The 69,111-nt window shown below is 47.9% G+C and overlaps 4 protein-coding genes across 16 annotated transcripts in view; 1 reads left to right on the top strand and 3 right to left on the bottom strand.

Moving 5' to 3' along the window:
* Positions 1–711, top strand: part of P2RX3 (purinergic receptor P2X 3) — a 34,055-nt gene extending 33,344 nt beyond the window's left edge. The window contains exon 12 of the mRNA XM_023215610.3: positions 1–711. This exon is cut by the window's left edge and continues 1,791 nt beyond it. The gene's annotated coding sequence lies outside the window, so the exon portion shown is untranslated.
* A 279-nt stretch (positions 712–990) lies between these two features.
* On the bottom strand, positions 991–9,170 carry PRG3 (proteoglycan 3, pro eosinophil major basic protein 2). 2 transcript variants are annotated; one of them, XM_023215606.2, is made up of 6 exons: positions 9,134–9,170; positions 8,668–8,801; positions 7,559–7,872; positions 6,774–6,905; positions 5,821–5,932; positions 4,857–4,996 (listed from the first exon to the last, which is right to left on the bottom strand). In XM_023215606.2, exons 2-6 carry the CDS (start codon positions 8,726–8,728, stop codon positions 4,938–4,940), a joined length of 678 nt encoding a protein of 225 aa, XP_023071374.2. In that variant the 5' UTR covers positions 8,729–8,801; positions 9,134–9,170; the 3' UTR covers positions 4,857–4,937. The 2 variants fall into 2 exon arrangements, with proteins under 2 accessions (XP_023071375.2, XP_023071374.2); XM_023215607.2 differs by lacking the exons at positions 4,857–4,996; positions 5,821–5,932 and adding an exon at positions 991–1,124 and having other exon boundaries at positions 9,134–9,169.
* Positions 9,171–15,752: 6,582 nt separating this feature from the next.
* Positions 15,753–20,265, bottom strand: PRG2 (proteoglycan 2, pro eosinophil major basic protein). Of its 10 annotated transcripts, none has more exons than XM_023215602.2 (7): positions 19,037–19,211; positions 18,614–18,648; positions 18,330–18,399; positions 17,431–17,738; positions 16,958–17,089; positions 16,142–16,253; positions 15,753–15,921 (listed from the first exon to the last, which is right to left on the bottom strand). In XM_023215602.2, exons 3-7 carry the CDS (start codon positions 18,385–18,387, stop codon positions 15,863–15,865), a joined length of 669 nt encoding a protein of 222 aa, XP_023071370.1. In that variant the 5' UTR covers positions 18,388–18,399; positions 18,614–18,648; positions 19,037–19,211; the 3' UTR covers positions 15,753–15,862. The 10 variants fall into 10 exon arrangements, with proteins under 10 accessions (XP_023071370.1, XP_023071369.1, XP_023071367.1 ...); XM_023215601.2 differs by having other exon boundaries at positions 18,546–18,648; positions 19,033–19,210; XM_023215599.2 differs by having other exon boundaries at positions 18,588–18,648; positions 19,033–19,210.
* A 13,478-nt stretch (positions 20,266–33,743) lies between these two features.
* SLC43A3 (solute carrier family 43 member 3) lies at positions 33,744–61,983 on the bottom strand. Of its 3 annotated transcripts, XR_002732288.2 has the most exons (16): positions 57,113–57,213; positions 56,635–56,700; positions 56,034–56,399; positions 55,586–55,715; positions 54,044–54,090; positions 51,362–51,438; positions 51,048–51,140; positions 47,872–48,011; positions 46,665–46,762; positions 45,026–45,199; positions 44,709–44,825; positions 39,716–39,902; positions 38,954–39,077; positions 37,684–37,836; positions 35,368–35,645; positions 33,744–33,791 (listed from the first exon to the last, which is right to left on the bottom strand). XR_002732288.2 is itself a non-coding variant. In XM_023215594.2 (14 exons), exons 3-14 carry the CDS (start codon positions 56,215–56,217, stop codon positions 37,579–37,581), a joined length of 1,476 nt encoding a protein of 491 aa, XP_023071362.1. In that variant the 5' UTR covers positions 56,218–56,399; positions 56,635–56,700; positions 59,881–61,983; the 3' UTR covers positions 36,709–37,578. The 3 variants fall into 3 exon arrangements, 2 of the variants coding, with proteins under 2 accessions (XP_023071362.1, XP_023071361.1); XM_023215594.2 differs by lacking the exons at positions 33,744–33,791; positions 35,368–35,645; positions 37,684–37,836; positions 57,113–57,213 and adding exons at positions 36,709–37,683; positions 59,881–61,983; XM_023215593.2 differs by lacking the exons at positions 33,744–33,791; positions 35,368–35,645; positions 37,684–37,836 and adding an exon at positions 36,709–37,683.
* Positions 61,984–69,111: the final 7,128 nt, after the last annotated feature.

Raw genomic sequence — 69,111 nt, 5'->3', positions numbered from 1 at the left:
GGGCGTATCTCCCCAGGGTCAGCCTTGGGAATTGGGCAGTGCCTGGAGATCTGACCAGACTGTGCTTCTCCAGCAGAAGTGAAGCCAACACTACATTCTCCACCTGGGAGTCCCCAGGCATTCCTGGGGAATCCAGTTCTTGGGAGGCTGGGGTCATAGGGATGCTCTCCAATGGGGAGATGGAGACAGTGGCGTCCTGAAGGGACCCTCCCCCCAACCCTTCCCCTTTACCCAGATGGAGGTGGTCCTCCTGCAGGTGCCTCAGCCCCTCTGGAGCCGGCCAGCAAGTGTGTGTGAGCCTGAGGTTGTCCTCCCCATATCTGGACTAAGTTACCGCTTCTGTGTGCTAGATGTAGGGTTAATATCAGTCGTGATAAAAACAGCTACCTTGTCTCTGTTGCATTATGGTTTACTCAGCACAATCACCAACATAATCACATGGATCCTCACACCAACCCTGGTGAGTCTGCTGTGGTTTGTTATTAATCCTATTTGATAGAAAAAGAAATGTAAAGTACATGGAAATAAGATCTGGAACCCAGGCCCATTCCTAACACTAAATTACCTCTTCAATCATTCAGCATAAAAGCCAACATTGATTACTTACCATTGGCAGGCAATGGACCAAATGAGTGGCAGCGATTGTCTAAGTCAACCCCCACTTTACAGAAGAGGAAACTGACACATACTAAAATAAAGAAACTGAAATAGGAGAACTGGGATTTGAACCTAGAACTTTATGACTCTGGAGTCTGAGATCCTGACTTCTATGCTCTATCTGGGGAAAATCCAGAAACTTGTTAGTACCTTTTTTTTTCCTATGTGTGCTCGCTCAGGTAATACAGGTTTTGCTGCAGTAACAAGTAAAATCACAAGGTTTAATACAGCAAAGTAGGTCAGACAGCCCCTCCATCTGGTAGCTGTGCCATCTGAGACACATGGACTCCCAGGTCACTGTCACAGGGAAAGTGAAAACTGGAGGATCACGGGGGGTAATCCGAAGACCAGGCCTGGAGTGGGCTTACTTCATCTCCAGCCACTTTCCATTGGCAGGATTCAGCAGCGTGCTGCAGAGCCCAGCTTTACTGCAAGGATACTGGAAAAGTCCTAGTCCTCTTGGGTTTCTAGGAAGAGAAAATAGTGAGCACAGCCCTGGCTCTGCTTCGTTATCTCCATTTTAATAGCTTCTCTTCTCCTCCTCCCACCCCACTCCCACCATTTCCACTGATAGTTCCACACATCCTTTCCTTCTGTGTTCCTTCTCACAAAATCTTGTTCTCAGCAAGCTGCCAATCAGCCTTCCAGGGGTATTAATAGATAACATTCTGGGGAATTTCTTCTCTCAAGAGTATTTCCTTTTTAATCAGGGGTTATTCAAGACTGGAAGGCCTTAATCAGTCAAAGGAATGAAAATATAAGAGTTGACGTTGAGGCCTAATGCTAGATCATGCTGGAGATTTGAGGGACATCTTATCTACCCTGGCCTGCCTCAACTAAGCTTCAGTCTGGAGGGGTCTTAGCCCCTCTTCTTTCCCCTCCCTACCTCTACCCCTGGTTTTGACTGGCAGGATGTTGGGCTGCAATTTGATTTGGCTAAAGTCCATTCTCCATCAGGGAGATAAGTAGAGGTTGATATAAGGGGCTTGGCATTCAGCTGAAATACCGGTCTCCAGACTACACGCACAGAACTTCCTTTATCGCCTGTCCTTCCCACTCCCACAGACCGACGACACTGTTCTAGAAGCATAGCATCAAAAATGGGCTTATTTTAAAGCATGACTCTCCAATAGGAAAAAATAAATAAAAGAATGGGTTTATTCATATAAAAAAAAGAAAAGCTCAGTATCACTGATCATTAGAGAAATGCAAATCAAAACTACAATGAGATACCATCTCACAGCAGTCAGAATGGCTATTACTAAAAAGTCAAAAATAACAGATGCTGGTGAGGTTGTGGAGAAAGGGGAACACGTACGTACTCCCTTGGTGGGGGTGTAAATTAGTTCAGCCATTGTGGAAAGCAGCATGGCGATTCCTCAAAGAGCTAAGAGCAGAACTACCACTGGACCCAGCAATCCAATTACTGGGTATATCCCCGGAGGAACATAAATCACTGTACCATGAAGACACAGGCATGAGAATGTTTACTGCAGCATTATTCACAATAGCAAAGGCATGGAATCAGCCTAAATGCCCATCAATGACAAATTGGAAAAAGACAGTGTGGTACATATACACCATGGAATCGATGCAGTCATAAAAAGAACAAGATCATGACTTTTTTGGGAACATGGGTGGCGCTAAAGACCATTATCCTTAACAAACTAAAGCAGGAACAGAAAACCAAATACCTCACGTTTTCACTTATGAGTAGGAGCTGAAGGATGAGAACTCCTGAACACAAAGAAAGGAACAACAGACACTAGGGTCTCCTTGAGGGTGGGTAGAAAAATATTGGGTAGGCCGGGCGCGGTGGCTCACCGAGATAGAGACCATCCTGGCTAACACAGTAAAACCCCGTCTCTACTAAAAATACAAAAAATTAGCCTGGCGTGGTGGCGGGTGCCTGTAGTCCCAGCTACTCGGAAGGCTGAGGCAGGAGAATGGTGTAAACCCGGGAGGCGGAGCTTGCAGCCAGCCGAGATCGTGCCACTGCACTCTAGCCTGGGCAACAGAACAAGACTCCGTCTCAAAAAAAAAAATTGGGTGGTAGGCTTAGTACCTGGGTGATGAAATAATCTGAACAGCAAACAAACCACCGTAACATGAGTTTACCTATGTAACAAACCTGCACAAGTACCCATGAACCTCAAATAAAGATAAAAAGAAAAAAAAAGAATGGACTATTGTAGTGTGTAGTGCGCAGACCTGTGTGGGGCCCTACTCCCAGGTAGCTCCCCTTCCATGCCCTTGGGGAGAAGGACCACCTGATATGCTGTGATTAGGAGCTGCCTGACCCAATTTCCATCCATGGAAGTTGGACAGACCCCTCTAGTGAGGACAGGCCTTTTCATGTAGAGACAGTCCCTGGGGCCCAGCATGGGTAAAGTCCCTGGCAATGCCACACCCATTCTCCTGTTGCCAGAGGTCTGCCTATGTTTAAGGGCCTCATCTCTGTGCTCTCTCCATCACCCAGTTTCCCCAGGGCTCTCTGATCCTGTCCCCTCAACTTTAGCACCCTTAGAAACACAGCACATCCAGGAAAACTTCTTTTCGCTCCTGAAACCACATCCCATCAGATGCTGGTACAGATATACACATACACACACACATAGTCCTGTATGCGGGTATGCTCAGACACACACTGAGACATATACCCACCCACATACATACCAGTCAAAGGCAGAGGAAGATGCATATGCATACACAGAGAGATTCAGGAACATAAGGCTGCAAAGCTTTGCAGACGTATGCATTCACAGGTGTACACACACAGACATATCCATAAATACAGAGATATATAAATATATGCACACTCAACATGCAAATTCATACTGACAGATTTGTGCACATTTACATATGTAAATTCACACATATACAGGTATACACGTACACACTGACTCATGTACACACCATATACGCACAAATGTACATGTGCACACACGGAAATACTTCTGGATTCTCCCTGATCTCCATGTAGAAATACACTCCCAAGAAGTCTGTCTCTCCCCTCTGCCTCCACCCCCCCACAACCCAGGGCTCTCTACCCTCTTGATACCCAGTCTCAGATGTGAGCTTCCTGCTTCATCAACTCTACATCCTTCCTGGAGCCCAGTACCTCATCTGTGACAAAGTTAAGAGCAACAACAATAATCTCTCTCAATGTCCCCAGGGTCTGAGAAAGTGGGTGATGGAGAGACACAGAGGCCTGGGGCTGCAGAACTGGGAATGGGAACTACCAGACATTCCCAGTTCTGGTAGTACCAGAACTACCTGGGCTTTGCGCCCAGGGCCCTACTAAGGAGAAGCCACTCCCTCCTAAGGATGTGGCCCCTCTGCAGAGGTAGGCCAGGAGGAAGGAAGGGGAGGACCATCACCCTCCTGGCAATGGATGGGGAACATGCCTCAGAGGAGGCTGGGGACTCACAGAGGTGACTGGGAATGGAATTGGGGGCCATTATCAGAAGCCAGAAAGGCATAGGGCCTGAGGAGCAGTCTGCCCCAAGACAAGACTGCTTTCTCCCCACCTCCTCGTGGTGTTCCCTAGGTGGGACCTCAATGTTCCACACCAACTCTTGAATCAGCTCCATGGCCTTTATTTTGGAAAGCCACCCCAACCTGCACCCTATACTGAATCCAAACAAAGCAAGAGGACCAGAAAAGCATCCCACACCAACTGAGCTCCCACCCCCCACCTCCCCAATCCTTACCCATACTCCCAGCCCCTCACCTCCACCACACCCATCCCTACTCCCATCCCCCACCTCCCACCCCCACCCCTACTTCCAACCTCTCACCTCCACCACACCCACCCTACTCCCATCCCCCCACCTCCCACCCCCACACTTACTCCCAACCCCTCACCTCCACCACACCCATCCCTACTCCCACCCTCCCACCTCCCACCTCCACCCCTACCCCATCGCCCCACCTCCCCACTCCCACCCCTACTCCTATCTCCACCACCTCTACTCCCACCACCCACACCCCCGCCCCAATCCCCCCATCCCTACCCCATGCCCAAGGAGGCCTTCAGGACTGCTCCACCCCAGGTCCCGCTCCGCCTCCCAGCGCAGCCGCCAGCCCGAACCTTACTAGGCCACCTGTCACTTTCCCGAAAGAGTGAACGCTTCCAGGATTTTCCCGAACTGGGGTAATCCCCCAAAGTGGGCAATAAAGAAACGAGAGTCAGGAAATGCTGTGAGAAGTCTGGATTTATGGGCAGGAGTGGTTGAGGGGCAGGAGGAGGCTGCGGGCAGGCTCTCCTTGCCGCTGACTTAGAAGGAGCAGATGAAGGGCAGTTGCTTCTTGCATTGAGCTCGTCGCCAATAACCTCCTAGCAGCAGAGAGCACATTGAAGTCCACTGCCCCGCGGGGTCTGGCCTGGGCTTCATCTCCTTCCCTCCTCAGGGGCCCCTTATGTCCCCATCAATGGCCATCGTCCTCCACCAGCTGTGTGCTTGTCCCACATCCCTACTGGCTCACATTTGCTGAACTCTTACTGCGAGCTAGGCTGTGTGCTAAACGCATTAGATGGACTTAGGTGGGCTATTGCATTTAATCCTTACCATGACTCCAAGAGGTGGGTGCTGTCATTATCCCCATTTCACAGATGAGGAAACGGGGGCTTAGTGGAGATAAACAACGTGCCTGTATCTCAGTCGGTAAGTGGCAGCGCTGGGATGTGAACTGCAGCGGTCTTTCTCCAGCACATATGGTCTTAGCCACTATACTAAAGTCCCTCACATCTGGCACCCATGCTGCTGCCCACATCTGCTGTTGGAGGCGGGCATCTTGTCTCTCAGCCATCCCTAATTCCCCCATTCTTCCTTTTCTCTCATCCGCACCTTATATCCACTTCCGCTACTCTCATTGGTCACATCTGTTGTTGGAATCTGTTGCCCTCATATCGAAGGAGGCAAAGAATTTTCCCACACACACACCATCCAGCCCACCCCCCACCTCCTCTCCGGAACTCCTATCACCTGGTTTTGCTTTGAGGATTCCCTATGTCTCAGCCCTCCTCACACACAGGACTTTGATTCTTGAGTCAGCACGAGGGTCTGAGTTTGGGGAAGTGTGTTCAGGCAGCTCAAAGGGGTAGTATTAAGAATCCACTTTACTACCCCTTCTCCCTGCCCTAGTGCCCTTCCTCCTCACCTTTGGTGCATAGAGCCACGCAGCACCCACTCCCATTCCCAGGTTGCCCTGGGGACCAGTATGCAAAATTCCAGTGGCTCCCATCAGTCCAGCAAAACCGCTTCCACAGGAACTAGAGAAGTGACAGGCTAGGTCAGAGGGCAGAGGTTCGGATCCAGGACCTCACAGAACACCCCCTGTTGACTTCTCTCACAGCCTACCCGGCCAGGAGCCAGACACCCTAGAGACCCACTCCTCAGAGTTTCCAGGCAGTGACAAGAAGAGCAACCATCTCTCTCAGCCATCACACAGAGCAGGTTTCTCAAACTTTACTGCGTGTACATTATCTCCCGGGGATCTTGTTAAAACGTAGGTTCTGATTCGAGAGGTCTGCAGTGGGGTCCAAGATTCTACAGTTCTAACAAGCTCCCAGGTGATGGTGGTACTGCTGATCTATGGACCATACTTTGAATACCAAATATAATGCCACTTATTCACCCACAATTCCAGAACCACCCTGAGAGAAGAAGGTCCTCATTTCAGGGATTAAAAAAAAAAAAAAAGAGTCTCCAAGGAACCTATTTAGCTAGCTTTCTAAGTGACTAAGCTGGGTGGGCCTGGACTCTGTCTCGTGACTCCAGTGGTATGCTGGTAAATGTTTATACCAGCTCTTGGGGTGGGTGGAAGGATGGGGAGTAGAAAGGAGCCCTGATGTGTAGCAATTGCCAATTTCCTGTGTGTAAATACTCCCACCATGGCTGATGTCAAGCTGCAAGCATGTAGTCACTGAGCATGGAGTTGGGAAGAGATGTGCATCATCAGTTCTCCTGAGCCAGTACAAGCCAGCTCCAGAACATCATTGCCTGCCACATTAAGGACACTTTAGCTGCTGGCCTGAAGCTTGGCACCATCAGGTGCTACTTTAACACAATCAGAAAGAACTTACTGCACCCGAGAGTTGGCCCCTGACTTACCCAGCCCCTGAGGATGCCTCCAATCCAGACCTGGGCCTGGTTGGCTGTGCTAGCATAGCACTGAATGCGATAGTTGAAGTTGAAGTTGTGGATGGAGAGAAGGTTGCCTCTGTAGCATTTGCTGCAGATGTTCTGCAGACAGAAACAAAGTAGAGAATTTCCCCTTATTTATTTCAAGTTTCTGAGTCTCCAGGCAAGAGCCCAGCATCCCTTTTCAGGTTAAAAATAAACCTACTCGCCTCCCTTAATCCTATCTTTTGCTCTTTAATTAGCTATCAGGACAATCCTGCAGGAAATAATAATACTCATAATAATTATAACCACCTTTTATTGAGAGTTTATTATGACCCAGTGACTATTCCAAACACTTTTCCTGTATTATCTCATATAATGCTCACCACAACTCTAAGAAGTTTTATCTTCGTTTTACAAATGAAGGTGCTAAAGCTCTGAAAGGAAAAGCGACTTGCCCAGGTAACATAGCCAATACAAGGCAGAACCAGAATTTAACGCAGGTGTTTCTAACACTGAAGCCTTTTGTTTAAATCAGTGGCTTTCCCCCAGACCAACAACATCATCATCACCTGGGGATTTGTTGTAAATGCAAATTCTCAGGCTCCACCCCAGCCCTCCTAAATCAGAAGTTGTGCGAGTGAGGCCCATAAATCTGTTTTAACAATACCTCCAGGTGACTCTGATGCACTAGCCTAAATGAATAGGGAACAGAAGACGGAATGTACTCTCTTCTCCCCCAGGTCCTCCGCAGTAGCCTCCCTACTACTTACCTGAGCGTTTGCAAATGTTGTAGGAGTCCGCACCAATCGGTAGTGGCAGGCCTTGCATCTTGGACTTCCCTGCACTTCAACTGTGTCTTCTTCCCTGGGGCACTGAAAGTCCTTGTCTAAGGCAGCTGGGTCTGACTCCATGGCTTCCTCATCCTCAGAGGCGTCTTGACAGGCAGAAGCCTTGACCTCCTCTCCCTTTGCCTGAGTCATCTCTTTGGTCAGAGCCAAGTCTCTCTCCTGCTCCCTTGAACTAACCAGATCCTGGCCTAGGTCTGCCTCTGTCTCTAGGCTCTCCAGATGGGGGACATCATTCTCTGGGAAAAAGAGGTAACCTGACATCAGGTCAAGAGCTTCCTTGTTCCAGCACCGTGGACAGCTCCAGCAACGTCACCAGAGCTTTCCTGGGAACTCCACCTGAAGCCAAGACTGGAGGATTTCCTTGGTGTTAGGTAAGGAGAGATCTCTCGGGTCACACCCACAAATGGGCAAGAACCTGACTCCTGGCCGACACCATGAGTGTGTGTTTTGAAGGTGGGAGAAAGCACGTGTGAGAAGCCCGGAGCAGTCACCAGCCCTTCATCTTAACAGGTGGGTGGTTTTTCCTTTTGAAAGTACAGGTTACAGTTGGCTGGGCGCGGTGGCTCAAGCCTGTAATCCCAACACTTTGGGAGGCCAAGGTGGGCGAATCATGAGGTTAGGAGTTCAAGACCAGCCTGGCAAATATGTTGAAACCTCGTCTCTACTAAAATTACAAAAATTAGCTGGGCGTCATGGCATGTGCCTGTAGTCCCAGTTACTCGGGAGGCTGAGGCAGAAGAATTGCTTGAACCCGGGAGGCGGAGGTTGCAGTGAGCCGAGATCATACCATTGCACTCCAGCCTGGGCAACAGAGTGAGACTCCTTCTCAAAACAAAAAACAAAAAAACAAAAAAGAAAGTTCCAGGTTACAGTTCTGAGTCCAAGTGATATCTTACGGGAGATGAGCTGTATTGGCTAAAGAGGGAAGGCTGTGGTCCTGACCTCATGAGTGCAAATAAAAGCTGGGGGAGGGGAGTGTAGGAAAAAGGAAAAAAGAGAAAGATGGATGAGGAGAGAAGGGAGAGACTTACCCAGATGAAGAGCAGAAACTGTTACCAGCAGAAGAACTGGCAGGAGCAGGAGGCGTTGCATATCTACTGTCTTTTAGTGAGGACGCTACTCCACCTTCCTTCTGTGGGCTGTCTTTGTGTATCTAGTGTAGCCCCTGGCACATAGTATAGAGGGAAAGTTTGTTTAATTGTTTGATTAAAGAGCAAACTAGATTGCTTTCTCTTCTTGCCATGAACAGACGCTGAGCTGGAGAGTCTAGAAAAGGAATAGTGGGAGGGATAACTCAGGTGTAAAAGTTCATTTGTCTTCCAGTCTCCGTTGCTGCTCTCCAGTATCACCTTCAGCCCAGACTCCTGTCCCTGCGGGGACAGGTCTGCTTAGCCATGATGTTCCTAAGGACAGGCCTCCTACGTGTTTGCCCTATGAGGTGCTGCTTCTTCCCAGGGCCTACATTGGTCCTGCCTGGGCAGCCGGAAGAGAACTCACCTTCCAAGAGTCTGAGACCTCCACTCTCAGTGCCTCTGCCTTCGGGACCCAGAAGCAGCCTTTATACTGGGTTTTTGGGGAAGTGGGAAGAGGCCAGAATGATTGCTCTAGGCCAGGGTTGGGGACCAAGAAGCTGATAACGAAGTTTGCTCAGTTATCTCAACCCTGTGCCCTGTTCTCTGCTGGGACTGCAGGGACCTGCCTCCTGGGGCCTACTGCCATATATGGGTGCCCCATACCCTGGTTTGCTTCAGGAGGCCCTGGATGTTATGTCCATTGTCCAGGCATAATTATTATTTACGCCCCCTAAAGTGCCCCAGTCTGAACACCACACCTTAACTCCAGGAGTAGCTTCCTGTTCGTGGAGATCCCAGGGAGCTTGTGGGAGACAATGAGCAGAGGCAGTAAGAGGGGAAGGGGAGGCTCAGTGCTCCCAAGCTCTCACCCATCCTAGGGGTGTTGTGTGCAACATACCCCTCACCCTCATCTCCACCAGGCATGTATGACCACCCCTACTTCACAGAGGCAAAATGTGAGATTCAGAGAAAGAGAGAAGGCAACTTGCCAAGGTTCCATGCGAAGTGGAAGAACTGGAATTTCTAAGTCTTTTTGACTCCAAAACCTTCTCTCTCTTCCTTTCCTCTCTCTCTCTCTTTTCTCTCCCTTCCTCTTTCTCACTCTTCTCTCTTTCTCATCTTTTTTTTTTTTCTTTTTGAGATGGAGTCTTGCTCTGTCACCCAGGCTGGAGTGCAATGGCATGATCTTGGCTCACTGCAACCTCTGCCTCCCGGGTTCAAGCGATTCTCCTGCCTCAGCCTCCCGAGTAGCTGGGATTACAGGCGCCCACCACCACACCTGGCTAATTTTTTTTAATATTTAGTAAAGACGGGGTTTCACTATGTTGGCCAGGCTGGTCTCGAACTCCTGACCTCACGATCCACCCACTTTGGTCTCCCAAAGTGCTGGGATTACAGGCACGAGCCACTGCGCCTGTCCACCTCTTTTTTTTTTTTTTTTGAGATACAAAATCTTGCTCTGTCACCCAGGCTGGAGTGAAGTGCTGCGATGATAGCCCACTGTAACCCTGAATTCCTGGGCTCAAGTAATCCTCCTGCCTCAGCCTCCTGAGTCGCTGGGATTACAAGCGTGAGCTTTCTCATCTTTAATGTGTGAAAAATCTACATCCTTTCTTCTGTGCTGTGGATCTAGATCAAGGTTCCTCAGCCTTTGTGCTATTAATATGTGAGGTCAAATAACTCTTTGTTGTGGGGGACTGTCCTGAGCGTTGTAGAAAGTTTAATGGCCCCTCTGGTCTCTACCCACCCGATGTCAGTAGCACCTCTCCCCACCTCCGCAGATGATCAGAAATGTCTCCACATGTTTCCAAATGTCCTCTGGGGAGAAAAATGGCCCCAGTTGAGGATCTCTGATCTAGAATATGCCACCTTGTCCAACCTCAAGGCATAGCTTCAGGGCTGGCAAGCAGGCAGCATGAAAAGCTCCACGCGGAGTCTCTCCAGCATTCTGTAGATCATCCTCTCCACCCAACCCTCCCCTCCTCGCCTCCCATCTCCCACCAGCCTTGTGTCACCCCAAGGTCTGGACTAGAATCAGGCAGGGGAGGCTCTCAACTCAGGGACACTAAGAAATTAAGGGGACACTAAGAAATTCACTATTCAAGATAAATAACATTTCAATGAAATATTTCTTAAAAATTGAAATTAATGCAAAACAAAACATCAAAATTTTAACTGACCAAGCTCTAACCAAATTTGCTGCATGTTAAAGAGAGGCTAGCATGTCTGAAACCTTGAATTTGCCAGGTATCTCTGCCAAGAGCTAGTGGACTTGTCAGGGTGAACTCAGAGGCATCCTTGTGGCATGCTTCTCAGAACATGAATATGCCTGGCACATGAGTGGAGGGTGACCCTTGTCAATTAGAAAGTGCAGATTTGTAGGGCCGAGCACGGTGGCTCATGCCTGTAATTCCAGCACGTTGGGAGGCCTGGGCGGATGGATCACCTGAGGTCAGGTGTTTGAGACCAGCCTGCTCAACATGGTGAAACCCCATCTCCACTAAAAATACAAAAATTAGCCGGGCATGGTGGTGGGTGCCTATAATCCCAGTTACTCAGGAGACTGATGTGGAAGAATCACTTGAACCCAGGAGGCAGAGATTGCTGTGAGCCGAGATCATGCCACTGCACTCCAGCCTGGGTGACAGAGCGAGACTCTGTCTCAAAAAAAAAAAAAAGGTACAGGTTTATTCCCCATATTCTACCCCAGCCCTCCAGGGCTCAGGGAGCAGGGACAGGCAGCCCAGAGGGTGAGAAGACCTAAATTCCTTCCCCTCCTCTGCTCTCTCAAGGGACCCACAAATGGAGAAGTAACTGAGAGGCCACTTCTGAGTCTGATTGCAGAGTAACGGCCTTGATCACTATCTCCTTAGCCCAACGGACCAAACCCTCCACTTATCTACTTGACTGTAGGAGGACGGGCCAGGTCCAGGACCTAAAATCCTGGTTGCTGAATTTCAAGCTTGAGACCTCCCTAGTGGTGGAGGGTAGAGGCATAGACCCCCATTTGCCATTATTCTTCCTCATCCATTAACCCAGGTCAGGGGTACCATTTCACTTGGTAATTGGGATGACTAATAAGGTTGGCTGCTCTCAGGAACCAATGCCATCATAAGCCTCACACTCACTTATTGTTTCTTTTTTCTTTTCTTTTCTTTCTTTTTTCATTTTTCTTTTTCTTTTTTTTCTGAGACAGAGTCTTTCTGTCACCCAGGCTGGAGTGCAATGGCATGATCTCGGCTCACTACAACGTCCACCTCCCAGGTTCAAGCGATTCTCCCACCTCAGCCTCCCAAGTAGCTGGGACCACAGGCATCCACCATCATGCCTGGATAATTTTTTTTTGTTTTTGTAGAGATGGAGTTTCACTATGTTGGCCAGGCTGGTCTTGAACTCCTGACCTTAGGTGATCTACCCGCCTTGGCCTCCCAAAGTGCTGGGATTACAAGTGGGAGCCACTACACCCAGCCTCGTTGTTTCATTTTACAGATGGAGAAATGGCATCTCAGAGACTTTAAACAAGTTGCCCAAAGTCACACAGCAAGTAGAGACAGGCTTGAACCATAGGCTCCCAGCTCCTTATCCACCCAATAGCTATGTTTCTCTAGCCTCCTCTCATCAGTCTCCCTCCTGAACAGACCATTCCCTCTTTCATGTCAACCCTGTTTTCATTGTCTATAAACCCTTGGCAAAGATATTCCAATGACCTCAGTGACCTTTTCTGTCTGATTTAAAACAAGAAAAAACTTTTTTGAAGGTCTTCCATGGACCAGACACTATGCTTCATTAAGGTTTTTACATCTGTTACTTAACAACCGCTTAATCCTTAAAAGTCATCCTACAAATTGGGCATTGCCATCTCTAGTCTATATATGTACTACAAAAACTCAGAGAAGTCAAACGACTTATCCAAGTTTGCACAACTCGTAACAAATGATGCGTCAGATCCTAGCCTGTCTGACTCCCAAATCTTTGCTTTTTTTGACACATCCAGATGTGTTACTCCCAGATGATCTAGCCAATGATGCCAACATTGTTTTCAGCATCCATGGAACCCCAGGCCTCTGGCTTAATGTTTGCATTTATGTTCACAGGGGTTTCAAACTCTGCCTCTTGTTCCAAGATTCAGTCCATCCCCTCATTATGCAGAGGGTAGGCCTTGCCATCTTGAGAGGCAGTGTAGGATGATGTATAATGAAATCACAAGTTCCAGGGTCAGCCCCTCTCTGCCTCAGCTTTCTCATCTGTAAACTAAGGCTAATGACCAGATTTGCCTCCTGTGAGATCAGCTTAAGCAAAGCTCTCAGAAATATGTCTGGCACATGGGTTGAGTGAGGGTGCCCCTTGTCTATGAAAAAGCAATGAGTGTACTGTTGATTGAACCCCTACTCTGTGCTCTGCACTGTGTAAGGAACTCCATGGATTCAATGATAAAGAATCATTGATAAACTGTTTCACAGAGTTTAGTTAGTATCTTACAGGAGAGGAAAATGCACACACAAACCCATATTTTAGAATATTAGCCCAGTCCCTTTATTTCATGATTTTTACATTTTAAGAAAAAAAAATCTATTTATTTCTTTTGAGATGGAGTTTCGCTCTTATTGCCCAGGCTAGAGTGCAATGGCACGATCTCAGCTCACTGCAACCTTCGCCTCCCAGGTTCAAGCGATCAAGTGATTCTCCTGCCTCAGCCTCCTGAGTAGCTGGGATTACAGACATGCGCCACCACGCCCAGCTAATTTTTTTGTATTTTTAGTAGAGACGCAGTTTCTCCATGTTGGTCAGGCAGGTCTCAAACTCCTGACCTCAGGTGATCTGCTCGTCTCGGCCTCCCAAAGTGCTGGGATTACAGGCATCAGCCACCGTGCCCGGCCAAGAAAAATTTTTTAATGAATGTACAATGTGCTCCTGTAAAGCGCACTGTAGAGTGGACTGCTGGGGGAGTCTTCGCGGTGAACGCACCAATGTGAACATGCCTAGGTCGAGCTACAGAAGGTGACTAGGAGCCCTGCAGCCTCCTTCATGCCCCTTCTTTTTTTTTCTTTTTTTTTTTTTTTTTTTGAGATGGAGTCTCGCTCTGTCGCCCAGGCTGGAGTGCAGTGGCCGGATCTCAGCTCACTGCAAGCTCCGCCTCCCGGGTTCGCGCTATTCTCCTGCCTCAGCCTCCAGAGTAGCTGGGACTACAGGCGCCCGCCACCTCGCCCGGCTAGTTTTATTGTATTTTTTAATAGAGACGGGTGTTCACCGTGTTAGCCAGGATGGTCTCGATCTCCTGACCTCGTGATCCGCCCGTCTCGGCCTCCCAAAGTGCTAGGATTACAGGCTTGAGCCACCGCGCCCAGCCCGCCCCTTCTTGATATTACTCCCCCAAAGAAGATCTCTGTGGACTGGAAGTCAAACTTCTGTCAAAGCACACACCCACAGCAGCAGAGATTTATGAGGAACCAGACAAAGTTCACCTACCATTTAGCACAGAACCTGATACCTAGTCAATGCTTAATAACTGGGAAATATTATCACCCTTTGTTGTTAATATTGAAATAAGGGAAGCAGTACCTTCCCACACCAGAATATAAAGTCCAATAGGGCAAGGAGTGAAAGTTCCACCTCAGCTGCATCCTCACAGCATTCACCACAGGGCTGAACCCATAGTCCACCATCTTTGAAATCAACAGATTCTCGTAGAGCAGTAGTTGAAATGGACCTGAGTTTGATTTCTTTCTCAACTTACTGTGTGACCTTAGACAAGTAGCATCCCTTCTCTGTGCCACACTCCAAAAAAAAATAGAGTTCTTGTTTCAGCCCTCTCTGAGCCTCCAATCCCATATGAAGATCTGTGAACTGGAGGCATGCTGGAGAAAAAAATGGCTTCAGAACTTTGGATTATTTTCTTCTGCTGACCTCTGCAGTAGAGAAGGGGTTGAGAATGCCTTCGTCCCTCCCCTCTGATTAAAGCTGTCTCACCTCCAGCTGGGCTAGAGTCCTGTGTCCCAAGATGAACCCAAGAGTGAGACAGTCTATCTTTCCTCCCGCTGTGCTTCATCCCCGTGTGATCCTAAGGGGAGTAACCAGCTGTAAAAGCACAAGGGTTAAAGGAACATGCTTTGGAGCAGAGTTGAATTTCAGTATGGGTTGCATGTAGAGGTTCAGTTTCGGGCAAGTCTTTTGACAGGTCCTAACTTCTCTGAGCCTGGTTCTGTAAAATAGGGCTAATAATTATTGATCACATGAGGTCGTCCAGGCAGGGTGCCTGCCACAGCAGGGGGTATGTTGTGGGCACTCAATAAGCGGTAACAACTAGTAGATGTTTTTGTGCCTATGTTACAAACAACCATATATCCCAAGTGCCAGGGAACTACGTCTCGTATTCCCAGGCCTCATTCAGAGTCTGACACATGGCAAGCTGTCTTATATCAGATTTCCCCAGAAGGAGATCCTGAGACAGGGAGTTGCGTACAAGTGTTTATCTGGGAGTTGCAGAGAGTAGGAAGGAGCAGAGAATGCAGCTGAGGAAGGGAAGGCAACCCATAAAATGCATGAAATAAGGCCAACTACCACAGCAGGCCACTGGGAAACGGTGCCCAATACATGTTAGGTTTATTCCACTTGAGGGGTCGGGGATTGGGGTACTTATACATTCATTCCTGAGAGTTGTGGACTGTTCTCAGGGACATGTTAATTTCCTTACATATCAAACCAACCACAGTTCTGGGGTTGGAGAGAGAGAGAGAGAGAGAAAAGGCCTTTGAGTACAGAGATGCAAAGTGGGCCATTGAGAGTCTACCTACAACCTTGAAAGGCCCTAGCAGCACCTATTTAGGTGCCCAGTAATGAGATGTTCTATGAAGAGAGCTAGCTGAGCCCATTCCCCCATCTCCAAAAGGCTCCATAGACCCAACTCCACCCTCCATCCTCCTCTTCAAGGAGTGTTAGCTTCTGACCCTTCTGTGAAAGGTGTGGTGTGGGGAGAGATGATAAGGAAGAAGTTTCAATGAGGGCTAACTAGAGTGGATCAGCGATCAGATGAGAAAAGAAATCTGTTTCAGTAAAACTCATTTTATTGCAGGGAGGTGGAGGGAGAAACGGCAAGCAGAGGAGGGGAGGCAGCTGCCCAGGGGAGGATAGCTCTGAACTGCTGGCTGGGACCAGCTCAGTAGGAACAGATGAAAGGAAGTTTTCTGAGGCAGTGGGCTCGACGCCAGTGGCCTCCTGTGAAGGCAGAACAGAAAGGGACTTTCAGCCTCTTGTCCACCCCAATTCAACCCACAGGAGGGCCTCTTCTCCCACCCACACACCGCTGTGGAGTCGAAGTATACAAAAGATCCAGGAAACTTCTCCCTCAAAGGGTCAGGCTCTTCGTAGCATCTCCTCCTTGGGGCACTTCCCACCTCCCAGACCTTTCCATCGTTCATCCCCAGCCCCACCTCACCTCGGGTACACAGGGACACACAGTGACCACCGCGGGACCAGGGCTGGTGAGCAGCCCAGTACGCAAAGTTCCAGCGGCTGCCGTCAACCCACTGAAAGCGTCTGCAGCGACCCTGGAGAAAGCAAGAGGGGAAGAACGATGGGGCAGAGGGAAGGCAGAGAGGCAGACCTGGCCCTGTATCTGCCAGCTCCTCCTGCTGCCCACGGGGCAATGCGCCTTTCCCTGCTGCACCATGATGGGAACTGTCCTAGTCATCTGAAATGCTGATCCACGGCAATCATCACCATCAGATTCTATGCATCCCAGTGACAGGCTTATCCTTCCAGCCCTAACAAAAGGTAGAGCAGGGGTTGCCAACTCATCCTAGAGATGAGGAAACAAACTCATGGTCTTGTTTTTATTTATTTATTTTTATTTATTTATTTTTGTGAGGTGGAGTTTCGCTCTTGTTGCCCAGGCTGGAGTGCAATGGCTCGATCTTGGCTCACCGCAACCTCCGCCTCCCAGGTTCCAGTGATTCTCCTGCCTCAGCCTCCCGAATACCTAGGATTACAGGCATGCACCACCATGCCCTGATAATTTAAGTTACGTAGATAGTGAGAGATGGAAAGGAACTTGTACTCAAACCTCCTGATTCTAAATTCTTAGCTCTTCCCTGAATGCCCAGACAGCCCCCTCAGTGTTGTCTGTGGGTGTCCATCTATCCCTGGTTCGTCTGGAGATTATAGAGGAGAAAAACAGACAAATCTGCCGCAAGTTGAGTACTGGCTGAGATCAGCAGGTGCATATGCCATTTAGTGTTCACACCTCTCTTACCGAGCCTGTGATCCTGCCTCCGATCCAGACTTGACCCTGGTTGAGTGCGCTGACTGACCAGTGGATTCGAGAATTAGTATTGAAGTTGTGGATGGAAGCCAGGTTGCCCCTGTAGCACCTCCGGCAAGTAAACTGTAGGGCAGGATAAAAGACAAAGAATGGAGCATCCCTCCTACATGAATTCATGTGGGTCTTGAGTTCCCACAATTCATGTCCTCACTCCCCTGCCACAACCATTTAAAGGTTGGAGACCAGAATGCAACCTCTGTTTCTAGGTGGACTTCCCCTCTTACCCCAACACCTCTGTGAGGCTCAGGTTCTACTGAGCCCTCACATCTACTGAGACAGGGCCTCTGGGACATCTACTGAGCCCAGGGCCCTCAATGGGGAAAAGAGCCAGTGATAGCAATGCTGGAGACATGTCCCACACCCCTCCCATGCTCCCGCCTCAGCCTCAGCCACAGGTCACTCACCCAAGCTCGGTTAAACGTGCGAGGACATCTCACCAGGAGGTAGCGGCAGGTCTGGCACCCAGGGATGCCCACCACTTTTATTGTGTCTTCTTCCTCAGGACACGTAAAGTTTTTGTCTACCATATTTGGGACTGAGATCGACTCAACAGCCCCATCTTCCTTGGATGCATCTTCACTTCCAGAGCCCCCCTCCTCCTCTTCCTCCAGCTCCCTGGAAAGGATCTCCTCCACCTCCTGTTCTGGCATCTCCTCATCCTCAGGCAGGGTCTTAGCACCCAAAGTGCTCTCAAAGGTGGAAGTCTCAGGCCCTGGCAGGGAGGATGGCCAGGTGTCCTTCCTTCACATCTCCCCTTGTTCCTCCCCAGAGCCACAGACGGCTCCCACCTTGCCCTGGGCATCAGAGTGCTCAACCCTGCCTGGGAAGAGGAACCTGGAACCCAGTCTCCATGAGGGGAACCCAACATGCTCGACAAGGTCAGGGTGGTTAAGAGCATGGACTTAGAGTTGGGCAGTCATGGGCTTGGGTACTGGTTCCATCATCCACTAGCTTTATTTCTTCATCTGTGAAATGGGTATACAATACCACCTACTTCATGGAGATGCTAAGAGAGTTAAAGGAGAGAAGGCATGGAAAGTGCTGTGTACCCAGTAAGCTCAAAGTAAGCATCATGGAGAAAGGACAAAATTGGGAATGTCACAGTAAAACCAAGACCACAGACATAACAGATGCCCTGAGAAATTCTTTCAACTCCTGGCCATAGGGTCCCCATCCCTTTAAGCACACAGAAATTCAGAAATAGAAGACGATCAAAGAAGGAGGTGGGTGTGTAACTCTGACCCCATTTACTATAGAAAGGAAAAAAATGGAGAAAGAAAGACTAAAGGCAAACAACACTTACTCAGGCGAAGAGCAGAAACTGCCCCAAATAGAAGAGCCAGAAGTAGGGGGAGTTTCATCTTGGCTTTATCCTGCAATGGAGAACACAGTTTGTCATTGACACACACAGACACACACACACACACACATCACAATCACACCATTAGGGGACAGTGGGAGTCAGGTGGCGAAAAAGAAGGTCTGAATAGAAATCGGGATGGGCCAGTAAAGCTCATGCCAAGCTCAGCTCCTGATGCTCCAGGATCCAGGACACAAGGACCTTTTTCTAAACAGAATGCAGCAAACCCTGAGGGGTGGCTGAGGCTGGCTTTCCTTCAGGCCTGGAAGTAAAGAAGGAACTATTACACTTGTTTGTTTGTACTTAATGGGTCCCTCAGAGTCTATGACACAAAAGAGGAGGGGGAAGCAATGATTATTGGCTTTCCTGGGAACACACAGGACTTAGAAGGTATGTCCCCTCCTCAAAGCTCAAGAAGTCATCCATGCTCTCCATGTCCCCACCGTCTTCCCCACCCAAGGAGCGCTGTCACATCCCACAGAAGGAATGTGCAAGGCAGAGGATGAAGGCTGCCCCTGCCAACACCTCGTAACCTGAAAGCCACTGGTAGACCCCTGCCAGCCCTCCAGAAACCATCAGCCACAGCCAGGGACCTCCTGGGAGAATAAACTGTCACCAGCTCCACCACAGCAGAGAAAGAACTCACCCACCTAGAGACCTTCCTGGATCTTTAGATCTTCCCAAAGCCCAGGTCCTTCTTGGCTCCCTCACACAAAGACATCTTATATAGAGGCCTTGGAGGAACTTCCCCCAGGGGGAGAGAGTTTGCCTCTGTCAGAAGGAGATAGCAAGGCTGATAAGGACCATTTCATCACTTCCCTGGGGAGTCCACTCACTCAGTGAAGATTTCTCTCCTGGTACCTCCTTCAGGAACCCAGGGACCATCTGGAACAGCCCTGGGCAATGGTTCTTATCCTGGGCTACACTTCAGAATCGCCTTGGGTGCTTTTCCAAAATACACGTCTCCCCTGCTTTACTGGTGTTTTGAATTACCACAAACATTTTGAGAGAAAATCTGTCCATATCTATTAGAATAAAAAATGCACATTTGATCAGTTTCACTCTTTGGAGACCATCCTTTGGACATAAAAGCACCTATAAGTAAGAAAACTTTTACAGAGTTGTTATTGCTTGTCTATTTGTAGAAATGAAAGCAATCTTGAGATCCATCAATCGGACACTGAATAAAATGTGTTCTCTCTCTTCTACAGAAAGTTATATGGCTATGAAAAGAAGAACTGGACCTGTATCTATAAACCTGAAGAGATGTGTGCGCGACATTATGAAGTGAAAAAAGGCAAGATACTGAGGAAAGTATTTAGTATGTGAATAGTTTTACGAGGAAAACAAACCCGCATAGGTGCTTATCTGTGAGCGTCCTTATGTGACCATTGATGGAGGGAATGCTAAGAGGAATCACACCAAATAGTTGACCTTGTTGCCTCCAGAAGCAGGGGAGGGGAGGGAAGAAAGCGGGAGGCAGATTGTTGTTTATCTTTTTTTTATAACTTTGCATTTCTTCAGTGATTATGGCAAATGTGTGCTGAATCTGTAATTTTGAGGCTGCCTTAGTAAGTATTTTTAAAAATATGCAGATGCCCTGACCAGAAACTTCTGATTGGCTAACAGGTCTAGAGTGAAGATGTCTGCATTTTTGCTTAAAGTTTCCCAGCTGATCGTGATGGAAGATGGGTCTAGGAGTGACCCATCTTGTCCTGAGGATCTTCAAGTACAGGAAATGTTCACATACGTCTAACTGCTTTCCTTCTGAATCACACCACTGAGTTGGCCAGCCTACCAGCCTTCATTATGGTAACATTTATTGAACATTTTTAAATGCCATGCATGGCAAGTGGCTGGATGCAGTGGCTCATGCCCGTGATCTCAGCAGTTTGGGAGGCCGAAGTGGGCGGATCATTTGAGGTCAGGAGTTTGAGACCAGCCTGGGCAACATTGCGAAGCCGCGTCTCTACTAAAAATACAAAAATTAGTCTGGTATGGTGGTGCCTGCCTGTAATCCCAGCTACTTGGGAGACTGAGGCAGGAGAATCACTTGAACCCAGGAGGTGGAGGTTGCAGTGAGCTGAGATTGCACCACTGCACTCCAGCTTGGGCAACAGAGTGAGACTCCATTTCAATCAATCCATCAATCAATCAATAAAATGCCATTCATGGCAAGTATCACCTCATTTAACCTCTTTTTAAAAACCTAGTGAGGTAGGTGGTTGATACCCCATTTTCCAAGTGAGAAACCCAGGCTCTGTGTGGCTCCTGACCCTCCCCTCTCCCCCGCAACACTGCCCTTATTGGATCAATGCCCTGTATACACCCTCTTGTAGCTCCTGTAGCTCCAAGGGCTTGTCCTTATCACAGTCATTTTACTTTTCTTGTGAGATTACTTGGTTAATGGATTAACATCTGTCTTCCTTCATGATGGTGAAGGCTGTATCTCTTTACTCACCATTGTATCCTTGGTGCTTAGTATAGTGCCGGGCACAAAGTAGGTACTCAATAAACATATGCTGAAGTAATTAATGGTTAAGTAACGTGGTCAGGTAAATAACAGGGTTAGAATTCAAATCCAGTTCTTTCTGGCATCAAATTTCTCTCCCTTCCCGTGTGTCTGCTTATGTGTCAAAAATGATACTGTCCAGGTGGAGATAAAAACAGAGTGAAGCATAGATCCTGTATTCAATTTGCTTACAACCTAATTTGTAAGATGAGTAAATCGAGGTCAAACAAAAGGAAAAGGGTTAAGACCGAGCTAGGAAACACCCTCTGCTAATTCAGAAGGAAGTCCATCCATAGTAAAAGAGCAGAAAAGGCTCCATGAACCAAGGAACTGATTCCTACCTGGATGGAAAGGTGCAACTAAAAGGGAAGGAAACAGGCATTTCAAGTAGAAGGAACAGCTTGAGCAAAGGTGTGGAGGTTGGACAACCTTGGCATATGTACACTGTTATTGCCTTCATAACTAAAGTTAACGGTATACACATTGGGAAGGAATGAGAAAAACAAGGAAGGATGCATTTCATCTTGAGCCGAGGATGGAGATAACCGTCCACTGTCTCCATTGATTTAAAAGACAGAAGCAGAAAAGGACAGACTCAACAAGAGCCTCGTCAGGAGCTTCAAGCTGGGTTCTGCCCACTCCCATCTGCAAGCCCTCCCCGCAGGGCCTCTTTGGCAGTTGGACAGAGGATTACCGTCAGAAGGTGATGAGAGGGAGCCCATTCTTGGAAGCCAGCTGACTGCTCAGGGACACTCACCCCTAGGGAAGTCTCTCTTTTAGGTCACACAATCCAGGATCTGAAATCCACAGCTTAGCAACCCTGAAAATTTCATTTCATCAACATTCACTGGAAGTATACAGCAGTGTCTGAGAGGGTGGGTTCTGGAGTCCGACAGTCCAACTCAGACTCAAAGTGACTGGGTCTAGCAGTTAATAGCTGTGTGTCGTGTCCCTGGACAAGTCCGTTAAACTTTCTGTACTTCATTATCATCATTTATGAAATAGAGATGACAATACCTACCTCACGGGGTAGGGTGAGAAATGAATGAGATAATTCACATGTAGCATGCATGCTGTAAGATGCCCAACCACCTCACCCCTTCCAGTGGTTTCTGGGATTCCATTTCTTATGGATCTTGGTGGAGGGTAGGCCTCTCATTTTTTAAGACAAAAGTGCCTAATAGATTTCCAGCTTCCTTTGCAGCTAAGGCATATGACTGGGCTCTATCAAAGAGAAGAAGCATCTGTTCAAGACTTTGAATCTGGAGCTAGTGACCAAAAAGATGGAGGCCAAGAAGGCCTCTCTCTGGTGGTGGCGTTGGCAAGATTGAGTACCTGGAGTTGTAGTACCCACAGAGGCACTGCAGGATACATTGATCCAGGGTCTGAGCCCTACAACATCCTGGGTGCCAGCCACAAGGTCTAGGTCTCAGCAGCAGTGGGATTCTCCCTAGACCTGTTCTGCAGCCTGACTTTGGCTCCATGTCTGGTTTTCTGGCCCTTCCTGCAATTTCATGAGCTACTCCATTTCCTTTTGGTCCTGGATTTTTCTACTCAGGTCAGCCGTGAAGAGTTTCTGTTGCCTGCCATTAAGAGCCCCGACTGATACAGCATTTAGCACAGGAACTGGTATTTAGTTATTGCTTAGTAAATGAATGCTACCCAGGGTCTTTAAGTGTGACCAACATTAATCAAACTCTCAAGAGACTGATGTCTACTTCTGGTGCCAATGACATAAATGAGGTCGAACTGTACTCACACAGGGCCCACTTGCCCAGGCTCTCTGATAAGTACATTCTCTCCCTGCATCACAACTATGGTGTGCTCAGGACTTGAATTTTGAATAGGAGCAAAGAGCTGGAGGCCTTTGGGTCCGGTGCCTTTGAGCAAGAGAACTGATACCCATCATCTCCATTTAATCATCGGCCCTGACTCCCTCCCCAAGAAATGTTGACTCAACACTGCAGGATCCTGAATCTTAGGCATCCTCCTTTCTAGCCCTAAAGTTACTACAGAGGCTTGGAGGTTCCTAAACAGACTCAGTCAATCCTCTCCATACCAGCACTCCCAAAGGGGACCTGACAGATCACCGCTGCATTTAATCTTTTCTGATCTCATTCTCTGGGACTTGTGGGAGAGCGTGCTATAGCTCCTGGTACAACCTGTCCAGTGTCAGACCTGGCACTGAGGGATCTGCCCCTCTACAAGGGTGGGCTGCTGCAACAGGAGAAAAACGTGTGCACCAGGCAAAGCACAGATCACCTTGGAGATGGTGCCAATACCAAGGAGCTCTCGGGATGCCCCTCCCATGCCCAACCCCCAACACATGGCAGCTTAAAGACTAAAAAAAATCACAGCTCCAGATATGCAGCTCACACTGTTTAGTCCTCACCTCCACCTGCATCCCTCCCCATGCCCTGCAGCAGAACTTTTCAAACTGGAAACTATGAATAGGCTTCAAGGAACCATGAACCCTGCAATTATAGACAACATATGGTGCGATGTTTCTAGGGTGAGGGTCCAAACCCGCCATGAGATTCTTTGATGACCTCCCAAAAGGCAAGAGAACCTCTAACTTTACTGGCTGATTTTTTCCAGAAGAACCAAGAATGACATCCCACTGTTCTTCACCAATAAAATCCTGCTTGGCCCTTTTGATAGGCAGGATTCAGTTGTCCCCTGGTGCGCTCTGCATAATCGCTGGGACTGTAAATAGGATGGATTTTACTCCTGTGGTTGTGTGATGTTACATGCCACAGTTGACTTTAAGGAAAAGGGACTGCTCTGTCTGGGGACGATCTAATCAGGTGATCCCTTAAAAGGGACAGGGCTCTCTTCCTGAAGTCAGAGATTCCAACCATGTGTGTGATTCAATACAAGGGAAATTCTCCATTGCTGGCTTCAAGGATGGAAAAGACCACGCACGTGGCAAGGAATGTGGGCAGCCTCAAGGACCTGAGAGCAGCCCTCATCTGACAGTCAGCAAGAAAACAGGACCTCAGCCCTGCAACCCCAGGGAACAGAATTTTGCCACAACCACATGAGCCTGGAAGAGAACCCTAAACTCTAGATGAGCACACAGCCCAGACAACATCTCGATTTTAGCCTTGTGAGACCCTGAGCAGAAAACCCAGCCATGCTGGGCCCACACCGCTGATGGACTCACAGTGAGCTAATAAACATGAGTTGTTTGAAGCTGCTAAATTTGTGGCAATTTGTTATGCAGAATAGGAGACTAATACAGCCCTTAAGGCCCATCTCCCTCCCATGGTGAAATTTACAGTGGGTGCAGGAATTGGCAGAGAAGGGTCCCACAAGAATGGGCTGAGCAGCTGCTGGAAAATAACCCAGGGACAGCAGAGAGGTAAGATGGACAGTGAGAAAGAGAAGTTTGATTCAGGCCAGAGATCTCACCATTCTCTCCCTCAGACCACAGGAAGCCAGGTGGCCCTTCTAGTTACAAGTTCTGCTCCGGGATTCTCTCCCTGCCCTCAGAAAAGTGATGGACTCCAGGGACCTGCCCTCTGGGGCTGATCAACTGCTTGTTAGCTGGGCTTGGCCAATATCCCCATGGGGCAGATAAAAGCTGGTGAAAGTGCTAACACCACCGCAGGGGCGAGTGGCCCGGGAGATACGGACTGGGCTGTTGTTCTGTGAAATCAGCCTGGACAACAGTTCCCCATTTGGATGCCCCAACGATTGACATAGACCAAGACGATTGGCATGTGAGATCTGGAAGGCCCCTTAGAAACGAGCCAGCCCAGTCCCCATGCTCAGATAGGTTCTTCCCGCTTCCTCAGGAAGTGACATTATTCTCCTTCCCCTCCAGGAACCTCTGCTCCCAGAGACCATGAACACTCAGTGAGTTTAGAAGGAATATGACTTTGCAGTAATTGCCTCCCCTGCCCCACCTTCCACCTCCCCCAGTCCATCTACTTCTCCCCATCTCTGCTGCCACCTCGCTAGCCCCTGCGACCATATTTGATAACATGTATCACAAGCCATTGTCTCCATGCTTCCCATGCAAAGTCTTCCCACATACTAGCAATTAACTCAAATCCATTACAACCATCTGCAAAGTCTTTCATGATCAGGCTCTTGTCTACCAGCTCAAACTCATCGGCATGCCAAGTGACGCTTGTCGTACTGGTCCCAGCTCCATTGGCCAAGCTGAAGCATTTGTACTGGTTAAAAGTCTCCCTCCTCAGATCAGCCTTCTCCGAGAACTCTTTCTAAAAGAAGCCCACCTACCCCACTCTCCTATTTGGTACTTTTGTTCCACGTCATCACATTTACCACCAGAGCATTTACCAAAATGATATCCACCAGAGCATTTACCAAAATGATACAATCTTGCTTTCTTACTGGTTTCTTGTTTATTGTCTGTCTCTTTCAGAAATTAAACTTCATGACAACAGGGACCTTGTCTGTCTTGTTCACGGCCTATAACTTACCCAGATCATAGAAGGAGTTTTTCCATTACATAATGAATTAATTAATCAATTGACTAATCAACTTGAAATTTACCCCCTGGAGAAAGTTTAACTGTGTTTAGGTCAGAGTACAAGTCTACTTATTTCGATTCTGCAGGTATTTTCTGAGCCTCATCCACCATGCACACAAGCCTCCGCCAGACTCTGGATCATCAATTCATTCATTCATTCATTCATTCATTCATTCATTCAATAAATACTTAGAATCTCTAGCTTCAGGGAGGTTTAAGGCAGCTGATAAATAAGGCAAACAGGATGAACGTATTAGTAAAACAGGGCAATGTATTGAGGAGACACTCAGAAGTGTAACTAACATGAATGGAAGACACACACATTTTCAGTGCTGCCAGGATCACATAAAGGGCGAGGACAGGCAGAGAAGGCTTTCTTGAGAAGTGCTTATCCTGGGCTCAACAGACTGACAGACAGGATAGGACAAGCAGAGGAGAAGTGGGATGGCATTTTTGGGGGGCCAACCATGTCCTGGTAGTGCTGGAATTTGAGCCAGGATATGGATGATTTTGTGTTTTTTGGAGGTTAAGTCAATGAGTGAGCTGGCTTCTCCGCTTTGCACCAAAGCCAAGCTCCTCCAGCAAGCAGTGTAGACTCACTGACCACTTCCTCAACACCCTCTTCCTCCTCATACCATAGCAATCTTGTTTCTGTTATCCCTATTGCTCCACCAAAACTGCTTTTGTCAAGGTGCCCACTGACCACCCCATTGCCAAAACCAACAGACATTCTTCAGTTATTATCCTACTTGACCTCTGCAGTAGTGATGCCTCTTCACTTCCCCCTTCTTAAGAACTGCTTCCCTTTTCAATAGCCTTTGTGGCCATTCCCTCCCAATTTCTGTTGGCAGGCTCCTCTTATTCTTCTGGATGGTTAAATATTGGGGATCACCTGGCTTCTTAGGGCACGTCTCTCCTAACTCTGCACACCCTCCACAGGTTATGTCATCTCTCGTGGCTCAAGCTACCAAATATATACGCAGATCATTCCCAAGTCTTCATCTCCAGCCCCAGGCCTGCTTCTGAGATGCAGACTCACACATATGATCACCCAAGATGCTTCTCCACTCCCATGGGCATTGTGAGTCCAACACATCTCAGACTGAACTCAACACACAAACACACACACACACACATACACACACATACCCGCTTCACTTTTTGTGGGCACTTTCTCAGAAGAAATCATCACCTTCCAACTAGACCTGCAAGGCAGGACTCTGGGCATCCTTCATCCCTCCTGCCCGTCATCCACACATTAGTAAGTTGTAGTGCTTTCTTCACCATCTCATCCAGCCATCCATCCCCATTTCCTCTGCCACTTTCCTAGTTGCCTGCTGACCATTTTTCATCTGGATCATTTCAGTGGCTCCCAAATTACTTTGCCTACCTCCAGTCTTACCACCTCCTCCACCTCTGATGCACTGTCTACAAGCAGCCAAAATGAGCTTTCTAAAACCCAGAACTGATTACACCAGCACTTTCCAATTACTCCTTCTTGCTCTCCAGCACACTCTCTTTATGTTTTGGCCCCTACTTACCTAAACCTCTCAACACTGTGGACATTTTTGACTGGATACTTTTTTGTTACAGAGGCCTGTCCTGCGCATTGTTAGATGTTTAGCAGCCTCTCTAATCTCTACCCAAACGATACTAGTAGTACCTTCGCTGCTGGGCTGTGACAATCAAAACATGTCTCCAGACATTACCAAATGTCCCCTCTGAGGCAAAACTATGCTCAGCTGAGAATCACTTCTTGACAACCTCAGTTCTCCCCCTCACCACACACACATACACAGTGCTCCAATCATGTTGAACACTCTGCTATTTTCCTAATGTGACATGATCGCCCATATTTTGTCACATGTCATTTCGTCTGCCCAGAATGTCCTTTCCTCCCTAACCACTGTGCTCATTCCTTTTCTTCATCGAAGTTTCAACCAAGGATCACCTCTTCCAGGAAGCCTGCCTTGGCTCTCCCAGAGAAAGGTAGCAAGGAGACTAATCAGGGCTTCTCTCTAGTCCAGCCCCCTTCCCACCCATTGTAGCAATCTTCTTGCTGTTTCCCCAGTACAGCCAGAGCCTTGCCTCCTTCACCTGTGCCTCTCTGGTCCTGCACAGTTCCGGAAACACAGTACAGGCTCAATTCATGTTTGCTGTGTAAGTGAACACATGAAGAAAAACAATTTTTGTTTAAGCCTGTCAAAGATTGAGTTGGGCTCCCTGAAATGAGATCTTAGGCAGGAATTTCTAGGTGCTGAGTATGTTAAGTGCTCCACATCATTCAATCTTCTAAACAACTTTAGGACTCAAGTGCCATTAAACTTCATAAATTACAGACTAAAGACTGATCCTGGGAACGGTTAAGTCACTTGCCAGGCAAGTGTCAGAGCCAGGATCCGAATGAAGAGGCTGCGTTCTTGTCCATGCCTCACTTCCCTGTGGTGGTGAATAACTAGCACAAAGCCATTTGCATACAGTTCTTTAATGTAACTTACCCTTTGCTTACGTTCTTTGTGTGTACATTCTTTAATATAACTTACCCTTTGCTTACGTTCTTCAATGTAACTTACCCTTTGTCTATGTTCTTTAATGTAACTTACCCTTTGCATACGTTCTTTAATGTAACTTACCCTTTGGGTGTGTACGTTCTTTAATGAAACTTACCCTTTGGGTATGTACGTTTTTTTTTTTTTTTTTTTTTTTTTTGAGACGGAGTCTCACTCTGTCGCCCAGGCTGGAGTGCAGTGGTTGGATCTCAGCTCACTGCAAGCTCCTCCTCCCAGGTTTACACCATTCTCCTGCCTCAGCCTCTCGAGTAGCTGGGACTACAGGCGCCCACCACCTCGCCCAGCTAATTTTTTATATTTTTTTAGTAGAGACGGGGTTTCACTGTGTTAGCCAGGATGGTCTCGATCTCCTGACCTCGTGATCCGCCCATCTCGGCCTCCCAAAGTGCTGGGATTACAGGCTTGAGCCACCGCGCCCGGCCGGTATGTACGTTCTTTAACGTAACTTACTCTTTGCTTATGTTTTTTGTATGTACATCCTTTAATGTAACTTACTCTCTGAGTATGTTCTTTAATGTAACTTACCCTTTGGGTATGTACGTTCTTTAATGTAACTTACTCTTTGCTTACCGTCTTTAATGTAACTTACCCTTTGTCTATGTTCTTTAATGTAACTTACCCTTTGCCTACATTCTTTAATATAACTTACCCTTTGCATACGTTCTTTAATGTAACTTACCCTTTGGGTGTGTACGTTCTTTAATGTAACTTACCCTTTGGGTATGTACCTTCTTTAATGTAACTTATCCTTTGCTTATGTTCTTTGTATGTATTCTTTAATGTAACTTACCCTCTGCATATGTTCTTTAATGTAACTTACCCTTTGTCTATGTTCTTTAATGTAACTTACCCTTTGCCTACACTCTTTAGTGTAACTTACCCTTTGCATACGTTCTTTAATGTAACTTACCCTTTGGGTATGTACGTTCTTTAACGTAACTTATCCTTTGCTTATGTTCTTTGTATGTACATTCTTTAATGTAACTTACCCTTTACATACATTCTTTAAGGTAACTTACCCTCTGCATACGTTCTTTAATGTAACCTACCCTTTGCCTATGTTCTTTAATGTAAATTACCCTTTGCCTATGTTCTTTAATGTAGTTTATCCTGTAAGTTGCACGGGGCAGGTGGTGATTTGGAAAGCACAAAGAATGTGGTCCTTGGATTTTAAAAGACCCTAGTTCCATTCTTGGTTCTGCTGGACCACCCTGGTAGTTCCCTCATCCCCCTAGTCTCCTGTTGCTCACCTGTGAGTTGTTAAGGATGACCACCTCGCAGATGTTGCAAGGCTTGAGGAGGACAAACTGAAATGTGGTGACACAGTAATCTACTAAGTGCCTGAAACATGGTGCCCCCAACAAACAAACAACAATCCTGAATATTGTCCTATGTTAGGGATAGAAAAAACAAGGCTTGGAAAACTTAAGTGGTGGTCCAAATTTTGCATGCTAGTAAACAGTGGAGCTTGGAAAAGAACTCTAACTCTTCGTTTTCTGTGAGGAGAAATTTTCTGAGCCTCTTCTACATAAATGCTCATTACCGTGTGAGACACATCACAGTCCCCACCATCAGGGAACTAGAAGCTCAGAGTTGGGATTATAGGTTGAATCTCTCTCTCTCTCTCACTCTCTCTCTCCCCCCCTCCCCTCATGTGTCCAGTATTTATTGATTCATCGAGCCTCCATTCTGTGCTAAGTAGGGTACAAAGTTCTCAGGATACAGTAGGCAAATAAAAAATATACAGTTACTGTCTGCGTGGAGTTCCCGAATGAAAGCCTAACGGAAGACACACCTGAATATTTTTAAAATCCTATGATAGTACATTAAACTGCAACTGTGACAAGCTCTACGCCAGAGAGGTACCTGGTGCTATGAAAACCAGTACTAGGTAACAGTACAGAAAGGAAGGGATATCTGGGCTGAGAACTGAGAGAACTATAGGAGTTAGCTATAGGTTGGGTAGGACGCATTCCACAGAAACACAATAAAACTGTTTCACGGCCAGGCCTGGTGGCTCATGCCTGTAATCCCAGCACTTTGGGAGGCTGAGGTGGGCGGATCACAAGGCCAGGAGTTTGAGACCAGTCTGGCCAATACGGTGAAACCCTGTCTCTACTAAAAATACAAAAAAATTAGCCGGCGTGGTGACGCATACCTGTAATTCCAGCTACTCAGGAGGCTGAGACAGGAGAATTGCTTGAACCTGGGAGGTGGAAGTTGCAGTGAGCTGAGATCGCGCCATTGCACTCCAGCCTGGGTGACAGAGCAAGACTCTGTCTCAAAAACAAACAAATAAAAAACTGTTTCACTGTCATATAGTGTACTTGACCTGTAATATGATTTTGCATATGTAATAAAAATTAGTAACTGCCATTAATGAAGGACCCTGGGCCAGGGCCGACAACTTTTCACGTGGAGACTTAGGTATCCTTCTTACTCTCTGAGGTAGGCACTACAGGTAGCAAACAAAGGCACTAAGATGCTTCATGACTCCTAAAACGACACCTGATCTGAGAACGTGATAACAGGACTCGGATCTGTCTGCCTGCACTCTTCCCCAGCCCAGGGCTCTGAAAGAAATTCATAGCCCCGCCCCTGATAATTGACATTCCTATGCACTTGGATTCTCTCTGTTGACTGCTGGGGAGACAAAAGTATCGCAAAATTTGAATGTAAAGATTAATATTTTTCATTGACTTTGGCTTAAGATTTGGAGTAATTCGAAAGTCTTTTTTTTTTTTTTTTTTTTTTTTTTTGCCTTTGAAGTTTTCCCATTCCAAATAATAAAGAACTTCTGTTGTTTTTTTAGATGGAAACAAGCTAAGGCAAGTGCTTGCAGGGAGGTTTTCCATCCTGACCTATAGTAGTGGCATTCCAGACTCCACCAGGAGTGAAATGTGGTGCAAGCTCTGAAGGGTGCACAGATGTTACTACTAACACCTGCGGCCACACACAGCACATCTGCTACAAGCCAGGTGGTTTATACTGATCACTCACTACATGCCAGGTCCTCTTTGAAGTGCTTGATGTTCGTCCAGCCACTCAATCCTTACAACTCTATAAAGTATTCCTATTGTTACTCCGTTTTACAGATGAAGCAGTGGAGGTACCAGGAATCTAAGTGCCAGAGCTTGTGTTGGGAGGAACTGGAAGTTGGTCTTGGACAGTCCATTTCCAGATGGACTGTCCAGAGCCCAAGCTGCTGCTACCTTTTATTCCCAAGGTTAGTCCTTGCAACAAACCCCTGTGGTACCTATTTCCATTACAGCTAAGGAAACTGAGGCTCAGGGGGGTTAAGGTCACACAGCTGGTCAATGCCTGCAAAGCACAGAGCCTTTCCCACACACCCTACTGCTCTAGCCTACCTGCAGGCCTGCGAGGTGACACTGGACCCAGGAAAGAATATGCTGAGGGGCCTGTGAGCAGATGTTTGGGCTTAGAACATAAAAACTCAAAATCGGGCCGGCTGCAGTGGCCACACCTGTAATCCCAGCACTTTGGAAGGCCAAGGCGGTAGGATCACGAGGTCAAGAGATCGAGACCATCCTGTCCAACATGGTGAAACCCCGTCTCTACTAAAAATACAAAAATTAGCCGGGCGTAGTAGCACCCACCTGTAGTCCCAGCTACTCGGGAGGCTGAGGCAGGAGAATCACTTGAACCAGGAGGCAAAGGTTGCAATGAGCAGAGATTGTGCCACTGTACTCCAGCAAACAAACAACAACAACAACAACAAAAAAAAAACACCTCAAAATCCCTGAAGAGTCTGGTGTGAACACAAGCCATGGTCCTGGGTTTAAGACTCACTCAGACATTGTCCTGTCTGTGAACTCCTTATCACCAAAGGACTGGAGCTTATGCCTGGAAGCCTGGATGGAAAATGTTCTTCCCAAAGAATGTCAGAGGAATGACTCACTGCTGTGCCCATGTCACACCTGAAGCATTTGAGAATCATCTATCACCTGAGGGGCTGGCAGGAAAAAGGGCTCCTAGACATAACCACTGGGGCCATCACTCCAAGCTTTGAATTTGGGAAGGGTTGCTTGAGCCTGGGAGGTCAAGGCTGCAGTGAGCCATGATCTTGCCACTACACTCCAGCCTGGGTGAAGACTGAGACCCTGGCTCAAAACAAAAACAAAACAAAACCAAACAAAAAAACATTGCAGGAGGAAGGCTCTTAGGGCAGAAAGGTGAGATCTGTGCCTGTGGGTCACTTCTCCTGCTTACTCCCTCTTGCCCATCTTCCCTAGAAATCATCTCTGATTCTCACAGAATAGACGCATTCTTGGCAGCACTCGGGCAGGACCTGCCAGCACCTTCAGCTAAAGCACAGTTAGCACCAGATTATGGATGATTAGCAGGTGTGAGGTCATTCTCTGGAATATCCCAAGGTGCTCTTTTGTGATAAGCCCACTTGACAACTGCTCGCCCGCCCGCTGAGTGTTATTATTATTTGTACTCTCTAGTCTGCTCACCGAAGCTGCCCTCTGGCTCCCCACCATCTAGGACCCCTGCACAAGCAGGGAAGGGGAAAGGGAGTAGGGGGTGGATGGGGATAAATAAGGTATGGCAAAGCCATGAGATGGAGTTGTGAGCAGCTATTTAAAATCATGGTTTTGGCTACTATTTGATTACATAAGGAAAAGCTTATGAGATAATTCTAATTATGACATACATCCAGTCAAGTGACAGCAGGGAACATAGCAACATGTTAACCATGATTATCTCTGAGTTGTCCATTTAATAGTGATGCGTCTTTTCTATGCCCCTCTTTATTTTCTCATCTGTTTTACAATGATATCTTTCTTACAAGAGAATAAATGCAGGCTGGGCATGGTGGCTAATGCCTCAAATCTCAGCACTTTTGGAGGCCAAGGCAGGAGGATTGCTTGAGGCCAGGAGTTCAAGGCTGCATTTAGGTATGATGATGCTGCATTCACCCTGGACAATAGAGCAAGACAGGAAGAAAGAAGAAGAAGGAGGAGAAGGAGAAGGAGGAGGAGGGGGAGGGGGAGGGGAGGAGAAGGAGGAGGAAGAAGAAGAAGAAGAAGAGGAGGAGGAGGAGGAGGAGAAGGAATAGGAGGAGGAGGAGGAAGAAGAAGAAGAAATGTAAAGTAAAGGTAATGTCTAAATGAATGTGACCTTGCAAGTCAGACAGACCTGGTTTAAATACCAGCCCCACAATGCACTAATGGGTGAACCTGACTTTCTTCATCTGTGAAACGGGGCTGATCATATGCACTTCCCTGGGCTGAATAGGCTTAAAGGGGATCATCACATGAAGTTCCTATTTCATGCTGTTTTCTGTTCCTCACACAGCAGGTGTTCTCCCCCTGAGGGAAGGGCCCAGGTTGGCACTGTGGGGGTGTGATGGGGGCCAATTCATCTCCAGTTCCTCTCTACTGAGGCTGGTTGCAGGAGAGAAAGGTTGCATTGGAAGCCCATTGCTGATTGAAATCAAAACTTGTGAAACTCCTGGGTTGCTTGCTTCCTCAACGGTTCCACTTGAGGAAGAAGTTGCAGGAGGTGCCAGGTACAGTGGCTCACACCCATAATCCCAACACGTTGGGAGGCCAAGGTGGGAGGATCACTTGAGCCCAGGAGTTTGACACCAGCCTGAGCAACAGAGTGAGACTCCCCAATCTCAATAAATAAATAAATAAATAAATAAAAGATTAGCCAGACGTGGTGGCATGAACCTGTAGTCCCAGCTACTCAGGAGTTCAAGCAGGAGGATTGTTTGAGCCTGGGAGGTCGAGGCTGCAATGAGCTGTGATCACACCACTGCACTCCACTCTGGGTAACAGAGTGAGAACCTGTTTCAAAATAAATAAATAAATAAATAAATAAATAAATAAATAAATAAATAAATAAATAAATAAAGTTGCAGGAGGAAGACTCTCAGGACAGAACAATGAGAGCTGCGCATATTACAGATGATATGTTAAAACCAAAAAAAGATGCCTGATGTCCATCAGTTGGTGAACGAACAAAGGAAACGTACCGTGTTTGGGATATTATTTGGCAATCAAGAAAAGTACTGACGCGTGCTCCAACACGGATTAATCTTGAAAACATGAGACTAAGTGAAAGAAGGCCAAACACAAGAAACTGCGCTTCTCCCACTTACTCTCCTCTTGCCCATCTTCCCCAGAAATCATCTCTGATTCTCACAGAAGTGTACTGTACACTTTCTGGGGAATCCAGGCGTCTTTTCTTCCTTTACATAACAGTTTTATTGAGATATAATTAACATACCATAAGTCCACCCATTTTCATCACCCAAAAGAAACCCCTTCCTCATTAGCGGTCACTACCCATGGCCTCCACCCAGGCCTACCCAATCATGAATCTACTACTTTCTGCTGCCTCTACAGATTGGCCTATTCTGGAAATTTCTTTTTTTCCCTTTTATCTTTCTTTCTTTCTTTCTTTTTTTTTTTTTTTTTGAGACAGAGCCTCCCTCTGTCACCCAGGCTGGAGTGCAGTGGCACGATCTTGGCTCACTGCAACCTCCACCTCCCAGGCTCAAGCAATTCTTGTGCCTCAGCCAACCAAGTAGCTGGGATTACGGGTGCATGCCACTACGTTCGGCTAATTTTAAGTAGAGACAGGGTTTCGTCCTGTTGGCCAGGCTAATCTCGAACTCCTGGCCTCAAGTGATGGGTGCATGCCACTACGTTCAGCTAATTTTAAGTAGAGACAGGGTTTCGTCCTGTTGGCCAGGCTGGTCTCGAACTCCTGGCCTCAAGTGATCTGCTTTGGCATCCCAAAGTGCTGGGATTACAGGAATGAGCCACTGCACCCTGGCCCGACATTTCATATTTAAACAGAATCATTAGCAGTTTCTTGTGTTTGGCCTCCTTTCACTTAGTCTCATGTTTTCAAGATTAATCCGTGTTGGAGCACGTGTCAGTACTTTTCTTGATTGCCAAATAATATCCCAAACATGGTACGTTTCCTCTGCCCGTTCACCAACTGATGGACATCAGGCATCTTTTTTTGGTTTTAACATATCATCTGTAATGCTAGCTGTGATCTGTTCAACCTACCACATGCCAGGCAGTCGACCTAATTTGTCATCCTTACAACAGCCCAGAGAGGCATGTCTATTTCTTCCACCATACTGACAGAGAAGTTGTCCATCCAAAGTCACAGAACTTTGTAAGTTCTGTGAATAAAGTAAGTGACAGAGCTGAGATTTCCAGAGAGGTTTTTCCCACTGCACCACACTGCACCTCCCCTACCCCCATGTGTTTTTTCTGGCTCCTTCTAACTGGTTCTGAGGCCAAAACAAGAATCCACTCATTCAGCGATCATTCATTCAACAAGAATTAGCTGACACCATGTGGATGGGAAGCACAGATTAATTAGAGCCAGGTGAGACCAGACCTTGCCTCCTGGAGTTTGCTGCCCAAGCAAGGGGTGGGAGGGTCATGATGTGGAGGCAGATGCCAGTCACCAGGAAGGGTGTGACCAAGTGCCAGGGACTCAGACATGCTGGAAAGCCTGAGTAATGATTTTCGGAGAAGATGACATTTTGAGCAGGATCCCAGCAGACCAGATGGATTTCACAAGCCGAGGCAGGGTGAGCCGCCCACTCAGAGGAACTGGTGCACACACAGACCCAGAGACCGGGAATCCTGGTCCACAGGGATGGGTTCTGCCCCCTGTTGGTAGGAGGTAAAGAGGGCAGGGGAGAGGTTGAGATCACACTAGTGACAGCCTTGAATGCCAGGCTGGCATCTGGGTTTTTGTCCTGTGGGCAGTGGGGAGCTGCTGAAAGCTTTTGAGCAGGGTAACAAGACCAAATTCATCCATTAGATTTAGATGCTGCTCACAGACACCACTAGAACTCTGGTGTCCACCCTCAGACCCAGGCTCTTAGGCCCCTGGAAAGTATACCCGGATGCCTACAGGAAGAAGGAAGAGCTGGGCTTCAGACCCTTCTGTAGCTTTATAGCCCCAGCACCCAGGACAGGGCCTGACATGTGGCAGGTCCTCGATAAACATTTGTTGAATGAATGGATGGATGAACCTGCCTGCCAGCCCCCTGCCTTCCACCGCCATCCCCGCGCCTCCCACCGTCCTTTCCTAATCCCTCTCCTAACAAGGTGGGAATGAGACAGCTGGTGTGCCCCAGATTCTCCCATCCCACCCACCTGCCATCTCTCCTCCTGCACCCTCAACTTCTCCCTCTTTGCCTCCATCCTCCCCGAGGGTCACGAGTAAACACAGGAGCAAACCCTCATGTGCTCCCACCACGTGCTAGGCAGTTGAAATGATTTTACACTCTCACAATCACCATCAGAGATAAAAATGATTAACTGTACTTTACAAGTGGGAAACTAGTGTCTCAGACTGGTTAAGGGGCTTGCCCAGCTGCTGAGGGGCAGAGTTGAAACTCAAACTAGGACTTTCTGATTCCATCCAGTGCTTCTAGCTGGGGATGTGGAGTGAGGGGTAGCGTTCTGCTGAAGGTTAAGGATGTGGAGAGGAAGAGGAAGCAGAGGGGCTCCTGGAGGAGGAAGTCTCTGGGCCCGTGTGCCAGGACCAGCGGGGTGAATCATAGACAACGTTCTCGCCCCACCTCTGGGTCCAGCTGCCACACTAGGATGTGTAGCCAGATTCCCTACGCTCTTCTCATGCCAGGGTAGGGCCTCCTCAGAAACACACACACACACACACACACACACAGCCCAGCCCCAAAGACTACAGGGATGGAAACAGTAGTTGCCTTAGACACAGAAGCTTTATTTTTCTATAAAATTATTCCCCAGAGAAATTTTCTTTTAAATGCCCAAAGTAAATAACTTATATCCCTTCTTGAAGAGGAAAACATTCCCAAAGATAGTTTGTCAGAAATCCTTCGGTCAAGCAGGTCAGCTGGCTCCCATGGCCCTTGCAGTGGCCTGACTCTGTCACTGTCCCTAAAACCTTCTAGGACATCTGCTCCAGGAAGAACCTTCAACACCAAAACTCATCTCAATTTTACAGATGGGAAAAGTGATTCTGAGACCAGACCAGGGTCAGGCCAAGGTCATCCAGCATCAGTGGCTGGGCTGAGACTGGGCCCAGGGAACCCTGTCTGCTCCTCTTTTTCCCAGAGCTGTGAGTTCTCTAGCCAAGGCTGCACTCTTGAGGGAGAGCTGGGAAGTATAGCTGAGGCCGTGACAACCTCACTCTTCACCTGAACATTTAACCCGTGGCGGAGGATCCAGGCACACATAGGCTTCAGAGCCAAACAGGCATAAAGAAGTAGGTGACACACTTCCTCCCCCATGTCATCTCCCCTGGAGTCAAGGGTCTGCCAAGGCTAAGTGCAAGGAGACACTCCTGTTTTGAAATAAAGAAGTTCCACATGTCTGCTTTGAGTCTGTGCGATACCAATCTGCTTGGCAACCGAGATTCTTTTCTTGCTGCTCAAACATCCTTGTTAACAGTTAAATATGTCTTTGCGTGTGTGTGTGTGTGTGTGTGTGTGTGTGTGTGTGTGTGTGTGTGTGTTTGCTGGGCTAGGCAGTCTTTTGGGACACGAGGTCCTCAAAGGTGGAGAAAGATGAACAAAACCATCCTCAGGGCTGAAAAGTGAGGGCTTCTGAACTATGCAATTGCAGAGGGAGTTTCTTTCCAAGTGTGGCATTCCCGGTGTACCAGAAAGGGGTGGACGAATGTCAGAAGAATGGCAAGCATGAACATCACATTTACCTGCAGGGAGAGCAGAAGTGAGGTGAAATCCAGGAATTCTGAACAACAGAACTGTTGCTCAATGAAGGAAGCACTGATCCATTCCATGACCAACGAAGGGACCAGAAGTCTACCGAGTTTATATTCTACTTTTCACCCAGACACCATGGAGCCCTGGAGGAAGGATTTTCAGTTACTTTTCATTCTCCACTACGCGGTGGGGAAGGGGAGGAATATTAAGCCCATTTCACAGGTAAAGAAACAGAGGCCTAGCAAGCATTCAGTGTCATGTTCACGGTCACATGTGAAGCTGGTAGAGGCACCAGCTAGAACACACATCTGATTACTTGGTCATCTGATGTCACAATCAAGTCATTCGCCTCAGATTTCAAGTTTAGTCTTTTGGCCATGCACAGCGGTTGACGCCTGTAATCACGGCAGTTTGGAAGGCAGAGGCGGGTGGATCGCTTGAGGCCAGGAATTCAAAACCAGCCCAGGCAACATAGCGAAACCCCAGTGTCTATCAAAAAAATAAAAAATAAAATAAAATAAAAAGCTGGGCATGGTGGCACATGCCTGCAGTGTCAGCTACTCAGGAGGCTGAGACAAGAGGATCACTTGAGCCCAGGAGATCGAGGCTGCAGTGAGCCGAGACTGTGCCACTGCACTCCAGCCTGGGTGACCAAGCAAGACCCTGTCTCCAAAACAAAAACAAAAAACATTTAGTCTTTCTTTTCTCCACGTGATGGATTTAAACTCCTATTCTACAATTTGCTGCTTTTTTTAAAAAATGAGGCAAATAAGAGCTGTGCAGTGGTCAAAATACAGAATTCAAAGTTGAAAGACTTTTGCTCCTTAGCCAGTGCCTCTGAACACATAAGTAACCTCTTTGAGCCTCAGTTTCTGCAAACAGCAGAAGAGTCATGCCCACCGCCTAGAGCAGGACCTCGGAGCATCCCTCCAGGTGTAAGGACACAGAGGTGAAAGCACAGAGCTCTTGTGCTTTCTGTGGAAACCCTGCGTGGGCCTAGGGGAGAGGCCAGGGTGAGCCCGCACTCACCACAGGCAGGAAACACCTTTGAGGTCTCAGGATTTTGCTTGAAGTTTTGTGAGATTTTCCACCCTAGTCCAGAATGTCTGTTTCCTCACACACAGAAATACTTTTGCCCCATATATTTGAATAACACAGACTCTTTGGGAAGCTGCGCCATGCTACATACCCAGGCCATCACAGCCAGATTTGGCGCAGCCAAGGCCTCCTGCCAGAGATGCCCATCCTCCCAGTACTCACGTAAAATGGGTCATTCTGAAGGGGGCCTTTGATGAGGGTGAAGATGGGGAACTGGAGCAGAGACACCACAGCCGACAAGGCCATCACCAGCCCAAAGAGCTTGCCAAAGTGCTCCGAAGGGAAACTGGGGAGAGAAACCAGAGGAGTTCCAGTGAGCTTCAGGGACCCTCTCTCCAAGCAGGAGCCTGGCCTCAGGGGCCTCTGTCGGCCGCTTGTCCCCAGCTCCCCTGTCCCAGGCCTGCCCTCCACCCACACCTGTCTGGCCTTTCCCTCTTCACCTCTGCTCAGCCATTTGACCCACAGAACCCAGAGAAGGCACATGCGGGGCCCTGGACAAACAGAGAGGACCCTCATGCAGGCTACACCAGGGAAGAAAAGACAGGCACGTAAATGGATAGCATGCCAGACAATGCACGTACTAGCAAAGGAAGTAAGACTAGAGTACTAAGGACACAAAGAAGGGAAGACACTTTTCCATCTCTTCCCTGGAGAACTGGAACAGAAGTGGGCCTCAGAGGATGAATACAAGTTCACCAAGAAGAAAACAGAGGGACAGGGCACCGCGGATGTAAAGGCTCAAGTGCATGAATGTTCTATCCTTCCCACCACCTCTGGTCTCACTCCCTCCACACCTGCCCCCAAACCCAGTCTCCCGCACCTGACTGCCTCCAGGCCCAGCCTCACATCCCAATTTCTTTACCTCCCACTTCTCTTTGCCCCAGTGTGTTCCACTGCGTAAGAGCCCGCCCCAAGGCCACTTACGCAATAGTGAGGAAGGCCGCGTTGCTCCCATAGAGGAAGGAGCGGCTGATCACTTGCAGAACGAAGGTGAGATACTGGAGAGGGAGGACGGGGACTGAGGCACAGAGGGCGAAGCCCAGGCACAGCAGGGATGTCAGGGCCAGCGAAGGCACCGTCGAGCAGAGAGCCACCGCCAAGGTGGAGGAACCTGAGCGAACAGAGAGGAAAAAGAGGCTCTGTAGGCCAACCCACCAGAAGTCAGGGAAGGGCCAAGGAAGACTGGAAAAGGGGGAGGAGCCACTATCCATTCACTGCCCCAACAGAAACCTGGGAATCATCCTCGAATCCCTTCCCCACAGGCCCCACCTCAAATTCATCAATGATGCTGATCATTCACCTCCTACATACCATTCAAATGTGCCCACTCCTCTGCAACCCCACTGACTCATCCTAGCTTTAAACCACCATTAACTCAGTCACGGATTACTGCAATGCCCTCCTGACAGGCTACACACATCTGCCCCTCCCCGCCCTGAACATGTGGCCAGATCCTCTTTGTAACACTACTGGTAATAGCAAAAGACTGGAAACAATCCAAATAGCCATCAGTAGGGGAATGCTGCAGCAACTATGTTGCAGCCATATAATGGAGACCCAGGCAGTGGTTAAAAGGCATGAGGAGAGGTCCCTGCTACAGAGCACCCTCAGGATAGAGCTACACCAAAAAAAAACACAAAAAACAAAAACCCTGTGGAATAGTGTGTACAGTATACTACCTTTTATCTAAGAGAGGGAAATGTATTGATATGGTTTGGCTGTGTCCTCACCCAAATCTCACCTTGAATTGCATCTCCCAGAATTCCCACGTGTTGTGGGAGGGACCCAGGGGGAGGTAATTGAATCATGGGGGCCAGTCTTTCCCACGCTATTCTTGTGATAGTGAATAAAGCTCACGAGATCTGATGGGTTTATCAGGGGTTCCCGCTTTTGATTCTTCCTCATTTTCTCTTGCCACCACCATGTAAGAAGTGCCTTTCACCTCCTGCCATGATTCTGAGGCCTCCCCAGCCATGTGGAACCGTAAGTCCAATGAAACCTCTTTTTCTTCCCAGTCTCAGATATGTCTTTAGCAGCAGCACAAAAACAGACTAATACATGTATATACACCTACACAATGTTTATATTAAAAAACATAAAAATGGTTACCTAAAGAAGAGGAAAAGGGGTACAAGAAACAGAGAGGGAAACTAAACTTCTTTGAATATATCTTGTTTCACAGTTTTAGCTTTGGGAAAATGTAAATGTCTGACATGTAAATGTTTTACAAATATGATTAAATAATAATAGGAAGAAAACAAGTAAAACAATCTTAAAAAATCCGAAACAAAATAAAATAAAAAGAAACCAATGAACGTAACTCTATACCAAGTTGGTGATCCTTAAAATACAGTAATTTGGCCCAGTGTGGTGGCTCACACCTACAATCCCAACGCTTCGGGAGGCCAGGGCAAGCTTGAGCCCAGGAGTTCCACATTAGCCTGGGCAACACAGACCCTTTCTCTACAAAAAAAAAAAAAAAAAAATTCAAATTAGCCAGACATGGTAATGCATGCCTATAGTCCAAGCTACTTGAGAGGCTGAAGGGAGAGGATCACTTGAGCCCAGGAGGTTGAGGCTGCAGTGAGTCGTGATCATACCACAGTACTACAGCCTGGGCAACAGAGTGAGACCTCATCCCTAAAAATAAAAAAGAAAATATGGCAACTTGACTGTATATCTCTCATGGGATATATCCTCAGGATGAGAAAGGAATAAGAAAGGACAGAAAAAAGGAAAGAAAGAAGTAGCAACAGTATTTAGCAATTGTACTGTTATCAAGTAACATCAATATTGCTAAAACCAGTAATTATATTTAAAATACTATATATGTGTATGTACGTGTATATAGGCATATGTTAGGAACCAAGATTATCAGAGGAAGAGAAAGGGCTACAAATGTAAAATCAAGGAAATAAAAATTTGAATAAAAATATCAGTATTAAGTATTTATGATATTTTTCGTATCAAAAATTATATACACGTTAACTCTATCCAAAGCACAAAAGCAGTGACAACACAGGAGCAATAAGAAACATCGGCATCCAGACTGTAGCCTCTAAATACCATTTCCAATTAAAGAAACCCAGGGTTTGTTGGTAAAAAAAGATGATTTCAGGTCTGGGGCAGGAAACACACCTAGTGAAATGGACCTGAACATTTAATTGTGCTAGAAAGTAAGGATACTGTCTAGAAATAATGTGATTTTGTCTAAAAGACACAGATTCTGGGTTGGTAAAGTTTTCAATGGCCAAAGGTGAGACGATTTGAGCATCAAGAAGAATCAGGACAGAACAGATTGAAACATGTCAAATATATTTTAAAATGAAATTTTATTTAAAAAAATTAGCAGCCATGTCTGGAGGTCACTAGGGCACCAATTCATTATTTCGGACTGGTAAATAAACATGTAAACCAAGCACTTATTTCTAGGTAACAAAATAGTAAAGAATGTTTTTCTTTCTAGAAGAATTCTAGTGATTAAAAGCAGAAGATAGAAATAGAAAATAGAAATAGAAATAGAAGATCATCCTTTTGGCCAGGAGCAGTGGCTGTAATCTCAGCACTTTGGGATGCCGAGGTGGATGGATCACCTGAGGTCAGGAGTTCGAGACCAGCCTAGCCAACATGGTGAAACCCCATCTCTATTAAAAATACAAAAATTAGCCAGGTGGTGGGTGCCTGTAAAGCCAGCTACTCGGGAGGCTGAGGCAGGAGAATCGCTTGAACCTGGAAGGTGGAGGTTGCGGTAGGCCAAGATTGTGCCACTGTACTCCAGCCTGGGCAACAGAGTGAGACTCTGTCTCAAAAAAGAAGAAAGAAAAGAAAAGAAAATCATCCTTTTGTAATCCTAATAAAATCATGGGCCTAGGTATTGATCATTAATGGCTGCTAAAATCACTAAGTATATGGTTGATGGGAAACTTTACAGTGGATGAATCAGACTGGCAATGTCTAAACCAGTTGATCAATCTTAACACAGCAACAAGACAACAGACACCAGGGGCTGCTGATGGGAGACCAGAGGAAACCCACAAGCTCTACCTCTGAGTTATTCATGCCAAAAAAAAAAAAAAACCCAAACAATTAAACTGTGTTTCCTCCAAGCTTCTAATCCCACTGTTTACAGGAAATACCCAAGGAAAGGAATACTTTTAAATAACACATTAAAACAATGCCAAATCCAAAATATGGGGAAATGACCCAGTTTCTTCAACAAATAAATAAGAAAAGCGGGGAGGACTCTTCTAGATTTTAAAAGCTATAGAAGACACAGCAACCAAATACACTGCATGGACCAGGCATGGATCCTAATTTGAACAAACCAAATGTAAAAAGATGTATTTGAAATGACTGGAGGAATTTGAACAGTGACTGCACAGTAGATGATATGAGAAATTATTGTTTTTTTTAGGTGTGATCATGATTTTATGGGGATGTTTAAGTAAAAGAGGCCTTATATGTTAGAGAAACATTTATGGGTATAGAGAAATATTTACAGATGAAATGATACGATGTCTAAGATTTGCTTTGAAAACTCTAGCAGGTGTGGGAGAAGCAGGTGCACGGGGTGGGGGAAGGGATAGATGAAATAAGTATGTAAAATGTTGGTCTACGGCCGGGCACGGTGGCTCAAGCCTGTAATCCCAGCACTTTGGGAGGCCGAGACGGGCGGATCACGAGGTCAGGAGATCAAGACCATCCTGGCTAACCCGGTGAAACCCCGTCTCTACTAAAAACTACCAAAAAAAACTAGCTGGGCGAGGTGGCGGGCGCCTGTAGTCCCAGCTACTCGGGAGGCTGAGGCAGGAGAATGGCGTGAACCCGGGAGGCGGAGCTTGCAGTGAGCCGAGATCGGCCACTGTACTCCAGCCTGGGCGACAGAGCGAGACTCCGTCTCAAAAAAAAAAAAAAATGTTGGTCTACTTTGGTCCCTCCTGACCCAGCAGGTTAAAATACCTCAGCATATCTCTACTCCTCCAACCATGTCCAAGGACCAGGCCAAAACTCCCTGATGTGGTAAACAGCCTGACCCCTTCTTACCTCTCTCTCTCCAGCCACTTCCCTAAGATTCCCCAGTGCTCTGTGTCCTAGCCAGCCTGATTCACCTGCCCAGATTCCTCAACGTTTCACTCTGTCATTCACCATTTTGACCCCACTGTGCTCCTGGCCACTCTCCAAGGCCCCACTTCTTCATCTCCTCCCTTCTTACTCATCCTTCAGGTCTTGGCTTCGATGCCACCTCCTCCAGGAAGCCCTCCCTGGCACCAATCCCATCCTCACCCAGAACAGATTATGTGCCCTTCTTTGTGCCCCCATAGCCCCCTGTGGGTTTGCTTCATGGATTGTAACTGCCCGACTACCTGCCTTTCTCCACCCTCTAGACTGAGAACACCTTGAGAAAAAGAACGTATCTGTCTTGTCTGCTGTTGAATTCCCGGTGTCTGGCACCACGGCTGACACATAACTGTCACTCAGTGACTAGTGTTTTAATGAATCAATGAGTGTAACCAGACAGGGTTAAGAATACAAGAGAAGACTAGGCACGGTGCTTTACGCCTGTAATCCCAGCACTTTGGGAGGCTGAGGTGGGCAGATCACCTGAGGTCAGGAGTTCAAGACCAGCCTGACATGGTGAAACCCCATCTCTACTAAAAAGACAAAAATTAGTAGGGGATGGTGGCACACGCCTGTAATCACAGCTACTCGGGAAGCTGAGACAGGAGAATCTCTTGAACCCAGGAGGCGCAGGCTGCAGTGATCCAAGATCACACCACTGCACTCCAGCCTGGGCAACAGAGTGAGACTCTATCTCAAAAAAAAAAAAAAAAAGAGAGAGAGAGAGAAGATGTCATGGGGTAAATGAAGACCTCCCTTCCTGGCTCCCTGACCAGCCCTGCCCTCCCCCGCATCTCACCTGTCTTTCTTGCTTCCTTCTGGTACTTCTGTTTAAGCCGGTCCATGAGCAGGCCATTCCAGGGGGCACACAGCACTCCGAACTGAGTGAAGGCAAAGGCATTTGTGTAGGTGCTGACTACAGAGGGAAGAGGGAGGTTGGTTGATGAGAAGTTTCCAAAACTCCCTTCCAGGCAGGGACTGTCCCACCTTGCTCTTGTCTGCACGTCCCTCCTGCCCACACCATCAGACCCTCCTCTGGTGTGTACAGCCCGCTGGGAGGCTCTGTGTTCCCAGCTGTGATGTGCAGATGGGCTACCTCCCAGCCCCACCACATACCTCGTGCCATGTCCCCACCGGCCATGTTGGTCAGCAAGGAGTTGAGAGTGCCAATGAAGAGGTAGTGCCACAACTGTATCACAGACAGCCACACCAGGTGCCAGGCAAAGCGCCGAGACAAAGCGTAGCTCCAGAAGGAGCGGGGTTCCTGCTTCTGCCCTTTCCCTGGGGTCTCTAATGGGGAGAGGAGGATCTGGGCGTGAATCGCGAGGAAAGTGGACAGGTAGGATGGGGAGGGTGGAGGCTTCAGTGGAACATTTCAGGTCCGGGCCCACCTTCTACCCTTGGCTCCCATAACTCACCCGGCATGCTCTGCGCCTGCCTCAGACTCACACATCCCCACCCCCCTGCTTTGTCATGCTGGCCCTACCACCTTGGATGGCCCTCTGTGTTCTTCTCTATTGAAATCCGATCTGTCTCTCACAGCCTGGTCAATGACACTTCTTGCAGTAATACCTTCCTGATCTTTCCCAGCCAGAAAGGTGAAAGGAATGACAAGGAGAGGAGAAAGTCAGAAGGGAGACGAGGATGAGTGTGGACACTCTGTTCTAACCTGCTCCTCAGTGCCTCCCTTTCTTTTGGTACCAATATCCTGAGTTTCCTTGGGAAATCTTCCTCTACCCTAATCTTCATGATCCAGATGGCACCGTGAATTCAGGGTTCTGTTCCTCTCTCAAGGTTAACCGATGAGATGGTTCCTCCTAACAAGGCAGACCGGCCATAAGTTTAGGACGGACCTAATCTAAAATAGGTCCTACATCCTGGCAAGTCCAATTTCCTCCCTTGATTTTGGAAGCTTCCCAGAACCCTATTCTTCTTTCTTTAAAATAAATAAATAAATATGTGTTTTGGATCCAACTGTCAGAAGGTAAAAACAAAAAAAAATCAATTTTATTGTGCATATTTAAGATATACAATATGAGGTCATAGGATACATATAGCTACTAAGATGGTTACTATAGTAAAGCAAATTAACATATCCATCATCTCACATTTCTACCTGTTTTGTGGCAAGAGCAGTTAAAATCTACTTGTTTAGCAAAGTCCCAGACACGGTGCAATTTGATGACCTACAGTCTTCATGCTGTGCATTAGATCTCTAGGCCTGTTCATCCTGCTTCTCTCTCCTTCATGTCCTTCGACCTGCACCTCCCATCTCCTCTCCCACCCCGTCCTTATTTCTACTGTAGCTAGCTGCGGTTTGTGATGTGTGTAATCAAAGACGCAGAACAGAGAGGAAGGAAAGGAAGCAGTGATAGAGTTGGGACAATAAGAGAGGACGGACCCAGGAGACCTGGAGAAATGGGGGCATTGCACCAGACTTAGTGCAATGGCATCACAGAAGAGGGCAGAACCGAGGAGTTGGGGGAAGGGAAGGCAACCCATGGAAGGCAGGCTTGAAGGGGGGGAAAGTGATGGGATGTGAAAGAGAGAAAAGAGGGACAGAAAAGAGACAAAAGCCCTGCCCCTCTCTGGACCCTCCATTAAGTGAGGGGGTTGGAAAGATGCCTAAGGTCCTTTCTCTGTCCTGCCTTTCCTGATTCTGGGTCTCTGGGGGAGCTCTGGAGGTGAGGGGCCAGGAAAGGCACAAGGAGAGGCTCGGGTCCGGAGGAGAGAGAGATTAGTCAGCAGGGCTCACCTTCCTTTGCTGAAAGGACCTCCTTTGACTGTAGCTCCCTGTTTTCATGCTCAGCTGTTTCCTTCTCTTCCTTCGTGGTACCATTCCCAGAGCACAGGCTATGGAAACAAAAGCCCCACCAGCAAGGCCAAGGACTGTGAGCTGAACCTGAGACTCAGCCTGGAGGGAACAGTATGGTGAATCCCACATTTTACCGCACTTTCACTGGAAAGTGATTTCCAGTGAAAATCACTGGAATCATCTTTTAGCCACCCTGACGCCCAGGTTGTCTAGGCGTCCAGGATGTCTGGAGGTGAGAGTCAGGCTTCCTTTTCTAAGATCTCTATGTGAATCTAGTGACTCTAATATGCAGCCAAGTTTGGGAACCACTGGAAGTATGAAAAGAGCAGGGCAGGCCCGGGTTCAAATCCCAGCTCTGCCTCTTCCTAGCAACAGAAAGATGGCTCAGACTTAACCCTTCTGAGCCTCATTTTTCTCATTTAGAAAATGGAGATAAGGATATCTGAGAGGACTATTGTGAGGATGAAATCAGAGAGCACATGGGGTCTGACAAATAGTAAGTGAGCAGCAAAGGAACACCCTTCCTCTACTCCTTGTGGCAACTGACTGCAAAAATGATCACATGTTTTCACCTCCTCTGTATTTACCCCCATTTGAATGAGACTTTGCAGCTCTATTTCCCCATGCCCTGAATCTGGGCCAGCCTCGTGAACTGCTTCAGCCAAAAGAATGCAGCAGAAGTGGTTGTGCCAATTCCAAGCCTAAACCTCAAGAACACTTGTGCATTTCTGCGCTCTTTCAGAACCCTGAAATCACAGTGTGAATGAGCCCACGCTGGCTTGCTGGAGGATGACAGCCATGTGACCCAGGCATCCCTGTCACTCCAAACCTATGTGAATGAGGCCGTCCTAGCATAGTCAGCCCCCTTGTAACCCTCCAAATGATCAGATGCATGAATGAGCCCTGTCAAAATCATCTACATCTGACCCTGATCAGTAGAACTAGCCAGCTACCCACAGACTTGTGAAAAATGATAAATGCTGAACGTTTTAGGCTGCTGAGTTTTGAGATAGTTTGTCATGCAGCAATAGCTAACAGATGCACTGCTCCAGTCCTCCTCCTCTCCTGTGACAGGTTTGCTTTGCCCTGTCCGTCCCACCTAGGGCCAATGAGGGGCTCTGGCCCACAATCACCAGATAGTCCTTACCCGTAGCTGTAGTTGGGGGGCAGTGGATATGGGATGTGCCCCCGGGGCATCAGGAGGAAAGTGCGTGCTACATGCCAGGTACTGCAGACAGAGAGGAAGATGAAGGAGGCCCTGAGGCTGATGCCCTTTTCATAAAGAAGCTGCAGAAGGAGGAGGAAAAAGTCAGTGTCACGCCCATGTTCGCAGCAGCACTATTTGCAATAGCCAAAGGATGGAAGCAACCTAAAGGTCCATCAGCAGATGAACGGCTAAACATAATGTGATCTATACACACAGTGGAATATTATTCAGCCTTTAAAAAGGAAGGAGGCCACCATGCTGGCTCACACCTATAATCCCAGCACTTTGGGAGGCAAGAGGACCACTTGAGCCCAGTTCAAGACCAGCCTGGACAACATCACCCCTTCTCTACTGGGTATGGTAGCACACACCTGTAGTCCCAGCTACTCAGGAGGCTGAGTGGTAGGATTTCTTGAGCCCAGAAGTTTGAGGCTGCAGTGAGCCATCACTGGGCCACTGCACCCCAGCCTGGACAATGAAGCATGACCTTGTCTCCAAAAAAAATAAAATAAAAAGGAAAGAAATTGACATACACTACAACATGGATGAACTTTAAGAGCATTATGCAGGGCTGAGCTCAGTGGTTCCTGCCTGTAATTCTAGTGTTTCAGAAGACCAAGACAGGAGGATTGCTTGAGTCCAGGAGCTTGAGACCAGCCTGGGTAACAGCAAGACCTCATCTCTACTAAAAATAAATAAATAAATTAGCTGGGCGTGGTGGTGCACGCCTGTAATTCCAGCTACTCGGGAGGCTGAGGTGAGAGGGTATGATTACATGATTACATGATTACACGCCTGTAATCCCAGTACTTTGGGAGGCTGAGGCAGGCAGATCACTTGAGGTCAGGAATTCCAGACCAGCCTGGCCAACGTGGTGAAACCCCATCTCTACTGAAAATATAAAAATTAGCAGTGCATGGTGGCACGCACCTGTAATCCCAGCTACTCGGTTGGTTGAGGCAGAAGAATCGCTTGAAGCCAGGAGGCAGAGGTTGCAGTGAGCCAAGATCCTGCCACCGCACTCCAGCCTGGGCAACAGAGCAAGACTCTGTCTCAAAGAAAAAAAGCTTAAGATAGTAAAATTTAGGTTATGTATGTTTTATCACACACAAAAACATCAACAGAAGAGGCAGGAGCTGGAACCCTGTTTTCTAAGGAGTCCGAGTACAAGCCATCACCTACCACCCTGGAAGCTGATTAGGGATACCTGGTACACATATGCCCCCACCCCAAGACACACCCGACAGTAGAGGAGTCCTCATATGACCCATCCCCGCAGCCAGTGCAGCCTCCTTGTATGGCTCCCCAGAGATCTTCTAGCCCAGTGCCTTTTTTCCCCCAATAACAGCAAAGGCCTTTTGTTCAAAGAAAATTTTACACAGAAATTCAACTTAGAAAACACATCAATGGGGAGCTTGCCAGTCATCTCCCTCTTTGTTCTCCTTGGTGACTGGCATGACATCAAAGAGAATCCCTAAGTTCCTCGATGCTCCGTTTGAAACCACTGACCTAGCCCAACCTCCTCCCATTTTACAGAGAGTGACATTGAGGTCCAGAGAGGTGCACTGAATTGCTCCATGAATTGTCAGAGTAAGCAGCAGCAAAGTCAGATTAAACTAAGAATTCCCACTCCTGCTGCCTTTCCCCTTCCGACTCTAGAGAGACAGGAGAGAGGTTGGGCATGGTGGCTCATGCCTGTAATTTCAGCACTTTGGGAGATCAAGGAAGGCGGATTACTTGAGGTCAAGAGTTCAAGACCAGCCTGGCCAACATGGTGAAACCCCATCTCTACTAAAAATACAAAAATAAGCCGAGTGTGATGGCAAGCCTATGGTCCCAGCCACTCAGGAGGCTGAGGCAGGAGAATTGCTTGAGCCCACTAGGCAGAGGTTGCAGTGAGCCAAGATCCCACCATTGCACTCCAGCCTGGGAGAGAAAGTGAGATTCCATCTCAAAAAAAAAAAAAAAAAAAGAGGAAAGAAAGGGAGGCATACCCAGGGGAAGGAGGAAGAACCTGGAAAGTGGCTCTTGTGCCAGGAGTAGAAAGGCTTGAGTGCCCCAGGGACTCAGTCTCTGCATGACCCTCCAAACCTCCAGAGTTTATAGGACTAAGCTAGACTCATGTCTGGGTAGTGACTGCTAGAGATCCTCTTCTCTGCCCCCATAACCGACACGGAATGGCAACTGCCTCTGGCCCTAACACTAAGCCCAGAGAGAAGTCCCAGGTTGGGTGACTTGAGATCCACACTCTTCCCTTCCTTTCACTCACCCATCTGTGGCGTGCTGGCTTTAGTACTCCAGCTTGTTGTCTCATAATTGAAGCATGGTTGCCACAGCCCCAGCTATCACATCCTCACACCGCAACATTCAATGAGGAAGACTTCATTTGTACTCTGCTTTCACCTTCCATCAGGGAAGAAAAGCCCCTTGAGTCTTCTAATATATACACCCCCTTTATCTCATTAAAAAGGACTAGATCCTATGCTGACCTCCACCCATCACTAGCAAGGGGTAAACGGATTGCCGTGGTTGGCTTTGATCAATCAGGATTCATCCCCTGGGCTAAGCAGGTCACTGCCCAGATAAAACCATTTGCAGTGAATAAGGCAGAATGGTTGTTGATTGACCTCTAATAGCCTTGGCAACAGTTCATCCCCTGAAACCTCAACATCAGCCATTGGGACAGCTGGACAAGCCTCCGTGTCTGCCCCTGCTGTACCCACTAGCCACTTGCTACCTTCTTGTCCAAACTAGAAGCTCACAGCAGCAAACACCCCACTCTAAAGGGCCCCCAGCCTCCGCCCAACATTGGCCCAAGCACGTCATGACCACTGCCACAAAAGCTTGGGCAAGGCTGAAGGAGGGGCTTAGCGGTTATCAGCTCAGGCTCTAGAACCAACAAGCCTGGGTTGGAGTTCCAGTGTCATGGCTACTAGCTGCAGAACCTTCATTGTTAAAAGCTTTTTAACCTCGGAGCCTCAAATGCTTCATCTGTAAAATGGGGGCAACCTAGTACACACCTCACCGAGTTGATGGAGAGAAATAACGCAAGGTTCACAAGACAAGCGCCTGGCATATACAAGTGCTCAATGAATGTAGGCTGTTGCTATATTTACCTTAATAATAAGGAAGACTGCTGAGGAAGAGTCAAATGCTCCATTGTAGAGAGTGATGATGGTCGAACGGTGTTGGCCAAATAGGTTCCCGATCTGAGGATGATAGGACCAGCCTGGATCACGTATTTATTCATGAAACAGATATTTCCTGAGGACCCAGCATGTGGCAGGCCCTCCTTATACCCAAACTCACCCTCCACCGCTAGAGCTCCCACCTCAGCTTGAGCCAACCCTATCTGAGGCAGCCAATTATAGAAAAGGGTCTCACCTTCCCTCCACCCTGCCAAGTGCCTGGGATTAGGGAAGACTCCCACCTGCAGGTTGGTGATGAGAAACAGGATTCCCCCAATGGTGAGCATTGGCATGGCCAGGAAGAGCAGCACAGCTGAGCCTGGACCATCAAAGTCAGAAGCAGGATGGTGTCATAGTGCAACCCAAACATGGAGACCCAACCTCTGCTCCCACCTGCTCCAAATTCCCAACAATCCTAGTGTCCAGGCCCCAGTTGGAGCCAGCGTTCCAGCGTCCTTCAAGGGTTTTTAGGATACTGGCCAAGGTTTCCCCAGATATCTCTGTGGAAGTCTCCTGAGCCACCTTCTTCCCAACCAAAGTGGGTCCTCAGTCTGTGGCAGGCCAGGAAGTTTACAGACAGAGGCAGAGCTCGAAGTGAAGCCACCTCTCTCTTCCCTCAGTAAACCACAAGCTGCCTCTCCTTTTCATCCTTGACACTCTAGGAAAAGAGGACCCTGGACTCAGGTGCCAGGCTCAACCCTCGAGCCGATCCCTTCATTCATGGCATTGGCCTTGAGTCTCAGTCGTCTTATCTGTTTAATGGGAACAACAGTTCCTGCTCTTCCTGCCTCAGGTGCTACGAGAACTGAGTGAGACAAGGACCATGGTCTTTGTTCACTAAACTCTGAGCACTTCCTTGGTGCCAGGCATTGTGCTTGGCACTGGAAATGCAAGATGAATAAAAGATACTCCTTGCGCTGAAAGAGACTGACAAGCAAACAAATGGTTATCACAGGTCTGGTAAGTGTGAGACCACAGCAGAAAAGCTCAAGAGCTGGGGTAGGGGAACCCTTGACAAATTATTCCTCCCCAAACCAGACTTCTGCCCACCATTTTTCTGGCCATAACCTATGCCTGTCCTATTATTTGCTAAAATGTTTTAAGTTGACTCACTTTTATCCAAAAAAAAAATCTATTTTTAAAGGACACTTTATTTCACTGCTGTAGATGAAAACACTGGCATTGCTTGTCATGAATAGGAAGTAACTATAAAAATAAATGCACTGAAAGGAAAACAATGTTATTCAATTGTAGCTGGATGCATTTGCCCTTAGAATGTTCAAAGCCTAAGACCTGCTCTTTCCATCAGTGTTAAAATCACACTGGCCCCACATCAAGACATTCTTTCATGAAATCAGAAGGACTGAAAGACACATAAAAATGGAATAGCTGTTCTGTCAGGTGATTTGACGTTTGTTAGTGTAGTTGATGTAGTATGTGTGTGCCCCTAACATCCTCTTAACTACTGTGCTATACCTTAAGAAGCACTGCCAAGAGCCAATTTTAGAGTATTCACACAATTTACCATTCAATTTCTGTCGTTATAAAATGTACATCTCTCCTATTGCTAAAGGTTGGAGACTTCTTTCACAATAGAGTCCTTGTGGGCTCAAAGCTTTTTTCAAAACCGAAAAGCCCTATACTATGGAGGAAGAGGAAGATTGTTGCTCAGACAATTTGCAAGCACGAGTCAAATATTACCCAGCCACCACCTCCACATTCAGTCGCTTAAAAATCATTTACAGGCTTTTAGAGTAGATGATGCTGGTTTGATAAGGAGAGTGGTTTGAAATAATTGGTTTGAGGTGCCAGGCCATCTCATGAGATCTGTGTGGACAAAGACACTCAGTCTCTGTGTTTGCCCAGCATGAGTGCAATCTCATGATGCTGTCGGGCTTTAGCATAGCTTACACACACAAGAGTAATGGACTCTTCTTTCCTAAACCAAAAATTGAGCCACAGGTCTGACACTAGGGAGGAACCTCGGGAGGCATCTCGTGGCCACCATAACCAAGGCAATGAGAGAAAGAAGAGTCAGGGATCAGGAGGCCTGCACACCAGGCCCACCTCCCACCCGCTTTCTCTGTGGCCATCGACGTGTCTTTGCAAAGGGTGCCTCTGTGACCTCAGTTTCTCCTCTGTGTAAGGGGTGGAAAGGTGGTGGAGAATAAACCAGATTGGAATTCCAGACTTATAGACTGGTAAAATTTGAAAAAAAAGATTTTGAGTATAATAGAGTTGTCAACTTCCACCCTGCTAAGTAAGGATATTTTCAAAATGGTCATTCATATAATCATTTCATTAAAAAGAAAGAGAACATTTTAACACATACAAGAAAGATGTAAAAGTTTTTTGTAGTTGTTTTGTTTTTTAGGGTTTGTTTGTTGATAGAGTCTCACTTTGTCACCCAGGCTGGAGTGCACTGGTGTGATCTCGGCTTACTGCAACCTCTGCCTTCTGGGTTCAAGCAATTCTCCTGCCTCATCCTCCTGAGTAGCTGGGATTACAGGCGTGCACCACCGCCCAGCTAATTTTTGTGTTTTTTTTAGTAGAGAAGGGATTTCACCATGTTGGCCAGGCTGGTCTCAAACTCCTGACCTCAGATGATCCACACACCTCAGCCTTCCAAAGTGCTGGGATTACAGGAGTGAGCCACTGCGCCCGGCCAGATGTAAAGTTTTGAATAAATTCTACTCTAGGAAGTAATCCCTCTCCATCATCCTTGCTTTTCACATTTTCTCAATAGACTAAACTGTTTTCACAGACCAGCAATAGCTCAAGATCCTTCCAGGATTCTTTCAAGCTGCAGATCTCTGAATAACCACGTGGTCTGTATGTCTTGCCTATAGCTCTCTGCTCACACCTGCCCCAGCCACCAGGTGCCCCTGAGCTTGCATCCCTCCCACCCACCTGACAGCACTCACCTGCAGAGGTGAAGGCTATGATGAGTGTGGCAGTGGTGTAGAAAAATCTGAAACACAGAACAGGAAAAGCAGAATATTGTCAAGAAAGGAGAAACCTGGGAGACAAACATGATTCTGCTCACCCAGCCCACAAGTGTAGGACTTGACCGCGCCCTCAGCCTGGGATGCAACGGGCACTGATGCCTCTGAGCCCCAGGCTCAAAACCAGGTGAGAAGCCGCGATGAGATTGAGATGTGGTCCTGACCTCATGGACAGTGCATTTTGCTCATTCTGAGGCCCAAGGCTAGCATAGGCAGCCTTGGACAATGAGCTCAGCTGATGACGTGGTTAGCTTGGGACTTAGCCAGGACAGAGTGGGCAAAGCCAAGGTCCTCCCACCTGGAAGCCCCAACAGCCCAACCCCTTGGAGAAAGGGGTTAGTGCCTGGTCTGCAAATCAAGGTCCTTGAGTTCTAACTCCTCCTCACTCTGTGACCTTGGGCAAGGCGCTGTCCTTCTCTGGGCTGCAGGAGCCTTTTCTATAAAAAGAAATGATTGGACTGACTAGCTCAGAGTGCTATAATTTCAGGACTACAGTCCCAAGGTTATAAGGCTCCCTTAGCATTTAGGGGTCTTGTAAGGCATGGAGTCAAAAAAAAAAAAAAAAAAAAAAAAAGGCAATGTCCTAAGGCTGGAGAAGAGGGAGGGGACAAAGGAAGGGGAGGAAAGGGGAGGTAGCAGGGAGCCAAGGACCAAGAAGGCCTGAGACACAGTCATTCTGCATCCAAAGGCTTAAAATGTAAGGGACTGGCTTTACTCTCTGGCTATTTCCAGAAAGGCAGGCCCAGCCAGCCCTCCCGTTCCTCTCTCTGACAGCTGATCTCACATGTGCCTCCCTGGGAGCACCTGCTCTGAGCTGTATCAGTCCCCAGCAGGGCGCTGATTATCACTGAGCCTGCCCACAGAGCACGAGATTAGGATGCAGCAACACACTGTGTGTGTGAGATCACATCCCGAACCTTCTGACTCATCTGCACAGGAAAACCCCACTGTCTCCCCTCCGGTCAGAAGGGGCCTGAAATTCCACCAGTGGCAATACCAAGGAAACTTCCTATTAGCTAAGCCCCTGGGGAGTGATGGGGGTGGGAGGTGGTGAGGAGGATGAGGATGAAGCCTGAGCAACCTGGATGTGAGGCTGTGCAGGGGATGAGGACAAGGATCCTCGGGGTGAAGGAAGAGAAGAGCAATTTTAGCTTTTGCTAATTTTGTAACCTTGGCTCCAAGCCAGCCCTTACAGGAAGTCAGCCTGGCCTCCGGCTCAGTTCAGCACGTGATAGGGAAGCCACATGCAGGCGGAGCAGGGAAAGAGGCAAGGAAATGGAAGCGGGGCTGTGGGGAAGTGGGGAGTCTACAAATTCCCGCTGCCTGGGGCTGTTCCTAACAGCTGCCGGGAGTGAGCTGCAGGTGTGGTGGAAATCTGACCTGGATTTCACTCCAAGCTAGGCTGCGGCCTGAAGGATTCCTATCGCCCACCTTTGCCTGGGCTGGGCCTTTGGGACTTACATGGCTATGAGGCGTGCCACGGTGGTCTTGAACCGGTCGAAGATGTAGCCACTGGGGAATGTCATGAAGTTGTTCATGAAGGACCCCAGGGTGAAGATGAGTGAGAACCTCTCATCCTGGGCTTTGCAGTCTGGAGGAGAAAAAAGTTCTCCCATGCATCCCAGCCTTCCTGCCAAATGAGCACACAGCCTGGGCTCCCCTCCACCTCGGACAGCTTGTCAGTCAGAAATTTGTCCCTTAAGCTCAGTTGAAATGTGGCTGCCCCTAATTACCCCTCAGGAGCTGGTGCCTCCCTTCCAGGCACTTCCCAGACCAAGTGGGGTGAGGGCTGCTGACCCTTCCTCTCATCATAGAAAGAGGGGTGGGCAGGGGCCAGAGTCCTTCCTGCTCCTTGCCACCACCTGGGAGCCAGACTTAACTTCCTTAGAAAAGTCATCCCTGCCCTTACCGGCCTGCCCTGTGGCATTGCCAATCGGCCCAGCATCTTGTCCACACAGGTCCTTAAAGTAATCCTCATTCTTGAAGACGAACACTAGTGAAGGCCAGCCAAAGAGGACACCAGCAAAGCCCAGGCATTCCAGCAGCCCCGTCAGCAGTGTGGCCACGTGCAGGAGCAGGCCCTGGCCCGCCATGAGCAGAGGTGGAGGGGATCTTCAAATCCCACTTTGTCCTCCTGGACGGATCACAGGCGCTGTAAGCCTGGCGTTTGAGCACTTGGAAAATTCCTCTGGCAAGCCAAGCCCTTCCCTTCCCGTAGCTCTCTGGTTCTGTTTCAAGCCTGGGCAGAAACCATCAGCGAGTGATTCTCTAGATCCTGTAAAATAAAGACAGAGGCTGCTGGAAGAGAAGGCCAGCGGGAAAGGCAAAGGTGGACTAGAGTTATTTGTGGGGTGCATTAAGAGGCAGGGTGATCGTGGCCGCTGGCAGCAAATATGGGGAATAAATACTCCAATACACCACCTTAGGCACCTCATTTGAGTAACCACGTGGCAAGTAGAGGGGCAGATCTTAATTGCCACCTGGAGTCACAGGTGAGATAAACGACTTACCCAATAGCTCCCCGGCAGCAGGTGGAGAAGCGGAGGCTCCTGCGCTCGAATTCTGAATACCGTCCACTAAAATAATGACAGCAACTCAACCAGGTGCAGGGGCAGGGAGACTCTACACAGAAGACACAAACTCCCGCTGCCAACTTGGTGTTGTTATCTTCAGTTTATTGACAATGAAACAAAAAACTCCCGCAGATTTCAGGAACTTGCCCAAGATCACAGGGCTAGTTTAGTCACGAGGCAGGCCGTTCTACTGCCAGAAATACCCCAGCTCCTATGACCCTCGCCTAGGACTCGCAAACATGGTCCCCGCTGCCCTTCCTCGCATCAGCTTCTACCGGGAAAGCCTCCGGGGGCCGCTCCCCGCCAGCCTCCGCACCCCGCTCCAGCCTGCGGCCGGCCCTCCCCGCAGAGGAGCCCGAGGGACCAGCCCGGGCTCGGAGCCCCAAGGCCCCCGAAAGGGGACCCCTCGCCCTACCCGCGTGCTCCGCGCCGGGGCTCTCCGCGCCCTTTCCGCGCGGGCCAGGTTCGCTTTCGCGCCTCTCGCCGCCCCTCCCAGTCCCCTGCTTGCCTCCGCCCCTGCCTGCCCTCCCGGAAGGGGCTGGGGCAGGCCTCCCATTCTCCATCACTTCCTTCTTCTTTTTCCTTGCTCACAGCCTCCCGCGCCTTTTTTACCTCTCCCTTTTGAAACTTCTCCCTCTAGGATCCCCTATAACCCCAGCGGCGCCTTTCCCTCCCTCCTCACTGCCTTTCAGCTCTCCCAGCCCCCTTGCCTCTGCCTCCCCTAACCAAGTTAGTTGAATGCTGTTACACGCGCAGGCCCACCTAGGAAAAATGTCACCCACTTACAGCAGCCAGAGGACACACAGCACATGCGGGCATAGGCACACACACTGTCTCTCTATTTGTGCATTTTGCCTTGACCGCTGGGTGGGCAGGGAACATATTTTTCCTATTTGCTCACCACCTCAACCCTCTCTCCCAGTTTCACACTCCCACAGCTGCCAAAAACATCCCAACCACAGAATCAGGGAGCCAAGAACCAGGACTGAGGCCTTTTCAGAAACCATCCCCTGGAGGACTGCCCCATCTCTTCACTCCCAAACCCCTTAGATGACTCCCTGCCTCACCCCCACCCCCCAGGTTCTGAAAGAGCCTTCTCACCAGACTGCATTGATTAACTATTCATTCACTGCCCCATTTTTTATTCATCAAAGACGTGTATAATTGCCCATCGGAGCTTGTGATCAGCGTGAAGTAGCCAGTCTAAGCAGCTGCCTTACTAGCCTTCCAGTCCAGAGCACGTGAGCTGATGTCTTCTTTGGCCTGTGTGGCTGTTTCCTTGCCAAAAGCTCAGTTTGGGGGAGAGCTTCTTGCATATTAGAAGCAGTCTGCAGACTCCCAACCCCGGCTACCTGGATCCCGTGGGGGCCCAGGAACTCCAGCTATTCCAAGCCCACTCCTCTTTTTTTTTAAGAGGAAGAAATAGAGGTTAGGATAGGGGACAGCCAGAACTGAGTATTTTCCAGATCCAACTGAGTATTTTCCAGTTCGCCACCAAAACACAAAAGATAAAGTCTGTGACCATTCTACTGACTTGACTGAATGGAGGAAGGGTAGCTGGGGTCCTGTACCACAAGCTACTTGCTAGTTATATAACCTGAGGCAAGCTCTTTGGCTGCCCCACCCGTAAGACAAGGACAATAGTACCTTAATTATAGGAATTGTCTTAAACGAAGTATGAGATGGGTGTATGAGGTCCCTGCATGGCGCAGGTGCTGTAGGCAGATTGTAGGGTAGTGGATTTCTAGTCTGCAGTTATGTAGACAGAGCCAGAGAAGCAGCTTTGGGGAGGAATTTTAAAGGAACTTGCCCATGGTCACTCTACGAAGCCGCAGTACCTTCCCAGCTCTGAAACCTGTGCTCTCATCACCCCATCTTAACAAACATTTGGACATTAGAGAAAACAAGTCTCTTCTTTTGTTTTTTTTTTAGACGGAGTCTCGCTGTGTCGCCCAGGCTGGAGTGCAGTGGCCGGATCTCAGCTCACTGCAAGCTCCGCCTCCCAAGTTTACGCCATTCTCCTGCCTCAGCCTCCCGAGTAGCTGGGACTACAGGCGCCCGCCACCTCGCCCGGCTAGCTTTTTGTATTTTTTAGTACAGACGGGGTTTCACCGTGTTAGCCAGGATGGTCTCGATCTCCTGACCTCGTGATCCGCCCGTCTCAGCCTCCCAAAGTGCTGGGATTACAGGCTTGAGCCACCGCGCCCGGCCAAGTCTCTTCTTAAAATAACATTTTAAGTTATTTTAAGAAATATATTTTAATCCACAAAAATATAGCAGCCCAGGACAATCAGGGCTTAAGATGCAAGATTTTCTATTTTACTGCAAGACAGACTGAAATTAATGCATGCCCTGTCTTCTGCTCTGGCGTGCATTTTAGTCTCCTGAGGACCTTGGGGGATCAGTAAGTGTGGAAGTAGCAAGGGAGAAACAGAAAAAAGTCAAAGCAAAGAAAGAATCTTATCTTGTTACCTCTCTTGACTCAGAGCCTCCACTACACACCTCCCAACAATGTCTGCAGAAGACATGGCCTCTACTAACACAAGTCTTACTGAACTCTTGGGACAGGAAATTAGAATATCCTCTGAACCATTCCCATGTTCTTTGGTTCGAATTCCAGCAGCTAGAAAAGGCAGATGCTATTCTGATTGCTCTCCCGCCTGGCTCCGATGAGGATTAATGAGTAACCTCGGAGAGAGAAGTGATTATAATAAGGTCTGATGTCGCACCCGATGTCTTCATCCCTTTTCTTTTCGCTTCCTTCTGCATCATCTCACATCTTTTTTTTTAATTGATTGATTGGTTCAAACAAATACCTGTGGCACCCCAGGCTCTGTGCCAGGTGCTGGGATTCATAGAGAAGAGATTCAGTGCCTGCCCTCAAGGGGCTCATTCTCTAGTGGGAGAGACAAAGAAACGCAAGATTTCTGAAGTGAGGGAATGGTCTTCCAGGCAGAGGCCAGCACAGCACACTGAAAGGCACAGAACCTCAACAAAACAAGAACATCTGGGAACCAGCTAGAGCACAGGTTTGTGAAGAAAGTGGCAAGATTTGAGGCCAGCGTCGTTGTCTAAGTGAGGACATTAAGATTTCAGCCCACATCAGTCAATCATGTCCTATTGATTTCACCCCTTAATATCTCTCCTATCCATCCTTGGCCACTGCTCTATGCAGACACTTACCATCTCTCACGCAGGCATCATCTGCTTCCAAGCCATCGCCATTCTGCTGCAAGAGTTTATTTCCATGGTTGCCACTGGATGACTTCACGTAACTGCTCAAAATCCTTCTGAGGTCCAGTCAACTGGCTAGTAAGGACCAGTCCAGGGTCTGGGGACGCCAGCCATGGGACATTGCTTTCAGGGGAAGAGGGAGCATAGAACAGGGTCTCTTGCATCCTGCTACCAAAGTACCAATGCAGGAGGTGGTTCTCCTTCCCATCATCAGCAGATCTGGATACCCAGGATCCACCCTATGGATGCTTTTATGGACAGAGTGGGAAGATGGATATGTTGAGGTCAGGGAAAGAGGGTTTGCCAAACAGGGCAGTATAAGTGAGCTGCACTCCATCATTCCCCTGGCACAAGCAATGGCTAGTATCCTCTAGTCCTCAAGAGCACCACCTTCCAATGCAGCCCCCACCTCTCCACGGACCTCTCTCTTCAAGCTTCCTCTGAACAACCTCAGAGAGGGCAGTTGCCACTCCCTGGGCAGAGTCCAGATATTCTCTCCTACCCTCTGACATCATTTTCTAAATTTATATATGCAGATAAACTCTGAGCCCCATTCACATAAAGGGCTTTGATTTCCCATATGCCAAACACATAAACAAACAAACATCAGCTTTCCTTTCACAATGGGCTCATGCAAATTAAAATGTTCAGTTTTCTCACCTACGGTCTTGAAAGGGATTTCTAGAGCCTGTTTTGGAAGTCAGAAAGCAAAAGGTAAATGCAAACATCATTTCACCTACAGAGAAAATTCTCATCCTCTTGAGGCAGTGCCAAAAATAATACAAGCACACTGCTATCAAGCCGATGACTGGTATCTCCGAGCTTCCGTCTCCTCATCTGTAAAACTGGAATTGAGTTGTATGGATTAAAGATAATGTATGAAAACTGCCCAATTAGTACACTATTAATAAATAGCAGCTACTGTTGTTAACAAATATGATTGACTTACCGGAAAACAAAGAGGAAATAAAGTTACATTTAGGGAGAATTTTAAAGTGTTCCTAACCCAAAAAAGAAAGAAATTAGGAGTAAAAAAAATCCACTAAGTAATGGGTGAGCTCAGTTTACCTTGCTTAAGAAGCCCCACCCTAGAGAACCGATCTCTAGATAACACCCAAACGTTATCCCCCAAGTGCAACCCCCCAAGACTGTTTGGGCTTAAGGCAGGGGCTTGGATTGTCCTGTAAGCTGTGGGAGGTCTGCTCCTGAGCCAGAGTAGACAGGAAGGGGATGGAGCCTTAGAGCTGCACTCTTCAGGGTATCTCCTAGTGTGTTCAAAGCAGTTCTCAGGAGGGTGGGGGAACTACTACACAGCCAAAATGAGGCCTCCTTGCTCTGGGGAGACCTTTCTGTTTAACAGAGAGAATCTGAAAGGACACCCAAAGAGGCACTGGAGGGAGGGGCCACTCTGGCCCCTCAGAGCAGCCAGCTCAGCTTCAGTGGATGCGAGAGGCAGCAGAGGTTGTACCTGGATCAGCCTCCCTTTCATCATGCAGAAAACAGCTCCTCCACCAGACCAGACACTGGAAGCGCTGGGCCAGGCCTAACAGAAAGAGGAGCCCGAGGCCCCACCACACCAGGCCGTGTGAGGCTCCTGCTACTCACCCTCCCAAGCCCCAGCTCCACTTCCATGTTCATCAAGCAACCGTTTACTGGTAACTGGACTTCCCGATAGACTTTGCCAGAAAGGAATGCCTCAGTGCACTGACAATATCTAAACCTGCAACTCTGAGGAGCAGGCTGGGGAACAGTGTGTCAACGTGCAGGCGCGTCCCACCCCGAGAAGAAAAAGAAGAAATATCAGTAATACCTGCAGTGCACTGGGCGCTGACTATGTATCTGATTCGAAGCGCTTTTTGCTTAATCTGTCACTGAATCTCACGATAGGCGTTGTTATTAGCATCTATTATCTGGGCCAACTGAGCCCAGAGGGATGAAGCAGCTCCCCCAACATCACCAGGTAGCAGTGCCAGGACTGGGATAGAAACCTGATGCTCTGAATGCAGCGAATGCTTTTGTTTTGTTTTGTTTTGTTTTTTTGAGAAAGCGTCTCACTCTGTCACCCAGGCTGGAGTGCAGTGGTGTGATCTCAGTTCACTGCAGCCTCCATCTCCCAGGTTCAAGTGATTCTTCTGCCTCAGCCTCCCGAATAGCTGGGATTACAGGCGTGCGCCACCATTCCCAGCTAATTTTTTTTGCGTTTTTAGTACAGATGGGGTTTCGCCATGTTGGCCAGACTGGTCTCAAACTCCTGGGCTCAAGTGCTCTGCCTGCCTCGGTCCCCCAAAGTGCTAGGAGGATTACAGGACTGAGCCACCCATGCCCAGCCAGCTGATGCTCTTAATCTGTGCCCTACCCAGCCTTCCTGGGAGGCTTCCCAAGAGCTAGACAGAGCAGGAACTCTGGAATCGGGTTGATGGGGGTACCAATTATTACTAATAGGAATGAAGATGGGTAGTTCTTTCAGACGGCACCCTTGATGAAAACAAAGAGAGTAGTGCTGCCTGTCTGTGATTCTGTGTCTCCCTGCTCTGCTCACACAGACGCCCACACCCACCCACACGCATGATCATGAAAAGAGGAAATGGATCCAGGAGGAGGAGACAGGACTCCTGAGTGAAAACAACGGGGTTTTTCACACTGGGAGCTTTGCCCAACTCCCCCAAGATGAAAAGAGCAGGAAACTGCTGGGGCCAGTTGAACATTGGACTTTTGTTGTGAAAAAAGGCAAAGGGAAGCAGGAAAAGACTGGAACAGTTTCTATGGTGCTGGCGGGTGGGGAAGCGGGTAGGGATCCGCTGGAGGGAGAAGGAGAAGCTGGGGCGGAGGGGAACCTCCACTTGCCAGGAGAGCACATGTAGGATGGGAACCCCAGAGGATACTCGAGGCATGGCATTAGACCAGAAGCAAGTCTGTGGTGAAATCAGGGAAGGCTCCACTGGGGACTGTAGACAGAGCACTGGACAAGGAAGTGGGAGACCCAGGGTCCAGTCCCGGCTCTGGAGCCCCCTGGGTGGGCTACCCCGGGCACCTTTCTCTCTTGGGGCCTCCATTCCTACCTCTGTGAAGCGAGTGCTGAACCTCTCTTAGCCCTGACTTGCTGAAATGCTGGGACTCCATACAGAGGCTGACGGTAAGCAGGGATCTGTCGTGGGGTGCAGCAATGTGCCGCCAGATGCGGAACGGGAGAGGGCAGAAAAGGCCTGTATGGTGAGTCTGCCCTGGGAGCCTCTGCTTGGAAGCTCAAGTGGCCTGAGAGTGACTCAGAAACCACGGAAGTTCCCGGGGCTGATGGGTTCTTATAGATTGTACATGCAGCTCTCCTCGTGGGCTGCAAAACCGCAAGATGGGCTGTGACCACTCTCAAGGAAAGAGCCCTATCTGCAAAAAGCATTCTGCCCTCCAGGTCTTAAAGCAAACACAGACTCAATTCTTATTCCTTTTAAGACAAAATTGCCTCAGGGGCCTGAGGGAGGCAGTAGGCCTCAAATGTGTGCCTGTCTAGAATTCTCAATGAAAGCACCCTTTTGGGTATTAATAATGGGCAACAGTAATGACAATCATTTACTGAGTGTTGCTTTTGGGACAGGCATTATGCTGAGAGCTATATGTAATATATATTATTATTTAATGCCCACAGCCACCCCATAAGGAGGGGAGGTCTATCATTATGCCAACTTTAAAGGTGAAGAAACTGAGGCCTCAAGAGATGAAGTCACTTGGTCAAGTCACTCAGTCAGTAATTGGGAGGAGATAGACTTCCAGCCCAGATAGGCAGACTCCAGAGTCCATGTTTTCACCATTATGCTGAAGGACCTCTTTTCCTATGCCAGTGTGATCTGCCTCCAGGAATCCTGTCTTGATGTTCCCTTCCCCATACAGAAGTCCTCTCTGTGTCCTCTTCAGCCTGATAGTATATCTTTTCATACCATTCTTCCGACATCTCTATTATACTACTCCAGTGGTGTTCCCTTCCCCGCCCCTCCCTGGGAGCTTAGTTGTTGTGATTAAGTCTAGGGGAAATGACCCACACTAAACCAACTCATAAGAGACTGATTGATAAACCTGAAATGCAATTTATTAATTTACACTGAGAAATAAAACCACCCAGCAGACGGGAATCCTAAGGCTGACTGGTCAGCACAATCTCTTTCAGGAAGAACAGGCTTTTGGGAAAGGAAATCAATACTAGAAGGTTCTTTGTTGAGTACAAAGTCAGAGGGAAGGGAGTTGATGGATTAACACTTAGGTGAAGCTTGACATACCTCTATAAAGCCTCCATCCAGCCAAGGATCAGAATATCCAAGGCAAGGAGCCATCTGGGTGTCCTCTCCTTTGGACAGTGCTGGATTTTTCTGGATCCTAGGAAGAGCTTACCTTTCTGGCTACATTTATCATGATTGTGGAAGGCTTTTTGTTTCCTTGTTTGCTTAGATTAATTTCTGCATATTTAATAGAACTGAAAGGCAATTTCCCATTGAGACCCACTGAAGAGAAATAATCAATACATACTAGCTGTGCTGCCCTTTGCAGATAATTCACTTCCATGTTGTCACTGTATCCTCGCGCTTCCTTACGATGGAGAGATGGAGATGATAAAAACATGGACTTGGAAGCCAGACTGTATGGGTTTGAATCCTGGCTCTGTTATTTATAAGCTTTGCAACCTCGGGCAGATTACCTAAGTCAGTTTCCCTTTCTCCAAATTGGGGATAATAATAGCACCCACCTCAACATTTGTCAAGAGGATTCAATGAGGGAATACACATAAAGTGCTTAGAACTGTGTCTGCCATCTGGTAAGCAGTCAATACTTGTTAGCGATGATTAATAATTCATTTCATAGATGAAAAAACTGAAGCCTAGAGAGATAAAAAGTCAACTAAGATCACACAGCCAGTAAGTGGTGAAGATATCATTGAAAATCAAACTGGCATCCTTTAAGGACTGAATTCTTTCCTCAGACTAGTTTCTTACCCACTCGCTTTCATAACAAGCTGTTTAAAAATGCAGGTATATCCACCCACTGGAATGGGTAACATTTTGAAGAATGCAAATATCAAGGTGGGGCTTGGACACAGAACAACTGGAGGGAGTAAGCAGTAACAGCCACTCTGGAAAAGTGTCTGGCAGTTTCGAAATGAGTTAAACAAACACTTAGTGAATCAGCCAAGTTCAACCAGGGATGCGGAACCACTCTCTCTGTGGATTGCTACAGGGATTTGGTCTTACGCAATTGTAAGAGGTAGTCAAGCAATCTTGTAAGGCTATTATCTTTGCATGTCATGTTGCAGTTGAATTCCACAGGTCAGGCAGTTAGGAAGGGAAGATGGATATAAAGTGGGGAAGACAGAGCAAGCTGAGCCCCATAAGTATGAACTGGAACCCCAGGAGGATGAACTGAAGCCTTTAAATCCACATCAGCTTCTCTTGTCTCTGTTGTTGTTAATGTGAGTATTTTGCAGAAGCCCAAATTCATTGCATGGAGCTAACCACATAAACACCTGGCCCTCTGGTAGGCGAAGCCAAAGGAGAAGCCAGTTGCCTGCCAACCAGGTGTACCAGCAGTTCAGCCACAACATGTGTGAGCCACAAACGGATTGCTGCTTCCCTTCTGCCCTCCAGATTCCTCCAAGAGTCACCTTCATGTTCCAGTCTAACCAGAAATGCACAGGAAAGGGAATTCAGGATAACCAAGTCAGCCCATTACAAAGCCAACACACCTACCTTATGATCAGGTAATTCCACCCAAGATATTTACATGAGCGAAAAGAGTGCATATGCTCACCAGAAGTAGTGTACAAGAATATCCAGAGCAACTTTATTCATAATAGCCAGAACCTGGAAACAGCCCAAATGCCCACCGATAGGAATACAGATAAGCAAATCATCCTATAGTCACACGACGGAATACTGCATCACAACAAAAAGAACCAACCTTTCATACGCACAGTGTAGATTAATTTCGCCAATGTGATGTTGAGCAAAAGACACCAGATGCCAAAAAGTACATAATGTGTGTGTGTGTGTGTATATATATATATATATATATATATTTTTTTTTTTTTTTTTTTTGAGGCAGAATCTCACTCTGTCACCTAGGCTGCAGTGCAGTGGTGCAATCATGGCTCAATGCAGCCTCAGCCTCCCAGGCTCAAGAGATTCTCCTGTCTCAGCCTCTCAAATAGCTAAGACTACAGGCATGCACCACCATGACCAGCTAATTTTTTTTTTTTTTTTTTTTTTTTTTGTTGTGGGGCTCATTATGTTGTCCAGAATAGTCTCCAACTCCTGGGCTCAAGTGATCCTCCCGTCTCAGTCTCCCAAAGTGCTGAGATTACAGGCGTGAGTCACCATGCCTGACAATGTATATCTGTGTGAAATTCAAGAATGGCCACAACTAATTGATAGTGAGAAAAGTCAGAATAGTGGTTCATGACCACTGGAGCAGGAGAGGTGGGTCTGTTACCTCTGCTGGGGAGGGGTATGATGCAGTCTGAGTGCCTGGAAAGTGTTTTGATCTAGGTGGTAGTTATATAGCTGTATAGATGTGTAAAATTTCATTGGGTTGTACGCTTAAGGTCTGTGCCCTTAACAGTAGTATGTATGACATACTTTCATCTTTTTTTTTTTTTTTTTTTTGAGACAGAGTCTGGAGTCCTGTGGTACAATCTTGGCTTACCGCAACCTCTGCCTCCCGGGTTCAAGAAATTCTTCTCACTCAGCCTCCCGAGTAGCTGGGACCACAGGCGTCTGCCACCATGCCCGCCTAATTTTTGTATTGTTAGTAGAGACGGGGTTTCACCATGTTAGCCAGGCTGGTCTCAAACTCTAGACCTCATGATCCTCCCACTCCGGCCTCCCAAAGTGCTGATATTACAGGCGCGAGCCACTGCGCCCAGCACCGATGTACTTAAATTTTAAAATGGATTGTAGATTCCTAAGCTCTACCCACAGAGATACCTGATGGCCTGGGTGCAGTTCAGGGGTGACTCTTGGGAGAGCTGTGAACTGTGCCTTATTTCTTCCCAAGTTTGCTCCCCATTCTGTTTAGTCAGTCATTCTTGAATTCACCCTAAAACCAAATTTTTCAAGGATGGAGAAGAGCCAACTTTAATCTTACTTCTCTGGGATTTGAAAAAGCAAATTGCTGTTCATAAAGGTACCCACAGGGTGGGACGTCATCAAACAGAGCTTCTTCCTAATAACGGCGACGGTGTTGTAAGGTGTGTTAACAATCTCCAAACTGGAACCGCTCTGGGTTTTAAGATGCCAAGTAGCTTAATGCTTTCCTATCACTAGGAATTGGAGCATCTCTGGTTTTTATAAGACTTTCCCACGTCCCAAACACCACTCACTTGCCCTCTCCCAGTGTGAACAGAACCCAGCCCAGGCCTGGAACTGCTGCCTCCATTTTGAGAGGATGAATCTTGTAAGGACTGCAGATCCTCACCCCCTAAGGGGAGTGGTGTCTTCCCCGGGGAAAACTCATGAAGCTCATAAGAGTCCTAGACACAAACGGCCCAAGCTTCCACAAAACGCACATTATCCCCTTTCCTCCCATTTAAAACACAGATGTGGCCAGGCACAGTGGCTGACACCTATAATCCCAGCACTTTGGGAGGCCAAGGCAGGTGGATCACTTGGTCAGGATTTTGGGACAAGCCTGGCCAACATGGTGAAATCATCCTGTCTCTACTAAAATTACAAAAATCAACCGGGTGTGGCAGTGTGCACCTGTAATCCCAGCTACTTGGGAGGCTGAAGCAGGAGAATCACTTGAACCCGGGAGGCAGAGATTGCAGTGAGTCAAGATCGCACCACTGCACTCCAGCCTGGGTGACAGAGCGAGACTCTGCCAAAAAAAAAAAAAAAAAATTAAATAAAAAATTAAATAAAATAAAACAGACATGCCTGTGGAGGAAGGGGCACTAACATGAACTCAAGACCCTGCTGGCTCCTCCTTATACCCCTCCCAGAGCCTGTTTCCATTCTTCATAGCTGAACATGGGCCGTGGGATGCTGATTACTGTTGGAAAGAAAGGGAAGGGACAGAATAATCACTCCTATTTACACAGTTCTCTACAATTTGCAAAGCAAAGCACTTCCACTTGCCCTCCCTGAGGCCCCCTACTCCATTCCCACCCCCACGCTCCAGCCCCCGCAAGCCTGAAGTCATGTAGGAAGCTTCCTTTAGACGGGCTTGACCTTGATTTCGTCTGGTTTCGGAGTTCCCAGTGAGAAGAGATACCTCCCCGGAGTAATTATTCAGGTGTCAGCCCACACCTGATAAGTATTTGGGCTCAGGGGAAGTGATACCTAAGAGGTGACATGGAGAAATTAAGTGATTAGGCACACGCCTAGCACCTGAGCAGGTGAGCCGGGGCAGGGGTGGGGAGCGATACCCAGACTCCACGTTGCAGTCAGAGGCCCAAGGCTTTTGGAAGAGCAGACCCAGCTTAAGTGTTCTTTATGTGCAATCTCATTGTGCCATTAGGTGACAAGTCAGAGAAAGAACCTTTCTTTCTTCTTCTACCAAAGCCAGGCAGGTGGGGCAGCCAGAGCACCTGGGCTGCAGCAAGAAGGACGCCTTCCCGTGTGCTCCACCCTCCACCACGGAGCAGCTGGGCAGGCCTCCCTACACTGCGGCCTGGGCCGGTCGTGGCTGCACTTGTCTAACCCTCCAACTTGTGCACCTCAACGTCAGGGCTCCTCGGTTTTTTTTCTACCTCTGATAGGGTCTGCCATTAAGCCATATTAAGGGGCAAAGGGCAAAGAAGAGACCTGAAATCAAATCTGAAAATTTTAGATAAAGCAAGCCACCCAACAAAGAAGTCCAAACTATGTGATGGGATTGGAGGAATGCTGACGAGCGGAACTCAGAGACTGAGTTCACAACAGCAACGAACGGCTATCATGAGGCTCAGTCTGTACATCACCAAGCCAGTGCATTGGGTCCAGCGAGGATGCAAGATGTATTGAGTGTGGTGTGCCTCTTCTGCACACACCTGCAGCTCGCTGGGATTCAGGATGAGGAGGGACTGAGAGCTGTGACAAACCAGGTCAGGCCACAGACTCTGGATTTAGGACAATCAAAAAGTAGGTGGGACTCGTACCTGGGGGAAGTGTCCAGGGAAGTTGGAAACTGACCCTAAGGCAATTCTGGAGGTGTCTAGGCCCA

Source organism: Piliocolobus tephrosceles, chromosome 13 (assembly GCF_002776525.5).
Source record: "Piliocolobus tephrosceles isolate RC106 chromosome 13, ASM277652v3, whole genome shotgun sequence".
Lineage (NCBI taxonomy): Eukaryota > Metazoa > Chordata > Mammalia > Primates > Cercopithecidae > Piliocolobus > Piliocolobus tephrosceles.
This window is presented reverse-complemented; position numbering and strand designations above follow the sequence as displayed.

What these genes read in the sequence shown, in the direction of transcription:
- SLC43A3 (XM_023215594.2), bottom strand. Translation starts at nt 56,217, where the DNA reads ATGGCGGGCCAGGGCCTGCTCCTGCACGTGGCCACACTGCTGACGGGG. An exon ending in GTGGCACGCCTCATAGCCAT is followed by an intron (nt 54,091 to 55,585) that starts GTAAGTCCCAAA and finishes TCTGTGTTTCAG; the next exon opens with ATTTTTCTACACCACTGCCA. An exon ending in CATAGCCTTCACCTCTGCAG is followed by an intron (nt 51,439 to 54,043) that starts GTGAGTGCTGTC and finishes TTGATGGTCCAG; the next exon opens with GCTCAGCTGTGCTGCTCTTC.
- PRG2 (XM_023215603.3), bottom strand. Translation starts at nt 18,387, where the DNA reads ATGAAACTCCCCCTACTTCTGGCTCTTCTATTTGGGGCAGTTTCTGCT. An exon ending in AGTTTCTGCTCTTCGCCTGA is followed by an intron (nt 17,739 to 18,329) that starts GTAAGTGTTGTT and finishes CCTCCCTGCCAG; the next exon opens with GGCCTGAGACTTCCACCTTT. An exon ending in GCACGTTTAACCGAGCTTGG is followed by an intron (nt 17,090 to 17,430) that starts GTGAGTGACCTG and finishes CCTGCCCTACAG; the next exon opens with TTTACTTGCCGGAGGTGCTA.
- PRG3 (XM_023215606.2), bottom strand. Translation starts at nt 8,728, where the DNA reads ATGCAACGCCTCCTGCTCCTGCCAGTTCTTCTGCTGGTAACAGTTTCT. An exon ending in AGTTTCTGCTCTTCATCTGG is followed by an intron (nt 7,873 to 8,667) that starts GTAAGTCTCTCC and finishes TCTTTTTCCCAG; the next exon opens with AGAATGATGTCCCCCATCTG. An exon ending in GAGGCATCCTCAGGGGCTGG is followed by an intron (nt 5,933 to 6,773) that starts GTAAGTCAGGGG and finishes TCACTTCTCTAG; the next exon opens with TTCCTGTGGAAGCGGTTTTG.